At 38.6% G+C, this 72,089-nt stretch overlaps 1 protein-coding gene across 5 annotated transcripts; it reads left to right on the top strand.

Moving 5' to 3' along the window:
• The first annotated feature begins 25,531 nt into the window (after positions 1-25,531).
• ANKRD50 (ankyrin repeat domain 50) lies at positions 25,532-61,495 on the top strand. Of its 5 annotated transcripts, none has more exons than XM_081545037.1 (5): positions 25,532-25,683; positions 27,554-28,503; positions 52,093-52,322; positions 55,766-59,316; positions 60,800-61,495. In XM_081545037.1, exons 2-4 carry the CDS (start codon positions 27,959-27,961, stop codon positions 59,311-59,313), a joined length of 4,323 nt encoding a protein of 1,440 aa, XP_081401163.1. In that variant the 5' UTR covers positions 25,532-25,683; positions 27,554-27,958; the 3' UTR covers positions 59,314-59,316; positions 60,800-61,495. The 5 variants fall into 5 exon arrangements, with proteins under 5 accessions (XP_081401163.1, XP_081401162.1, XP_081401164.1 ...); XM_081545036.1 differs by lacking the exon at positions 25,532-25,683 and adding an exon at positions 25,747-26,076; XM_081545038.1 differs by lacking the exon at positions 25,532-25,683 and adding an exon at positions 25,762-26,129.
• The last annotated feature ends 10,594 nt before the right edge of the window (positions 61,496-72,089 follow it).

The following is a 72,089-nucleotide window of genomic DNA, read 5'->3' as shown; positions in this document are numbered from 1 at the left end:
GTTTCTGAAGTTCTGATACCTAAGATATTATACATATATGTTACACATCAAAAGCTTTTGTTTCAGAGGTAAAAACTTCTTTTTCCTTTCTGGTGGAATCATTCCTCCCTGGAAGCAATGGATATTCCACTGTCTACTTTGAATAGAAAAAAGGCTTCATAGATAAAAGAAATTACATAGATTAAAAAAAAAAAAAAAGAACAAAAGATACATCCATTGATAATCCATCTGAACTCCACCCTTGCCCTCTGGTTTCATACTGAGTTAGCCAAGGGAGAGGAAGGGAGAGAAGATGGGAGAAGGGAATAATAGGAGGTTAGGATAGTCTGATAGCTCTTTTCCTTTGGGTTCACCACAGGCTGGCTCTGTCCTGCCAGTTTGAGGCAGCCCTCTTCCTATACTGCTAACTCCAGGTTCAGCTAACTACTCTCTCCACCTGTCCCTTCCAGCCTAGGGAGATAGCACTTTACCGTTGTCAATCTCAGGGTTGTTGTTGTTTAGCCATTAAGTCGTTACTGACTTTTTTGCAACCCCATAGAGAGGAACCCTGTCAGGCTCCTCTGTCCACAGGATTCTCTAGGCAAGAATACAGGAGTGGGTTGCCATTTCCTTCTCCAGGAGATCTTCCCAACCCAGGGATCAAAGCCACGTCTCCTGCATTGGCAGGAGGGTTCTTTACCAATGAACCACCAGGGAAGCCTCAGGGTACTGCATTATATTTTCTTGCTTCCCTATATCTTGCCTACACATTTCTGGTTAGCCTCTTTATTATGATCTTTATGGATGACAGTTTGATGTGTCATCTTTTTTTCCTGCCAGGACCTTAATTGATAAGTCATAGCTTTCTTGGTAGCTCAGAAGGTAAAAAGTTTGCCTGCAATGCAGGAGACCTGAGTTCAATCCCTGGGTCAGGAAGATCCCCTAGAGAAGGAAATGGCAACCCACTCCAGTATTCTTGCCTGGAGAATCCCATGGACAGAAGAGCCTGGTGAGCCCCAGTCCATGAAGTCGCAAAGAATCAGACATGACTGAGCAACTAACATTTCATTTTTTTCACCATGAACTAAGACAGGGATTATGGACAGAGGAATCAGTTTAGATAAAAATATAATGAATATAATGTCTATTACTATCTTCTAGTATCATCTAATCTCTGGAGACACAAGTGTGATATAGTTTAGCCATTCTCAAATACAGTCTTTGAAGTGTCCCTAAGATGCTTTCAGGGGATTGTCTTAGTCAAAGTTACTTTTATAAAAATACTAAGAATCTCTTGAACTTTTCACTGTGTTGATATTTGCACTGGTAGGTCCAAAAGTGATAGTTAGTAAAACCGCTGGCATCTCAATGTGATTTAAAGGCCATGGCACCAAATGGTTTCAGAAATCTCTGCATTTTTACTGCTGCAACATACAGTTTAAACACACACACACAGCCAGTTTCACCTAAGAATATTTGTGATTGAGCAGTAAAAATAATATTTTTCATTAAATCTCATGGCTGAGTACATGCTCTACTGCATACCAAGTTATGATGGTTAACTCAATGAAAAACACTTGTGTGCCATGTGAGCTGTAAGTTGAACTGGCCACTCTTTTTCATGGAACACCATTTTTAATTGAAAGAACAACTGGAAGACAAGAACAACTGACAGGGTTATTTAGACTTGGATATCTGGCAAATATATTTTCAAAAATGAATGAAGTGAGCCTATCACTTTAAGGAAATTAGGTGACAGTATTTATTGCCAATGAGAAAATTTAAGCTTTCAGACTGAAATCAGGATTTTAGAATACTAGTTTCCACCTCTGTAAACTTGGGCAACTTTTGTGATGTCACTTGTGGTGACATTAACAAACTGATCTTTTTTTATGTTGTATAACAAAATGTGTTTGCATAACTCAGCGAGTTAATATTTTCCAAATGATCAGTCTACGATGTTATAAAATCATGTATGAATAATTCAAAACAGGCCAATTTCTATAGACAGAATGTTTGTGTCCCCTAAAACTGATATGTTGAAACCTAACTTCCATTGTGTTGGGGTATGGAAGTGAGGCCTTTGGGAGATGATTAGCTTATCTCTATGGATTTGTGCCCTTGTAAAAGAGACCCCAGAGAGAGGCCTTAGCCCTTATGACAGATAAGGACACAGAGAAAAGACTGCTGCACCAGGAAGTAGGCTCTCACCAGACACCAAATCTGTAGGTGCTTTGATCTTGGACTTCACAGATTCCCAAACTATGACAAGTGAATTTCTGTTGCTTCTAAGCCACCCAGTCTGGTGTTCTATGCTGTGATTATTGCAGCCCAAACAAGGAGCGAGATCTTGCTAGGGACCAATTCTGTCAGCACCTTGATCTTGGACTTCTAGCCTCCACAATTGTGAGCAAGTGACATGATTTAATATAGTAACCTATAGTAACCAGGCATTTATGCTTTAAAATAAGCACAATAGATCCTATTTGTATTTGAATAGTAACTCTGCTTCCTGCCAGGAGAACTTGAGGATGCTGAGAGTTTCCTTTTATTTTATATTCTTTCTGTCCCTTACAACCTCATCTGGCAGTGATCCTGCTGATTAAGTATTCCCAAGTACCTTGTGGCTTTAGGTGGACTTCTGGGGGATCAATCCATTGGACAAAAGGTTCATCCACAGATTTTTTTTTTTTTTCTGAAATAATTGCTTTTCTGTTTTGGGCTTCAGCTGAGATGGCTGAAAATATGCAGCCCATATTTTTTTTGGAAAATATACTTATTTTTATAAAGTTATGTTATTTCTATTTCAATGTAATGGGTTTACACTGTATTATTTAAACATAGCATATTTACATATTTCACTTCAATTTCTAATAAAAAGATTCTTGCTTCTTGGAAGGGAAGCTATCAAAAACATAGACCTCATATTAAAAAGCAGAGATATCATTTTGCCAACAAAGTTCCACATAGTCAAAGCTATGGTTTTTCCAGTAGTCATGTATGGATGTGAGAGTTGGACCATAAAGAAGGCTGAGAGCCAAAGAATGGATGCCTTTGAATTGTTGTGCTGGAGAAGATTCTTTCGAGTCCCTTGGACAGCAAAGAGATCAAACCAGTCAATCCTAAGGGAAACCAACTCTGAATATTCATTGGAAGGACTGATGTTGAAGCTGAAGCTCTAATACTTTGGTGATCTGATGCCAAGAGTGGACTCCTTGGAAAAGACTTGATGCTGGGAAAGATTGAGGTCAGGAGGACAAGGGAATGACAGAGGACAAAATGGTGAGATAGCATCACTGCCTCAATGCACAAGTTTGAGCAAACTCCAGGAGATCATGAAGGACAGGGAAGCCTGGCATGCTGCAGTCCATGGGGTCTCAAAGAGTCGGACACGACTTAGCAACTGAACAACATCTAAAGATATAATCTACACAAACACAGTCCTTTAGCTGACTCAGAAGCTATTAAAAGTGCAAAGGTATCCTTAAACAAGCAAACAAAAAAATTCCTAAGAACTGATACAAATGTTTTAGAGGAAAAAAACACATGTAAGTGACTGATCAAAACAATCTACACTACAGTTTACTTGGAAACACTCAAGAGTGTCTGTCTGACCTGTCTCCGTAATATAAGGTGTCATAATTTTAGTTCTGCCCCTGATAACAAGAGCATAACAAAATCTAGAGATCACTTTAACTGACAGTCAACCAACCCTCACACTTCTCTTTCAGAACTGCTGACTTGGATTTGCTGCCTTTTGCTGTAGCTCACTTTGTCTCTAGCAAAGTTGCACAGGCAAAATATTTAAGATCTACACATTATCTCCTTTCTATGTTCTCAGTGAGAAATTTCCTCTATTTAAAAATTATTATTGGCATTCCATTTTGAATATATTGAATTTGAAATACTATGTGAAATCCAAGTAGAAATGTGCAGTAGAAAGCATGGTCAGTTATGCATGGGTGTATCTGTTAGAGTGATCCTTCGCATATAGACAGTAGCAGAAGTTGAAGGTTTGAATGGGAACATGTAAAGAGAGAAGGGCTTTTCTGGTGATTCAATGGTAATGAATCGACCTGACCATGCAGGAGATGCAAGAGACGCGAGTTTGATCCCTGGGTCAGGAAGACCCCTTGGAGAAGGAAATAGCAACCCACTCCAGTACTCTTGCCTGTAGAATCCTATGGACAGAGAAGCCTGGTGGGCTACAGTCCATGGGGTCCAAAGAGCTGAACATGACTTAATGACCAAACAAAACCAACAACAACAAAGAAAGAAGAGGACAGTGAATAGAACCCTGGGGAATGTCCATGTTTAAAGGAAACACTAATGAAAATATATGAACAAAAGTTTATGAGAAAAAACAACAGAGCTATAACTTAGAAATAAGGGAATGTTCAACTGTGTTGCTCATTGACTAAATGAGGAGTAAGGAACGGCTCATTAGGAAGTCATTGAGGGCATAACCAGAAGCAGTTTTGGCAGGGTTGTGAAAGTAAAAGCTAAATGACTAGAAATTTCGGAGAAAATGGAAGGTAGGAAATTGGAAACATTGAACCCGGCCTAACATTTCCAGAAGCTTGAAATTAAGGACAAAAGCTAACAATTTCACCTTGTTGGGCTTACAAGTGAATACTGTTGCTGTTGTATAGTTTTGGTTTTACTATTTGGAAAAAAGAAAACTATCAGCTCTGCACAAGAAGCTACGCAGGCTGTATCAGTATGCTGTGCACCTGTGTATTAGCTACTCAGTCGTGTCTGACTCTTTGCGCCTCTATGGACTGTAGCCCGCCAGGCTCCTCTGTCCATGGGGATTCTCCAGGCAAGAATACTGGAGTGGGTTGCCATGCCCTTCAGGAGATCTTCCAGACCCAAGGATTGAACCCAGGTCTCCTGCATTGCAGACAGATATTTTACCATGTGAGCCACCAGGGAAGCCCGTATCAGTATGCTACAACTACTATAAATGACTACCACAAAACAGAGATTTACTTGCTCACAATTGTGGAGGCTAGAAGTCCAAGATCAAGGTGCTGACAGAATTGGTTCCTAGTGAGATCTTGCTCCTTGCCTTGCTGATGGACAGCTGCCTTCTAGTTATGTCCTCACATGGCCTCCCTTCTGTTCATACACATATACCTGGTGTCTCTTCCTCTTCTGATAGGTACAGGGATTGTATTGGATTAAGGCTTCACCGTTATGACCTTGTTTAACCTTAACCATCTTTTTAAACCACCTATTACCAAATAAAGTCAGACTGGGGATGAAGTAGAACTTCCCTGGTGGCTCAGACGGTAAAGCGTCTGCCTACAATGTGGGAGACCCGGGTTCGATCCCTGAGTCAGGAAGACCCTCTGGAGAAGGAAATGGCAACCCACTCCAGTACTCTTGCCTGGAAAATCCCATGGATGGAAGAGCATGGTATGCTACAGTCCATGGGGTCGCAAAGAGTCGGACACGACTGAGTGACTTCACTCTCGGGATGAAAACTCCAACATATGAACTTGGGGAGGAAGAGGAGACATAATTAGTCTATATAAAGCACATGTGAGGACGTGCTGAGTCACTTCAGTTGTGTCCGATTTTTTGCAACCCCATGGACTGTAGCCTGCCAGTCTCCTCCGCCCATGGAATTCTTCAGGCAAGAATACTGGAGTGGGGTGCCATGCCCTCTGGAGAGCATGGAACCCAGGGATCAAACCCATGTCTCCTGTATTGCAGACAGATTCTTTACCACTGAGCCACGAGGGAAGCCCTATAAGCCATACAGAAAGGTACCTAGTATTAAGTGAAGTGTCAGAGATTTAGTGATCTGATAGCTAAAGGATGAAAAGTACAGATGAAAAAAGATGAAATCGCAGGGTGCAGTGCAGTGCAGTGCTCAGTCATGGCCTACTCTTTGCAATCCCATGGGCTGCAGCCCGCCAGGCTCCTCCATCCATGGAATTCTCCAGGTGAGAATCCTAGACTGGGTTGCCATTTCCTACTCCAGAAATTGCAGGATAGGGCAGAGTAAAAATTCAGGAAGCATGAGAGCAAACGGCCTGTCCAGGGAATTTCAGGTACATATATTCAATAAATAACAGGAGATACTGAGAATACAGTTGGGGTCATCATGAAGGAGATCTTTAAAAAATGTGGAAACTACTTTCATATCAGTAACAGCAATAGCAGCAGCAGCAGTGTTACAGAAATAGTATTTAGTAATAATACATTGCTTTGTCTTTATTTAGCAATAATTTCTCATGGTTATTATTACAAAAATGTTCCTATGATGAAAAATGAATCCAATAATTTATTTAAGTTGCCCAAGATTAGAATTAGAAACCTGCTCTCTGGGTTTCTAACTTACTCTTCTGATAGGACTTACCCTTTCATTGACTAGACTACAATTTACTGTGTCATCTTATTTCACAACAAATTACAACTCATTACATCATTTTATTTCATCAAGACTCTTCAGATAGCATTCAGTGAAGAGGGTGTGTCTGTAGTAAAGGACACACACAATCAAAGAGTGGCTCCTGCAGAGACATTGGCCATCTCCTGATGTCAACGGAGGGGACAGATTTGTTTGTGTCATTGTGGGATTGAATGCTTCTGATGGCTTACAAAGGAACTGGCAACTCAATCCAGTATTCTTGCCTGGAGAATCCCATGGACAGAGGAGCCTGGCAGGCTAAAGTCCATGGGGTCACAAGGTGTTGGACATAACTGATTGACTAACACACACACAGACACACACACACACACACAGGGGCTTCCCAGGTGGCACCATGGTAAAGAATCCGTCTGCCGATGCAGGAGATGCAAGAGACCCGGGTTCAATCCTTGGGTTGAGAAGATCCTGTGGAGGAGGAAATGGCAAGGCACTCCAGTATTCTTGCCTGGAGAACCCCACGGACAGAGGAGCCTGGCAGGTTATAGTCCATGGGGTTGCAAAGAGTAGGACACGACCGAGAAACTGAGCATACACACACACGTATATACACATTCAAATAACAGGATAAAATCTGAGATCAAAGATAGAAAGGCAGAGAGATTCAAAGTATATGGAGGATTTGATGTCTTTGCTGGCTCTGAAGGAGGGGGGTCATACGAAAAGGAATGTGGGTGGTCTTGAGGAGATAAGACAGGGCCTCAGCTGGCTGCTCCAAGGAAATGAGGACCTTCAAGGGACTGAATTCAGCCAACTATCTGAAGGAGCTTGAAAGCAGATTCTTTCTCAGAGCCTACTTCTGACCTAGAGAACTGGGAGACAATAAATGTGTGTTATTTTGAGTTACTACGTTCAAGGTAATCTGTTGCATGGCTATAGAAAACTGATACAGTTATAAACACTCTGGCCCCCAGACAGAAGGGAATCAGCTTTAAATCTTGCTTGGAAGACTCCATTAGCTTTCCAGGCCTGGAAATATCCTAACTGTGTCTTACCTCTCTTACTTCGGGGGAGGGAGGGTCTGAAAGACCCTTTTTCATGAAAGATAGATCCTATTTGTATTTGAACAGTAACTCTGCTTCCTGCCAGGAGAACTTGGGGATGCTGAGAGTCTCCTTTTCTTTTATATTCTTTCTGTCCCTTACAACCTCATCTGGCAGTGATCCTGCTGATTAAGTATTCCCATGTACCTTGTGGCTTTAGGTGGATTTCTGGGGGATCAATCCATTGGACAAAAGGCTCATCCACAGATTTTTTTTTTCTGAGATAATTCCTTTTCTGTTTTGGGCTTCAGCTGAGATGGCTGAAGGACACTGTCAATAAGCTTCTTAGGGGTTTTCTGGTTTGCTTGCGGTCTGTGAAGCACACCTTTAACCTCTGGTGATTGAATACCCTGAACTTTTGATCTTCTCAAGTTTGCAGCAAAAGACTGTACAGCCATACCTACAGTTTTTACTCTATCCACGCTTTCAGGAGTAATCTCTTAATTTTAGCATCTTTTGCCATCTCTGTTGGCTGTGTGAGTGGGTACTCAGTCCCTCAGTAGTGTCTGACTGTGACTCTGTGGACTGTAGCCCGCCAGGCTCCTCTGTCCATGAGATTTCCCAGGCAAGAATACTGGAGTGGGTTGTCATTTCCTTCTTCAGGGGATCTTCACAACCCAGGGATCTGACCCACATCTCCTGTATTGGCATGCAGATTCTTTACTACTGCACCACCTGGGAAGCCTTCGATGGGCTGAGAACATCTTAAATCAGCATGCCTTGGTTCCTGTTTGCCAAACAATCTCAATTCAATATCCAAGTTTATTATTTACAAATTATACTTTCTATATAACTGCGGGAAACAATTTTCCTAAACTTCCCACTGCTACATAACATGGATCTCCTTTCCTCTAATTTCCAGTAATGTGTTCCTCACTCCCTTCTGAGTTCTTACCAGTAGCATTTTTGGTGTCCATATTTCTACTAACAGTCCCTTATCTGGCGTAGCTCAGTCAGTAAAGCTTCTGCCTGCATTGACAAGACCTGGGTTCAATTCCTGGGTTGGGAACATCCCGTGGAGAAGGAAATGGCAGCCCACTCCTGTATTCTTGCCTGGACAATCCCACGGACAGAGAAGCCTGGCAGGTTACAGTCCGCGGGATCGTAAGAGTCGGATGTCACTTGGTGCTATCTTTCTTTTTAAACAATCTAGACTTTTTCTATCATGCTCTTCCCAATTCTAAGAGCCTCTGTTCACTGCCTCCTTTCAAAATCCCTTCCACATTTTTGGGCATTTATTATTGTTACATTTTATTTATTTATTGGCTCTATTGTGTCTCCATTGCAGTATGCAGGCTTCTTTAGTTGTGGCACACAGACTTAGTTGCCCTGAGGCATATGGAATCTTTGTTTCCCTCCCAACCCCCAACTCCCACTACCACCAGGGATCGAACCCAGGTTCCCTGCTTTGGAAGGCGAATTCTTAACCACTGAACCACCAGCGAAGTTCCTTGGGCATTTGTTACGGAGACACCCTTGGTAGCAAAATCTGTATTAGTTTCCTTTTGCTGCAAAATACATAATCACAAACTTAGGAGATTAAAAATACATCCACTTAGTATCTCACAATTTCTACATATCAGAAGTCCAGACAGACTCGAGCAGGTCCCAGGTTGAGTTCAGTTCAGTTGCTCAGTCGTGTCCAGCTCTTTGCGACTCCATGGACTGCAGCACGCTAGGCTTCCCTGTCCATCACCAACTCCAGGAGCTTACTCAAACTCATGTCCATTGAGTTGATGATGCCATCCAACCATCTCATCCTCTGTCATCCCCTTCTCTTCCTGCCCTCAATCTTTGCCAACATCAGGGTCTTTTCAAATGAGTCAGCTCTTCGCATCAGGTGGCCAAAGTATTGGAGTTTCAGCTTCAACATCAGTCCTTCCAATGAATATTCAGGACTAATTTCCTTTAGGATGGACTGGTTGGATCTCCTTGCAGTCCAAGGGACTCTCAAGAGTCTTCTCCAACAACACAGTTCAAAACCATTGATTCTTCAGCACTCAGCTTTCTTTACAGTCCAACTCTCACATCCATATATGACTACTGGAAAAACCATAGCTTTGACTAGACAGACCTTTGTTGGCAAAGTAATGTCTCTGCTTTTTAATATGCTGTCTAGGTTGGTCATAGCTTTTCTTCCAAGAAGCAAGTGTTTTTTAATTTCATGGCTGCAGTCACCATCTGCAGTGATTTTGGAGCCCAAGAAAATAAAGTCTGTCACTGTTTCCATTGTTTCCCCATTTATTTGCCATGAAGTGATGAGACTGGATACTGTGATCTTAGTTTTCTGAATGTTGAGTGTTTTTTTTTTTTTTTTGAATGTTGAGTTTTAAGCCGACTTTTTCACTCTCCTCTTTCACTTTCATCAAGAGGCTGTTTAGTTCTTCGCTTTCTGCCGTGAGAGTGGTGTCATCTGCATATCTGAGGTTATTGATATGTCTCCCGGCAATTTAATTTCAGCTTGTGCTTCATCCAGTCCAGCATTTCTTATGATGTACTCTGCATACAAGTTAAATAAGCAGGGTGACAATATACAGCCTCGACATAATCCTTTACCGATTTGAAACAAGTCTGTTGTTCCACGTCCACTTCTCTGTTGCTTCCTGACCTTCACACAGACTTCTCAAGAGGCAGATCAGGTGGTCTGGCATTTCCATCTCTTTAAGAATTTTCCAGAGTTTGTTGTGATCCACACAGTCAAAGGCTTTGGCATAGTCAATAAAGCAGAAATAGATGTTTTTCTGGAACTCTCTTGCTTTTTCAATGATCCAGCAGATATTGGCAATTTGATCTCTGGTTCCTCTGCCTTTTCTAAATCCAGTTTGAACATCTGGAAGTTCACAGTTCACGTACTATTGAAGCCTGGCTTGGAGAATTTTGAGCATTACTTTGTTAGCATGTGAGATGAGTATTGTGGGGTAGTTTTAGCTCCTTGCAGTCACTCTCTAGTCCTAGTACACAACCCTGTCCTTCTCCACAGGCAACAATGGTGCATTAAATCCTTTTGACTCCAAGCTCTCTGTATCAAAAAAAAAAAAGAAGACAGACTCTATCTGAAAATTGCCATCTATTGTTGGCAATATTGTTTAGTTATATTGTGAGGCTTCAACTGTGGTGTTTCATTTCTAGTTAGTAGATAATTTGTGGACATTGGTTCTGATGTAACCTCCCCCCATGAGCTTTTCAATCATTTCTGCTTCATTTGAGAGCAAACTTTGACTAAATATTTCCTTCTCTCCTGGCTCTTGCTCTTGTTATCAAATAAGAGCACCTTGTTCCACTTGAATTTCAGGAACTGTGTGAGAATATCCTTTATGTAACCTGTGTACCTACCTGAAAGTCTTGCTTTCATCTTATCAATTACAGATTATAGACTGAAATGCCAGGTTCTTACTTATGTAACATTTCTTAATTATTCTGGAAGCAAATAATGAATGTATATAAACAAGTACAAGGAAAAAAAATTCATATTTATTTTAATTGGAAGTTAGCCAAATTAAACTACCATGCATTATAATACCTGTTAACATTACAAAGGTTATATTAAATAAGAAATATATCTTGAGAAGATATTGCTGATGTCAGTTCACACCCATGCATGCTCAGTCATGTTCAACTCTTTGTGACCCCATGGGCTGTAGCCCGCCAGGCTCCTCATCCATGGGATTTTATAGACAAGAACACTGGAGTGGGTTGCTATTTCCTCCTCTAGGGGATCTTCCCAACCCAGGGATTAAACCTGCATCTCTATGTCTCTTGTATTGGCAGACAAATTCTTCACCAATGAATAATTACATACTCAGTAACTATTTAGTAATTATTTTTGAAAAATATCCACATTGATATATCTTTCAACATACACCAGTTATTTTTTTAATAATTAACTAAAGCTAAACAAAGACTAAAATTAAGCAAAAATTCTACTTCACTTTCCTGTTGGAGGGAATTTCCTTCAACTACCATAACTAAAGAAGATATAAATAGTTCCTTTTAACCTCCTTAGTTTAAAAGAATTTAATTAGAGTTAGAATAAGTTGATTAAAATAATCACAATATTTATAGAATTTGAAAGAGAATATTGTCTTTTGTTATATATTAATTTATATAAATAATATTCCATTCAAAGTCAAACAAATCATCTATCTCTGTTCAACTCTGATATTCACATTTTCTGAGGATTAACTCCTCAAATTCCTGTTATGTGGAGTAAAAATATAATTTTTTATAACTATAAAAACTAACAGTGAAAAAACATCAGTGCAGATGGACATATGCTTTTTATCCTTTGATTGTATTTCTGCTTATTCCTTTTAAGTGGCACGTTGAATTTAGGGGAAGATGTTTAAATCAGAGTTTCTTAGTCTCTTAACCTCGAGTCCTTGGACATAGAATGGCATTATTCCTTTAAAATTAATGCAGACTTTGTGTATATGTACATTTTTTTCTTCTGGTGAAGAGCTTATGTTATTTGCCAAATTCTTAAAGATTTTTGTTTGTCGTACTTAAAAGAACATGACCATCCCATCAAAAGAGTCTTTCTCCACCCCCCTGAATCTGTCCTTGTGAATTTCTTTGACCTATAAAATATGGCAGAAGGGACACTGGGTGTTTTCCAGAGCATGGCCTCAGAGGTATTCCAGATCCTGCTTCAGCTCTCACAGAACTGCACAGACATTTTGCTGTGAAGAAGCAACGGAGAAAGTCACTTCATTCTTTGCAGCCAACCTAGCTGGTGACTCAAACATGAGAGTGAAATCAGCTGAATGCACCTAAATGAGGGAGTGATGGCAGTTTACTCCAGTTCTCTTGCTTGGAGAATCCCATGGAGAGAGGAGCCTGGTGGGCTACAGTCCGTGGGGTTGCAGAGGCGGCAGGACTGAAGTGACATAGCACACGCAGGACAGTGGAGATCAGCAGAGGATGCACCCATTAGATCCAAAGAATTGTGAGAAACAATAAATCAGTGTGATTTTAATCCACCGTTTAGGTCAAGGTATGTGAGATAGCAACAGAAGACTGATACACTGAAAATCTAACACTCTGCAAAAAGCTGGTTTAGAGGCAAAAAGCAAGTTCACCTACAGATCCTTTCACTTTACTACAGAGACTTTTTGACAAGTGCTAAAAAAGGAGACTGTTTATCAACATTTGATCATAATATTTCTCTTCTACTCTCTAAGTCAAAAAGACAGCATTGACTTTCAGAAAAATGTATTACCTTACAAAACTTTTGTAATAAAATATTTTAAAATTAAATTTTATTAAAAAAAAAAAAACACTTAGATGTAGATTTAATTTCCTTTGAAGAAGCCAAAGTTTTCCAGGATTGTTTTACCAATACAAGAGTTCACAGACCTGGACTTCCCTGGTGGTCCAGTGATTGAGAATCCACCAACCAATGCAGGGGACATAGGTTTGATCTTTTGTATGGGAAGATTCCACATGCCTCAGAGCAACTAAAACCCATGCACCACAACTACCAATCCCATCCTCTAGAGACCTTGAGCCACAACTATGGAGCCCGAGAGCTGCAACTACTGAAGCCCGTGCTCTGCAATAAGAGAAGCCACTGCAATGAGAAGCCCATGCACCACAATGAAGAGTAGCCCCCACTCCTTGAAACTAGAGAAAGCCATCACGTAGCAACGAAGAACTAGTGCACCCAATTAAAAATAAATCAGTAAATCAATAAAATTTTTTTAAAAAAGTTCACAGACCTAAATCCATATTCAGCTTCTCTGAATATTTGCTCTGCCCCATTATTGCCTGATTTCTCTTTTTTCTTGATTTTTCCTCCTTGGCATAGAGAAGTAAAAAGTCCTTTGGGGTCCAACTGATCTACACTCATCTAGGAAATCTTATTTTTTAGATGGAGAAGCAATCCACCTGCCTCAGTTCAGTTCAGTTCAGTTGCTCAGTCATGTCCGACTCTTTGTGACCCCATGGACTGCAGCATGCCAGGCATTCCTGTCCATCACCAGCTCCTGGAGTTTACCCAAACTCATGTCCATTGAGTTGGTGATGTCATCCAACCATCTCATCTTCTGTTGTCCCCTTCTCCTCCTGCAGATTGAAAACCAGGATACACCTATGACATCGCTTTCTTTAGGTACCTAGGAAGCATGTCTTATTATTTTTCTTCATCTCAAATACTTGCAACATTGTTAGTGGAATTTCCTGCCCTTCTTTAAGCAACCATATAGAATTTCCAGTCTGAACTTTTAAAAATTCTCTTAGGCAACAATTCTCCCTCTGAAAAATTTATAACTTTATATTCACTGTGCCTTGACTAAAAATAATCATATATTTAGACCATCTATTCTATATCTTCTTTGACCTGTTTATTCCTGATCTGAATACATGCATATAATATGAATTCAAATGTGGTCTAGCTTAAATAGAAGGTGATCTCAATTCAGTTGTCGCTGATGACTGACAGATAAATGGAGCTGCTTTTCAATCTATCATTTATTCGATTGTCCAGTGACATCAAAATACTTAACTTAGCTTTTCACATGTATTTGCATTAAAATAAAATTAAAAAGCCTTTCAGTTTTGAATTCACCACCTGTTTTTTTATATTCAATTTTCACTGTTAACGTCTCTATTGATTTATTATCAGTGTAACAGAAATATTATAATTTTAAGATAAAGTTAAGTAAAATTTCCTCCCTAAAGTTCAGAATCTTAAACTAAATAAAATAGAACTACTTCATAAATATTAAGTTGAAGCAAAATAATCTGATGCCAATAAAATGAAAGAAATTATTGACTCACGTCAAATTTTTTTCCCTAGGATTTAAAAAAAAATCATGATATTTTATTCCAAATAATTAGTCTTCTATCATTTTTCTTAGGAAGTGACAGCCTTCCTAGCTTTATTGAACTTCTTCCCCAATCTGCACTGCATAATGAACCATTCCAATAATGACATGCATACACCAAAATAATGTGTTTCCTTTGCTATCTGATACTTTTCTTTGACAATAACCAACTTTGGTTTGTCCTCCTTGTCTGTTTTTTCATTCCTGCTCCAAGAATGCTGAGCATTCCTAGAAAAAGTCACAAAATGAAGCAGATACTGCAAATTGTCTTCCTAATGAACTGTCTCTACTTCTTACAATAGAACCCTGATTTTCTTCAGGGTAGCAATGTGTCTAGCTAACACAATTTCCCAGCCTACTTTCTACAGTTCTGGTAAATTAGATGTGTGCTGAGAATTACTTGAAAAGTTTTACCTTTCTGATACAGGTGCCATCCATTTCTTATTCCTTAATTCTTCCCTCATTTTCTTCCTGGCCCCAGTGGATATGAGAAGCTGCAGGTAGAATGCCATCTTGAGCCCAGGTAGGCTGACCAACAGTCTTGGTTTACCAGGGAATAAGGAGGTTTCTCAGCTGTGTAACTTTCAGTTTTAAAACCAAGACAAATTGGTCATCTTACCATGAGGTGACAATGAAGTAAAAGATACTTAGGATAGCAGAGAGAAAGATAAAAGGTTTGAGTATTGCTGAGCTACTCACTATAAGCCATGCTATCAGGCTTTTTATTACACAAGAGAAATAAGCCCTTATGTATCAAACCATTGAATGTGGGTTCTGTTACATGTGCTCAAACATGATCTCTAACTGCACTCACTGCCTTGATACAATCTGGTCAGTTTGAATCAGATCACAGTCCATTTGAATGGTGTCACCTCCAATTGTGCAGTGAATAGCCTATGCAACTGTATATGGTGACCCTGACCCAAACTATATGCCGCTAAAGCTGTGAACCTCCTAATATTCCAACCACGATTCAACCTTACAGACAATGCTGATACACTTCTCAAAATATTTCCAAACCATAGTCCCAGGATAAAATTGGTCACTTCTCTTTCCACCTCCTCTGGGCTCTTAATTCACCTGATTTGACTGAAAAATATTCAGTTTTACTATTACATTTAAAATTTTTTTAATTAAAATTTTTATTAAAAATTTGAATAAATTATTAATGAGCTTGTTCATCCAAAACTTAGAAATATCTTTCATCTGTCTAAATTTCTTAATAATGTATTCTTTGCAAAGTTTAGAATCTCCTAAGAAAAAAGAAACAGAAATGAAACAAAAGCTTTCATTACTCAAGGCCAGGTCTAAACCAAAATGTTTTACTCTTTTTAAATTTTGAAGTAGTCAGTGTCTAGGCATTCAGAAATTAAATCAACATTATTGAGAGAATGTGCTTCTGATTCAGATCACCCCCTGACACACCAGCCCAATTATATGTAAAACTATGCTGGTAAATTGAGAGCACAGCTTCTGATTCTCATTTATTATAAGGCACTTGGCTGGAACCAGATGTTTTTTGTTTAAAAGTATTATATAACTGTCTGGCAGGCTAGAATCAGAGATGTTCTTATTGAGCAAAGGCCTCTAATGTGATAAGAAATATGCAGTGGAGAAAAGACACTTGGAATTAAATACAAATTCTCATTCAGTCTACATAATTTTAAACATTCACTTAACTTCTATCTCACTTCTTTAATTATTTCTCAAAAGGATAGTGTATAGAAAACTGGGATGGTATGAATAATGTTTCGGTTCTTCATAACTATTTCAGTTACCCAAGAGACAAGACTAAGAGAGAGACAGAAAAGTAATGTAATAATGGCAGAACAACAGGATATTTCTTATTTTCATTGGATAGTGTTTTAACTGTGTATTACTATATAACAAATGACTCTGGGGCTTCCCAGTGGCTCAGCGGTAAAGAATCCATCTGCAGTGCAGGAGACGTGGGTTCCAGCCCTGGCTGAGAAGATCCCTTGGAGGAGGAAGTGGCAACCCACTCCAATATTCTTGCCTGGAGAAGCCCAAGGACAGAGGAGCCTGGCAAGCTACAGTCCATGGGTTTGCAAAGACATGGGTGCAACTTAGCCACTAATCAACAACAAATGACTCCACAACTTATAGGCTTAAAACAGCAATCATTTCGACTTCTCTTATGGTTCTTTGGTTTGACTGGGCTCAGCTGGACAATGTTTCCATGGGGCTCACTTGGGGTTCTTTGTGAAGTTGCAGTTAACGGTGGCTGGGGCTGGAGCCATCAGGAGGATCAGCTAGATGCTGGCCTGGCTGAGTCTCTTTATCTCTCCATCTGACCTCAAGGTCTCTCCACATGGCCTTCTTGTATGGTCTCTCCACATGGTCCCTTCAGCAGGGTAGCCAGATTTCTTCAACAGTGATTCCTAAAGGAGAGAGTTCCAAAGTGTGACACAGAAGCTGCCAATCCTTTTCAGATCAAGGTGTGGAATGAATATAACATCACTCCTGCCACATTTTATTGGTTAATGCAAGTCACAGGTCAGACCAGATACAATGTGAGACACCTGTTTAAGGGTATAAATGTCATCAGGTATGGTTCCTTGGGGGCATCTCTGTCCTACCTAGTTTGGACTGGTAGCATTCATAGTTAGAAAAATACATAAAAACATTGCTTTTTTTTTTCCAGGAGAGTGGGGATCTGTAAATATGGCTTTCAGAAAATAACTTTGGATGGTAATTTCAGAATATTTATAGTATAGCAATATCTCTGGTAGGGTATTTGCTATCTTTCATGGTTAAAAGACTTGGTATATGGTGCACCTCAACCAATTCAGTTCCAGATTTAGGATGTTAGTTACACTTTTCTTTTTTTTTTTTTTTCTTACTTTTTGTGTTGCCTTGGCCAAGTTAGTCTACCTCTCTGAGACTTAGTTTACTCATTTGTAAGTACATGAGCTCCTGATTCCCGGGGTTGTTTTTTTTTTTTTTTAAATTTATTTATTTTAGTTGGGGTTCTGCTGAGATGGATGAAACTGGAGCCCGTTGTAGTTACACTTTTCTGTCAGAAGAATTTTTAAAAACAAAGGGGGATTACTCAAAATTAAATGAAAATAGTAGGAATAATATAAAGGAATGATCACATTTTAGGCTAAGGAGTGCTAATAAGAATTTTGTTGCTGTTCTTGTTCATTTGCTAAGTCGTGTCTGACTCTTTGCGACCCCATGGACTGCAGCACTCCAGGCTTCCCTGTCCTTCACTATCTCCCTGAGTTTGCCCAAGTTCATGTCCATTGAGTTGGTGATGCTGTCCAGCCATCTCATCTGCTGCTGTCCTCTTCTCCTTTTGCCGGCAATCTTTCCCAGCAGCAGGGTCTTTTCCTGATGAACATCTCTGAGTCTAGATCAACTATTTGGATCAGGTGGCCAAAGTATGAGAGCTTCAGCTTCAGCATCAGTCCTTCCAATGAATATTCAGGACAGATTTCCTTTAGGTTTGATCTCCTTGCTTTCCAAGGGATCCTCAACAGTCTTCTCCAGCATCACAGTTCAAAAGCATCAATTCTTCGGTGCTCAGCCTTCTTTATGGTCCAACTCTCACATCCATACATGACTACTGGAAAAACCATAGCTTTGACTCTACAGACCTTTGTTGGCAAAGTGATGTCTCTTTCTGTCTAGGTTTGTCATAGCTTTTCTTCCAAGGAGCAAGCGTCTTCTGATTTTATGGCTACAGTCACCATCCATAATGATTTTGGAGCCTGAGAATAGAAAAATCTGTCACTGCTTCCACTTTTTCCCTGTCTATTTGCCATAAAATGATGGGACTGGAGACCATAATCTTAGTTTTTTAAATGTTGAGTTTTAAATCAGCTTTTTCACTCTCCTCTTTTACCCTCATCAAGAGGCTCTTTAATCCCTCTTCATATTCTTCCATTAGAGTAGTATCATCTGCATATCTGAGGTTGTGATGTTTCTCCCAGCAATCTTTTTTATTATTATTTTTTTTCTCCCTGCGATTTTGATTTCAGCTTGTAACTTATCCAGCCTGGCATTTCGCATTATGTACTCTGCATATAGGGGCTTCCCTAGTGGCTCAGTGGTAAAGAATCCACCTGTAATGCAGAAGCCACAGGAAATGTGGGTTTGATCCCTGGGTTGGGGAGACCCCCTGGAGGAGGAAGTGGCAACCACTCCAGTATTCTTGCCTGGAAAATCCCATGGACAAAGGAGTCTGGCAGGCTACGGTCCATAGGGTCACAAAGAGTCAAATATGACTGAAGCAACTTAACATGCATGCACTCATTCTGCATGTAAGTTAAATAAACAGAGTGACAATATACAGCCTTGTCACATCCCTTTCCCAATTCTGAACCAGCCAGCTGTTGTTCCATGTAAGGTTCTAACTGTTGCTTCTTGATCCACATACAGGTTTCTCCAGAGGCAGGTAAAATGGTCTGGTATTCCCATCTCTTTAGGAATTTTTCAGTTTGTTGTGATCCACACAGCCAAAGGCTTTAGCATAGTCAATGAAGCAGAAGTAGATGCTTTCCCGGAATTTCCTTGCTTTCCCTATGATCTAACGAGTGTTGGCAATTTGATCTCTGGTTTCTCTGCCTTTTCTAAACCCAGTTTGTACATCTGGAAGTTCTTGATTCAAGTACTGCTGAAGCCTAGCTAGAAGGATTTTAAGCATAATCTTACTAGCCTGGGAAGTGAGCACAACTGTCCGGTAGTTTGAACATTCTTCAGCACTTTTGCCTACAAAAAGGCAAAATAAGAAATATAGACACCCAGATAAAACTGACTAGTAAAAAACTATCAATTACCTTATGGAGGTTATTTAACATCTAGCCTAACAGAGAGAAAAACAAAACAAAACGAGTTTCTGAGAAGTTCACCTCCCTGCCATAGGCCTCTTGTACTGCTGTGTTGTACAACTGTCTCTGCTTCCATCTTCATATAACTGAGTTCCCTGACAATGCGCATGGGATGGGAAGTGTGGGATTCCCAGGAGCCTCCAAGACCTTAGAAAAATGCCTTCCAAGAGGAGGTACTGTCACAGACACTTTGTTCAGTTTCTTTTTATGCTTTCAAGTATATAATATTTATCTTTCAAATTAATATAACTTACCCCCCAGAGGTTGCAAATACCAAGGCATGTTGGGCTAGTGAGTGACAAGACCTGGAAAAAGACAAAACAAGGTATGCTTTGAGATGAGCAGAAAGACTGAGGACAATAAATAAAACAATCTCTCTCATTTAGGTAGGAACCTAAGTCAATAACTATGTGCAGCAAATCAAGAAATTAATTGCACTTAGTATTTCACTGTAATTTGGTCAAAGAATGCATAGTGGACATAATAAAGTTATGAAAGTCATCTTTTAAACATGACATTTAGCATTAGTTTCAGATTACTCTTATTATATCTCATTATTGGTATTTTGGGGGGCTTCCCTCATGGCTCAGTGGTATAAATCCACCTGCTAAGCAGGAGACACAGGTTCAATCTCTGTGTCAGGAAGATCCCCTGAGAAGGACCTTCTCAGAAGAAATGAGAAGGCAGACAAGGAAAGGGCAGCCCACTTCAGTATACTTGCCCGGGAAAGCCCATGGACAGAGAAGCCTGGCTGGCTACAGTCCCTGGGGTTGCAGAGAGTCGGATACAACTTAGTGACTGCACAACTGAACAATTGCTACTTTTACATATAAGGATGTAACATAGGAGTCAGGAAGGTAATATTGCTGTATCAGTTTCCACTGTCTTCAGATATTCAAAATGAAGTTCAGAGAATACTTCATGAATGATCTTTATCAGAAAGAAATATTTGATAAAAAGGTGATGGTGACTCTGTGCTTGGGTGTGGGCTTCTGGAAGAAAAAGTAGGAAAATGCAATTACGAGAATCCATTGGAGGGACATATTTTAAAGGATCTTAATTTGCTTCTTTAAATTGCATTGGAGAGGTGCACAAGATTATGAATTTTGGATTCCTTCTAGCATGTGGACTGCAGGTGTAATTTTGGAATCTATTGAGAGTTTTTGTTCCAAAAGCCTGTAGGATAAGGTGGAGCACTGTAACCAGCTACTCAATAACCAGGGCTAGTGAGTCTGGATTTCCTTTGGCTGGGAATTCTGCAAAATACATCTTATTTTGGAGTTTGTTTAATTCTTTGAAGGAAAGGCCTCTACCTTACACATTTTATAAGCACAAAACTATTTTTAGGCTTGTCTTCACGAACAGGAACAAATACAGCTGGCAACAGTAATTTGAACATGTAAGGCTTAAACAAGCATTCTTTTAAGAAGGGTATTTAAGAGGTCAGCCACAGCCGGATGTTCCTATCATTATGCTTACTCTGTCAATTAAAGACGTGCTATAGTCTAGCACCACATCAAGTCCAATTAACATAACTAACATAACTTGCCATGTTTATGTAAACCAAGCACTACTAATAGCAGTATTAAAATAACCTGGCATGGGTTTGGTAGACCTTCATATTTATTTCCAGCTTCTGCCATGGTCATGTTTAATAGTGTGTGAGATACATTAGCAATGAACAGAGTTCTTTAAATGTGTGGGGAAACCTGAAAGACGGCCGGCAATAACTTTTTCCGGACTCTTTCCAGATGCAAAGTAACTCACCCCTTCCTTTCAGGGATAGAGTGCAGGATACCAGCTGAAAAAAACAAAACTCAGCTTGATAGGAGAGACTGCACGTGTGCCCAGTTGCTTTAATCGTGTCCGACTCTTTGTGATCCCATGGACTGTAGCCCGCCAGGCTCTTCTGTCCATGGAATTTCCCAGGTAAGAATACTGTAGTGGGTAGCCATCCCCTTCTCTGTCAGGGGATCTTCCTGACACAGGCATTGAACCTGGGTCTCCTGCATTACAGACAGATTCTTGACCATCTGAGCCACCAGGAGAGTGGTCTAACTTCTGGTCTTGGGAGTAATCAGTGAAGCTTTCAAGCTTGCTGATCCTACCAGGTACCTGGTGTGCTAGTCAGGTGTGCCCTAGCCTGCTGCTGCCACCTTAGACGTTCGTGAACCCACCAGGCTGCCACTTCTGAGACTCAGTGGTAAATGTAGAAAAGTAAAGGTAAGGTATATCTGAAACTTGTGAAACAGAGACTGAGTTACCCTGTAATAGAGCATATATCAAGACTGAGTGCTCCTGTACAATGAAAGAGTTCTGTAAATTTGTGATAGAATCTGAAAGACTTCCAGTGAAAAGTTCTTAATTACTTTGTCACAAACTACTATGTACAAAATAGATAAACAACAAGAATATATTGTACAGCACAGGGAAATATAGCCATTTTTATGTAATAACTTTAAATCAAGTATAATCTATAAAAATGTTGAATGTTGTACATCTAAACTAAAACTACATTATTATATTTAATATATAGCCATTGTTATATAACTTTAAATGAGTATAATCTATAAAAATGTTGAATGTTGTACACCTAAACTAAAATTACATTATTATATTTAATATAAAATTGCATAGCAACTCTATTTCAATTTAATAAAATGAATTACTCTGTAAATCAACCTGAGTGACCTACACTAATTAGAGGCCTAAAATGAGTCCTCTAAATTTTCACAGCATTTCATTTAAAATCACTGAAACTTTAAAATCAAAGTATTTGCCTTCTGCAGCTTTTTAAAGAATTGTAATTACAAAGGTTGCAAGTAGGAAGATACTGAAATTTTTCTCTACCAAACAAAGAAAAAATTAAATGTATTACATGAGTGTACAAACATTGTAAAAGACTTAGTTTTCAAATTTATAATTGGGCTTTGGAATATCTCAACTTGTAGGGAGAATCTTTTGATGGAGCTGTTGTTTTTAATTGGATAAAATCATATTTTGTATCCAAATGGGTTAAAAACCAGAAGACTTATAATTTTGAAATATCTAAATTTAATTGAAACCATCAACATAAACAAAAAGAAAATTTATATATGGAGTTTGTTTTGAAAAAATATTTGTTGAGAGATGCTACTGTAAGTTTTAAAAAAGACACACCTGTAAAAAGATTTGAGCTGAAAAATTTGTACATTTCAATATAAAGAAATTAGAATATATTTCATAATAATATATTTTTTTAAATCAGAGTTTGCTTTGAACTTACTAGGTACCTCAGTACTTATAGAGAAAATTTTCAACTAAAAACATTATGGTGTAGAGATTGTCATTCTGAGTGAAATCAGACAGAGAAGTAGAATCATTGTATGACATCCCTTATGTGCAGAATCTAAAAAGACATGATGTAAATGAACTTACAAAACAGAAACAGATTAACAGACTTAGAGAATGAGCTTATGGTTAGGGGTGGGGAAGGATGAGGGAAGGGTTAGTTAGGGAGTTTGGGATGGATAGGTACATATTGCTATATTTAAAATGGATAACCGACAAGGACCTACTGTATAGCACTGGTAACTCTGCTCAATGTTATGCGGCAGCCTGGAAGGGAGGGGGTTTGGAGGAGAATGGATCCATGCATCTACATGGCTGACTCCCTTTGCTATCCACCTGACACTATCACAACATTGTCAATCAGCTATACTCCAATACAAAATAAAAAGTTAAAAAAATATTATGGTCTACAGAGAAGCATTCGTTAAAGATGGCAATGATATAATGTTTATGTATCCATAAAGAAGATTTCAGGCAATTTTATGAATAAACTAAAAAAAGGACGATTGTATTTAAGAAAATGTATTTTTTGGAAAAATACCAGTATTTGGTGGTGGAGAAAATATGCTAAGAAATTGATTAAAGTATGTGAAAATGTACCAAGTACAAATGCTAAAAATGGCATTTAGGTAACTGATAAAAAGACATTTTGTAAAATCTGGTAGGTAAATACATATTTATGTTTTAATATATATTTTATTGTTATTTTCTGAAAAATAATGTTTAAATAGAACTATTTAGTAACTATCAAATATAATTGAACCAAATTTTTGGTCAATAGATAAGTATACCTAAGAACTACGTAGTTTTGTTTTTATTAGTTCCTTCTGTTCTCAAAAAATATCCTGCTTGGGTCAATTAATAGGCCCCACTAAGCCATATATGAAAAGTGTAAGTGTTACTTCCTCAGTTGTATTTGACTCTTGGTGACCCCATGGACGGTAGCCTGCCAGGCTCCTCTGTCCATGGAATTCTGCAGGGAAGAATACCAGAGTGGGTTGCCATGCCCTTCTCCAGGGGATCTTCTGGACTCAGGGATCAAACTTGGGTCTCCTGCATTGCAGGTGGACTCTTTACTGTGTGAGCCACCATATGACTTTTTTTCAACAGTAGAGACTTCCAACTTTGGGTGACCAAGACAGTAATTTGGCCAAGAGGAGTTGGAAAGAGCTAAAAAAAATCATTGCTTCATATAAAAACTGGTAAAATAAATGAATGTTCTGAAAAGAAAGAATGGCTTGAGTAGTCCCAAGTTACCTTTGCCTTGCAACAGCCTCCCAGACTTGAAGAAACTGTGTCTGTCCATTTTTATAAGTTACCATTATGCCCAACGCAATGGGAAAAGAAAATGGCAATCCATTCCAGTATTCTTGCCTAGAAAATCCCATGGACAGAGGAGCCTGGTGGGCTGCTGTCCATGGGGTCGCAAAGAGTCAGACACAACTGAAGCAACTTAGCATGCGTGCATGCATTGGAGAAGGAAATGGCAACCCACTCCAGTATTCTTGCCTGGAGAATCCCAGGGACAGAGGAGCCTGGTGGGCTGCTGTCTATGGGGTCGCACAGAGCTGGACATGACTGAAGTGACTTAGCAGCAGCAGCCAACACAATACCGTGTGTGTAGAAAGTCTCTATGTAAGTTGAGTGTGGAATAAAAGAACAGACATGCTTTACATGCAGGGAAACCTGCTACAAACCTACAAGGGTGTGGAGGGCATAGTCCCTTCTTTTTCAGAAGTTTTTCTATTAGGGAAAGCAAAAAGTCATAAAAATGAAATGTGCAATAAATTTTAAAGGGAAAAAATTCTAAATGAGTCTGAAGATTATAGCTTAGTTATTGCTGAAGTCATTTAAAACAGCATTCCATGATGGTTAGTTATCTGAAAAAAACAGGCTCAGTAAACCAAAAGTTTGTGTAACTTCTCTATTGGACAGAAATTGTTTTAATTAATATATTAACAAATAGTTTAATGGGAATGATTATACGATGTACATATTTCATATTTAAAATTTCCTCTAAACATAATTTTACAATCATGAAACTGGAGTCAACCTTTCCAATGGCAATAATGTATGACAAGTTAAGTGGTAATTAAAACGGCTTAAGCAAAATGCACATCAAAGTTGCATCTTTTTAAAAATCAATTTTTATCACTAATTCTGGAGAATTTATACTCTTTGCTTGTGTTCTGGAAAAAAACCTCAGAGATCAACAAACCTCAACTGCCATAGATAGCCTGAGAATAAACAGAATGGAAGAGTAAGCATAAGTACAGTCCATTTTTCTAGTTAAGAGTGACAGCTATACTTCAAAATTCCTAAAAACAGATGGGAGACTGGTTCAGCATTTAAGATAGAAGCACATTTAAATTAATGGAGGCTGGAAGGAGAGCTGATGGTTTTAGCATAAATAATAAAAAATATACTACATTTCCCAATCTATCAGTTGACAGTACTTTCCCAGCAGAAATTCGGAATCTAATCCAGGTTCACGTAAATGCAAACTGGCTCATCTAGTTCAAAAGTAACTGTTTGTGGTCAGGTCCTCCAAGGCGGTTCATCTTATTCTGCATTCTGACCTCGATCGCGGTCTTTTTCTCCCGTAGTGGCCTCGGCGAGTAATCAAGCTGTCCACAAGGGAAGCTGCCTGAGATCCAATAGTGATAGCTTTCAACTAGTTCTGATGGAAGCCATGTCCTTTTCCTGAGGCAAGTGGGAACATCTCCCCATACCCCTACTACTTGTAGTTTTTACAACCTCCTTCCCGGTCTTTACTTGTTTCTCTTAGTCCCAGACCAAGAAAGTTAAACCATCACCGGAATTTAATAGATTGAATGGGGACCCGGATGACTGAAGAAAAGGACCGGCCTGGAGTGCCCTTTGGGGACAAAAAGGTTAAGGGAGTGGCGTGGGGCAACTCTCCCAGCTCAAGTGCCCCTCCTAGCAGCGGCCCCAAATGCCAGCGAGTCCCTCAGACTGGAAGACAAAGGAAGGCTCAGGGCCGAGTGGTGACGGGGTGGGTGGGGGCAGCGACTCGCGTGAGCTCGGGGACGAGAGAACGCATGCCCCGCCCCCTTCTCCGCCCCCATCCTCGAGAAAGGCGGAGCCGCCAGGCAGCCCTCGGAGAGGTCTCCCCGCGGTGCAAAGCAGCCGGTCCCAAGCAGCCGGTCCCAAGCGGCTGCACACGCCCAGGCACGGGCGGCGACGGGAAGGTACAGTGGGGGAGGGGCGAGGCAGGGGGGCGGAGCCGGCGGCCGAAGAAAGGCCGGGCGGCCGGGAGGGGCGGGGCCTGGGCAGAGGGGGCGGGGCGCGGGGCGGGGCGGAGCCGGCCGGTCCCGGGCTGCCTGAGACAGTCACTGCCCTGACGGCGGCGGCGGCAGCGGCGGCTGTTGGCCAGTGGGGGTTGGGAGGAGCACGGGGGAGCTGCTGGGGCAGCTGGAACTGGCAGTTGCCGGGGGCCAAGAGGAGGATCTGGAGCCGGGAGCGTTCTCCGGGCCGGGCGGAGGAGGCGGCTGCTGTGAGAGTTCAGGGAGCGCTGGCGGCGGTGGCTTCTCAGCAAAGCAAGTGTCTGAGACAGAGTCGGCGGCGGCGGCAGCGGGACCGAGGTAACCGAGGGGCGGCGGCGGCAGCGGCGGTGGAAACGAGGCCCCACCCTCAGGTCGGAATCTCGGGGGCTGTGTCTGGGCTTGGACCTCACCCACCCTTTCCAGCCCTAGGCTCCAGACCCGACTTCTCGCGTCGTTCCGCCCCAGGCCGGGCGGGGGCGGGAGCAGCGCCCGGGGTTGGGGGCGCGGAGCTGGACACCGACCCGAGGCGACCCCACATCTAGGATTGGCGAGGACGTCGGGCGCCCCTTCCCCCTTCAGAGGACACACCCCGATCTCGGGGCGGGGCGGGTGTCTAGGCGTTCCCAGGCTTCTGGAAGGAAGACCTCAGTGTGGAGGCTGCACCTCGGTCCGTGGCCTCTCCGAGGTGGCCCTCCTGTGGCTCCTTGGGGCCACTGAACCCGAAGGAGGTTCCTGTCGCTGGGAATCCCGGAGTTCCTTTTGTCTATCAGCTGAAACTAGAGGCCGGAACTGTAGGCAAACATCCACCAGCCCAAGCCATCTATTCCTTATCCTTTTCCTGCCTGGAAGGAATTCTCCCCAGCAGCCTTTTCTCCGGCCACAGTAGTAGATTTCATGCTTCACCCCCTCTCCGAAACCTTCCTCTTTGGCGCAGAGGAACGAAGGATTCACGTAGTACTTGTGTTTGGATTTTATCATTCTTGTAAGCTCACCCCCTCCCCCTTTTTCTTTTTAACCCGTTCCCATCCAGCTGTAACCCTGATAATCATCCGCTAGATTTTGCAAACTATCAACAAAGGAGTGTGGCCAGTGGAGTCAACAGCGCCCTTTGACTGGCTGGTCTGTGCAAGTTCATAGAGCTTCCTTAACTAGCGCTATTTTGCCAAGCTTGTCGGAAAGACCTTTTTGGCTAGAGCTAAGGATGATACTGCATGTGCCTAAGTCTTTATTAAAAATCCAGGGTAACTTGATTCAAATGTAGCTGTTTGGGAAGCCTAACTATAGAGGAAGAGAAATACAGAAAGGAAAATGTAATTATGATTTTGGTGTAGTTATCCAACTCTTTGAAAGTGCCAAAGATGAAGTGTATGAGTTTTTGAGATTACTGTAACTGGATAATTGTATTCTTTGACAAATAAGGTTTTTAGCATGTGATATTTTGCATGAAGTTATTCTTGTTTTACTTTATTTTCTAGTGGGGATTATTGATTACCTGGACATCTTAAACGCAGAAACCTGTGAACAGGTTCATTAAGAATCTATCTTGAAAAATGCATTATATGAATGCTTTGAATTAAGAAGGTGTTAACAGTGGTTTGCCATTTTTGCCACATAAGAGACAGTAATCTGAAACAGTTCCCTCTCTGGCAGTTGTCCAGATACCTAAAACCTGCAGGGTCTAGTACTTTGACTATCCTTCAACATGAAGTATAGCACTAACAATCTGCTGTATAAATGTAATCCCTTTGATAGCATTTAACTGTAATGGACACGTTTTTCTGCATCTAATTTTCAGATACAGAGTTAACGCTGGAAATCTGGAGAAGCATTTTATACAAATTGAAAGATTGGGCTTTCTGTTCAGTTTTCCACATGTATTGTCTCATCTGCATACTTGAAATATCCACAATCACATAAACTCCAGATGTAACCATGGAGTTACACGACCCGTCAAGATATAGGAAAAGTGTGGCCAAGGTTCGGAACCAGGCAGTTTTCCACCAGTTCAACAATTAATGTAAACATATATTCTCTGCTGATTATCAGGAATAAAGAGCCAAATAAAGTCATGCACATTCTGTTGGCAGATGGACTCTGTGGCTAATGAATTTTACTGTAACTGGTTACTCTGCCATTCAAAGTCAACTTAATATGCAAGTTCTGTCCAAATGGATGTAAAGACCTGTGTTGATGTACCCAGATGCTAGCAAATGTTGACAATAAGAAACCTATTATGACTAATCCTTGGGAAAAGAAAGTCTGCAAAATGGCTCAAACGAGTTTACTGCAGGGGAAGCAGTTTTACTGTAGGGAGTGGGTTTTCCACAAGCTTCAGCATTGCCTCCAGGAGAAGACTAACTGCTGCAACAGTGGTGTCAACACACCACCTCTTGTCATGAATTCTGGGAATAATGCTAGTGTTGTCTCCGGGAAAGGAGCTGCCTGGGGTGTGTTATTGGTAGGAGGGCCTGGCAGTGGCAAGACAGCCTTATGCACTGAACTCTTGTGGCCAAGTTCACCTACAAGCTTGCAGAGAGGTTTACATCGCCAGGCTTTGGCCTTTCATTTCTGCAAAGCACAGGACTCTGATACTTTGTGTGTTGGAGGGTTTATTAGAGGTCTGGTTGCTCAGATCTGCCATAGTGGACTACTCCAAGGATATGAGGACAAACTAAGGGATCCAGCAGTTCAAAGCCTCCTACAGCCCGGGGAATGTGAGAGAAACCCAGCGGAAGCATTTAAAAGGTAACAAATAAGTCATGGTCATGGTGTTCTGTTTCTTTGCAAAAATTAAAGTTTTTTTTTTTGTGGTGTTTTGTATTGTTTCTTAACTTTGTGAGTACTTTTACTCTAACTGTGTATTTGGGAGTACTTTTACTCTGTGTATTTGGGGATAATCTGTGATTGTGAAACACTTGTATACTTTGAATGTTGAAGGAAACAAAATTTAAGCTTTGTATTGTAGGGATATTAACTAAAAGTATATCTTTTATGTGTTTAATAACTGAGTGTGAAGCACAGAATAAACTTAGAGAGGTGTGATGTTCTTGCAGACTTTTTAACACGTGAGTGCCGTCCAGTAAAACTCAGGGCACATCTGTTTTCTTCTGCTGTTAGCCATCAAAATCAGGGTTAGAACTATTAGATCATTCTGAAATTAATGAGCAAATCTGTTAGGCAATACCTGTAACACAAATTTGAGATGCCAAGCTTGATGGACAGTGTTCAATATGGAATAATCAGTAATGCAGACCTGAATATTAACCTCTACTTTTTAAGAGATTTAAGTGTGCATAAACACTTTTTCTCTTGACTTACTACTTTTTCTGGAGGTACTATTACTTGTTGAAGAACTGAATTTTCATTTCCGATAAGTAATTTCATAAATTGTGGATTTATCGACATTTTAGAAAATGTTTCAAAAAGCTTTTAGAAAATGTTTCAAAAAGCTTAGTCTAAGTTGAACTTAGTCTAACTAAAGTTTGTTTGATTGAAATTAGTTAAATAAGTTATGTAAATTTCTAATACTTTAAAATATTTAACATCAAGTCTGATAACTATATTTTTGATATATTCTGATCATGAGCAAATCTTTCACTCTAGTATCAGAAATTTTCTTTAAAAAGATCTTTCTACTCAGATGGTTTTTCTATATTCCCCCCCGCCCCGGGTGAATTTTAGTTACTAATTGAAGGTGAATAAGCAGCAGATACAGCTGTGTGTAAAAACCACAGTATTGATTTTCTGATTGACAGAAGGATCTAATCATTTTGTATTCCCAGTCTATACTTGGGTAGAGAAAGTCCAGTATTTCTACTTGTACCATTCTGGTACTCTTATAGTCTTCTACTGGGTCTTTCAAAAACTTGGGTCACTTTCTTTTTCACTTAAGTAATGAATCAGTGGGCTTCCAAGTGGCTCAGTGGTAAAGAATCTGCCTGCCAGTGCAGGAAACACAGGAGACACAGGTTCAATCCCTGGGCCAGGAAAATACCCTGGAGGAGGAAATGGCAACCTATTCCAGTATTGTTGCCTGGAGAGTCCCATGGACAGAGGAGCCTGGCAGGCTGCAGTCCATGCGGTCACAGAGTCAGACATGACTGAGACTGAGCATGCACAATGATGATTGAGTCATTAAATAAACTAGGTAACCCCTTGGTATTGGAAAAGCTGTTTTTGATAATTCGTAGAGCTACATGTTTCTTTAAGACTGTGAAGCAGTAATATAACCATTGTCAAATGCAGACATGAGAGCATACTTAAAAGTTAAAAAGATAGTTTTACATAATCTATGACATTAGATGATCTAGGCCTCTGCTTTTGGACAAATAGTTAAGATTTTATTGTGGGTTTTACTGGTGTTTGATGGACTTGTTAAATAAATCCTTTGGAGAATTTTAATAGGCATATATTTTATTTAGGTAGGGATACATGTAATTCAACAAGTAGACGATGGAGCAAAAGGTCATTATTTTCAAAGAGTTAAACGGTATTTTGAGGGAGACAGAGATGGATGTAGTTAATCATAACATGATGGGAGATAAAATATAAACAAAGAAAAGTAATTATTTTTTTCATTTTTGACAAAAACAATCTCCCAAACCAGGTTGTGTATTGTTACTTTCTTAACATCTAACACTTGATAATTAATATTGATGACTTCATATATTTATGTGTGAAATAATTTAATAGAAATAGAAATTTGATATAGTTCTTTACAGATCCATAAAATTGGGGAAATTTCAGAGTGATTCAGTAATTGATGCTTTTTATCTACTTTTCTTCAGTTTTACTTCCTAATTTTTTATCCCTATTTTTTTACCCTTAATGATACTGGATACAATATGCAGTGCTGCAAACTAACTTCTTACATGGAGTAACATAAGCTAAGTAATAACTTGTTAATTACCAGTTTTTTGAAATCACATTTTCTTCATGATTAAAAAAGACTGAAAGTAACTTCATGTTTGTTTAGTTAGATATTGCTACTTTCTTTTTTTTCTGACACAGTAGAGTATACTCTGTTGATTCTGAGATTTAGTTGTCAAGAAATTTCTTCTGACATCCATTCATTCATTCTTACAGCAAATGTTTATTGAGAGCTTTTTGTGTTTTAAGCATAGTTCAGCTACAGATATTTATTGAGAACTGTCTGTGTGTTAGGTAGAAATCAGCTATAGATAAATTAGTGAATAGAACAAACAAAATACACTGTCTTCATGGAGTTTTAAGTTCTTAACGCTAACATTTATCTTATTTCTATAAAAAAATAATACTTTGGGTAAATACTTGCTATTGTGTAGATGCAGCACATACATGTTTTAACACGGATGGAATTGGATCATCCATTAAAGGGAATGATGAATGAAGACACATTAATTTCTTATTTTTGTTCTTTTCCATTTTTCTTTCTTCACTGGTTAAAGTGCAAAGCTGTTGTTACTACACTTAGAATATATATATTTCTTCCATTTCTAGTGATGGAACTAAGATGACAGCCATTACATTTTTACTTGTTTAGATAACCAAATGCTGATTTATTTCATTCTGCCTCCTGTTTCAGGCTTATATGGGAAAACTTTGCATTTTGTGTTGAATTGACTTTTCTGGAGTTAGCAGTAGAGATAGTTTCCTAGTAGCCGTATAACTGTAAAACAAATTCCAGGTTTTTTTTTGACCAAAGGATCAAGTTAAGGAATGAGGGAGGGGTTAGTGGGTTTAGATCCTGTGATTGGTTCAGAAGCACAATGAAAGATGGTTATTTTTTCAACCAGAAAACTTCTTTCTGAACCTTACTATCATGGTCCTCGACACCCCCCCCACTTCCCGGGTCCACGAGGCTAGGGTCTTTTTGGAGAGATAGATGGATGTGGAGTGGACAAGGCTAGGGTCTTTTTGGAGAGATAGATGGATGTGGAGTGGACAAGGCTAGGGTCTTTTTGGAGAGATAGATGGATGTGGAGTGGACAAGGCTAGGGCCTTTTTGGAGAGATAGATGGATGTGGAGTGGAAGTACAAAGCTCTGTTCCTAGTGGATATTATTTTCTTTTATTTCGGGTTAACAATCTGTAAGGCCAGATGTGAGCTTTCTGTGTGATGTCAGTTTTCCAAGTTGGGTAAAAAGATTTTGTTCTTTGTAATGTTGATAGGAGTAGTAGTGTTAGTCGCTCAGTCGTGTCCAACTCTTTGCGACCCCATGGACTGTAGCCCACCAGGCTCCTCTGCCCATGCGATTCTCCAGGCAAGAGTACTGGAGTGGGTTGCCATGCCCTTCTCCAGGGGATCTTCCCGACCTGCGGGTCAAATCTGGGTCTCCTGCATTGCAGGCAGATTCTTTACCATCTGAGCTACAGGTAATGTTGATAGGAATTATTAAATCTCTTCAGTGGTAACCTCAAATTAAGTATAAATGGAATAAAGCTGTGATGAATTAAGGATGAACAACTCTAAACTTTAAGAGTTTAGCGGAGAAATTTTATGAAAAGTGGTGAAAAGTAACAATGGCTTGTTAGACAAAGCTTGGGAGCTAGAAGACTGGACTCTGACATTTGTTCCTTATGTTGAATAGGAATCCTTGAATAGTGGGATTTTCTTTCTAATCTTTTTATCTCCTCCTCAAACATTTTATACTTCTTCCTCATAGCTCTTCAGATTCTTAACAACTTTTGTAATCACTTATGCATACATGTTTTGTTATCTCCTCTATTAGGCATATGTTTCTTCATAACATTATTCATGCTGATTAATATTTTATGTTTATGACAGCACTTTGAACAGCACTTTGCATATCGTAGTGCCGTATGAGTATCGTTTGAGTGAGTGAATACTGCTTCTTACCTATCTAGAATATGTTTGAACCTGATTGAAGGACAGCTGAAGCTCTTGCATAAGAAAGGAAATTGAAATGTTATATCATTTAGGTGAGTGTTAAATGCAGACCAGGCTGGTATAGTGATTATTAATTTATAAACCTGCTCTCTGCTCATTAGCATGTATGACTATGGCATTGGTTCAGATAGTTTTACATGGCCAGATGTCTATCTTCTGTCTCAACTGACTCCAAGTATTTTTGGCAAACTCAACAAAGGGGCAAAGGACAGAATGGGACTGGAGTGTGTTCTTCCTTCTTACCCTCAGTTGTGGGGTATTTTCAGGGCAAAATAGTAACTTTCCATTATCTGTTTTGTATATCTAAGACTACTTAAGATGAGTACTCTTAACTACTAAATCTGATATCTACATATTTACAGAAAGATGTTTAAGCCTAAGAGCTTCTGAATCCACTTTTAATCTATCTTTAGCCTTAGATGATGTATGTTAGTAAGCTTTTTTTCGTTATTAGTGCTTTCTTCTATTCAGAATCCTCTGTCTGACTATATTCTTTGATGGTGCTTGCTTTCTCTGTGTTCTCTCTGGCTGTTTTTCCAACAAAGCCTCTTCAGGTTGTCTCTGTTTATATATACACTCCTTCAATAATTTACTTACATGGCTACCAATGCTTATGTCTAACATGATAGCAATCCAGTCTATATCAACAACCTTTCTCTTCATTCTGATCAACAAATATCTTTTCACTGGAGTGTCCCTCACCTACCTTCTTCTGTTCAACCCATCATCTCTTTTAGCATTTCGATTCATTGATTTATTTCTTAAACAAAAAGTAAGTACCTGCTGTGTGCCAGATGTGTGACAATGTGCAGATAACAGGACTGAAGTGGTGAACCAAACAGGACACTGAGAAGTGGGGAGAAATACATTGAACAAATAATCACAATAATTACAAAATGCAGCTTTGCTAAGTGCCAAGAAGGAGGGACACAGGCCAGTAAGAAAACATACAATATAAGGCTTGATTGTTATTTAAGTTGCTCCATAATTACTCTTATTTTCTAAACCCTTTCTACTTAAGAGTATGATCTTGAGATCAACAATATTGACATAACCTGGGAAGTTATTATAAAAGCAGAATCTTAAATTACTGAAGTGAATCTGCCTTTTAAAAAGATTTCTAAGTGAATTCTATGCGCATTGAAGTTTGAGAAGCACTGCTCAGGGTAGATACTAGAGTTTTCTTTTGACTTTTTTCTGTTATCTTTTTCTATTCCATGGTATCTCATCTTTTTCTTGGAATGGTTCTTGAATTCTTTTACCCTAATCTAGAATTTTGTTCATCACCTCCTAGGTGCTCTACTTAATCTTAGCATCTTTATATTGTGATTCCTTTTGGTAATGGCCAATTAATCAAACAGTGCTTTCTTTAGGTCATTCCTCTGAGCCTGTGATAATGTAAACAACAAATTTAAATTTGTCTACTTGACTTTAAAAGTTCTTTACAATTTGATTCTGTTCCATCTAAAGTATGTATTATGTTTCCAGACTTCATCAGAACACATTAAGCTCATGTATTCTTTCAGGAAATATTTTTAAGCTTATGAGACAATGTTAAAGTTGATAAGAGATATGAATAAGAATATTCTCATTTTTCTTATTGTTTAGTAAGAACTTAATATACTTAGTAAGAATATGGACCTTTTGTTATAGGTTTCAGATTTTTTTAGTTTTAACTTTGTTTTTAGCAATTTTGCTTAAATGGTTTCTATACAATGAAATGGTTTGATTTTATAAAGTAAAGTAAGTAAATACTCTTCTTGGCTTAAAAAAATCTTTGAAGTGTATTCTGATTGGTTGCCTATCTTTATTCTCTAGTTGTTCTAGTGCTTTCTTTGTGTTAGTCTGTTAGTCTCTCAGTTGTGTCTGACTCTTTGCAACCCCAAGGGCTGTGGCCCACCAGGCTCCTCTGTCAATGGCATTTCCCAGGCGAGGATGCTCGAATAGGTTGCCCTTTCCTTCTCCAGGGGATCTTCCCCACTCACGGATCAAACCCTGGTCTCCTGCATTGCAGGCAGATTCTTTAGCATCTGAGCCACCAGGAAAGTCCTGTCTTTGACTATACTATATATAATTGTTTTAAATTTCAAACCAACTTCTCGTTCATGTTATCTTAATTTCAGAAATATCCCTATTATCATTTTCTTTTCTACCACACATATAATGTAACTAAATGCTGTGCTCAGATGCTTAGTCGTGTCCAACTCTTTGTGACCCCATGGACTGTAGCCCACCACGCTCCTCTGTCACTGGATTCTCCAGGCAAGAATACAGGAGTGGGTTGCCATTTCCAGGGATCTTCCTGACCCAAGGATGGAACCCACTTTTCTTACTTCTCCTGCATTGGCAGGATTCTTTACCACAGGTGGCACCCAGGAAGCCCAGTGTAGCTAAATAATCTTTGATAATAATGTAGAATTTGAAAATGTTCGTGTAATTACTTAATGAAAATAAGAATTAATTAAGAGAATTATATCTTATTTGTGGTTATCTTGAAAAACGATTTGGAATGTTTCAAGAACTTAAAACCTTTTTACAGTTGTGACGCCAGAAGTGAATACGTAGATATATTGCTGTGGATTGAATTATTTGCTCTTGTTCTTCTCTCTATGTATCCTTGGTCTTTCCCACATGATATTGCAGTGCTTCTACTAGAGACGTGTCCTTCTCTGCCTTTTGATTTTGGCTCAGCCATGTGATACGGGGGATGCTAGTAGACGTGCTCCAAACAGAGACTTCGCACGTGCACGAGTGGTTGGGCTTCTCCTCTTTGTGCCTCATCACCTTGAGAAGGGTATGTTCTGGCCAGCTAGTTGGTCCCAAGAGGATGAGGGGGATGTGGTGCAAACCTGACCCAACTCAAAGCTTGACTCTAAGTCTGGAATACAACAAATGCACAGACACAGGACAAAGTATAAATGATTATTATTTTACGCTCCTGAGTTTTGAGGTGGTTGTGGTATACCACTCTTGTGGAAAAAACTAACAATCCAAAAATTAAGGAAATGATATTTCAAATAGGAAATCATTAATTTTCATAAAAAATCTGAGAGTCCCCAGTGATCCCCCAATTTCACTCCTCCCCTACTCTGATTCTGGCAGCTACTTTTGTTCTGTATCCAAGATAAATACCTCAATTTTTCTTCATCTCCATTGCTGCTACTCCCATATCCCTTGCAGTGATGTCCTAACTGGTCTTGTTGCTGCTATTATCCCTCTTATCTTCACAGATTAGTTAAGGGTATCAGATCTTGTTATTTCTCTGCTTAAAACTTGCAGATAGCTTCTCATTACCTTCATAATAAATTCTAAGCTTTACATGGTCTGGCCCTTGCCTAGCCATTGACTTTGACTGTTCTCAGCCTTGTTCTTTGTTCCTCATCCACATTGTCCTTATTATTGTTCTATAATAGGTCAGGTTCTGGCCAACAGATATCTGTGTGGTTACTTGTTCTGATATCACTCAAGTGTACCAGCTTTAATGTTTCCTCCTTGGAGAGCTGCCTTTGTCCATTGAGTCTCCCCAGGCAGTCATTTTCTTAAATCACATCATCCCACTTTGCCTTCTTTTTGTCTTAATTTTCAGTATCTCTCATGATTGGGGATTATCTGGAATGAGCAGAGTACTTGTCTGTCTTGGGCCTTTGTATCTCTAGGCTTAGAATATAGCAGAGACTCACTACTCCTGAATTAATTTTGTCACATTGATAATTTGCTGTGAACATATTCAGCTTTGAAATACTCTGTTTTCCTGTGGAATAATCTATACATACAGATAAAATAGTTACAGATGAAAAGTATTTAAAACCAGCATTTTGATGACTTTACTAGTGTCTTTTACAATTCATGTTGAAATTAATTTTTATCAAATAGAAACTTTTCAATAACATCAGATTTATGTTATTTGATGTGAGTCATATGATGTCACCTCTTGCCTCTCTTCTATAAATGCATGGTTTCATCTTGAAACTCTTATCATTCTTTCAGGCATTGTCATTTAAAATTCATACTCACTTAGAAAGGAGAAAAAACTTTTGCAATTTAAATCTCAGTTAATATGTTTGTGAAGTTGCTACTTTAGGGAGAGAAGCAACTTGCAAAATGGTGAACTTCACAGGAATTGAAAGGTAAACAATAATGGTACTAAAGAGGAAGAAATTGTTGTAGAAAATAAATTATAGAGGAAATGATAAGATTGCTCCTATCCCCAAAGCTTCAGTTATACAGGAAAATTAATAAAATAGACAGACGTGTGTACCTACTCATTTTGCCACATTTACTCTAAATCTGAATTTTCTGTTTCTTAAAAAAAAAAAAAATCCACATTTGAAGCCACCGAGGTATCTCATTCTAATTGTGATCTAGGTGACCCATCGGTGAATTTGCTTGCTATGCATATGTAGTTTGACTAGTTTATATACATGGAGAGATATATATGTATTTATACATACTTGTTACATGCTTTATTTAGTTCTGTACATTTTTAATTCCATGTCAGCAATTCTCAAACTTTTTTATTCTAGGTCCCTTTTATACTCCTAAAAATTATTGAGTACCACAAAGAATTTGTTTATGTGGATTATGTCTGTGTATCAATATTTGTTTATTTGAAATTTAAACTAATATTTAATATATATTAACATATTTAATAGTAATAAATCTTATATGTTAACATAATATTTTAATGAAAGAATAACTGAATTGCCCAAGACAAAAGGGAAAAAAAAAAACACATAGCAGCTTGTTTTACATTGTTTTGCAAATCTTTTTAATATTAGGCTTAATAAAAGACAGCTGGACTATCATGGTATGTTTCTGCATGCAGCCTCTGGAAAAGTCCATTTATCCTTGAGAAAGAACAAGAGTGAAAAAGGCAAATAACATCTTAGTTTTATTGTGACCCTGATTAGGGACTTCTAGGGATCCCATACTACACTTTGAAAAACATTGTTCTGTATAAATAGTATTGTATTGCTAGTACTATCCTGCAATATTTTCTTTGTAATATTGTTTTTTGTTTGTTTGTTTAGCCGTGTTATTATATGTGGATCTACATGGTTCACATTACTGTACAGTATTGTGCATGCGTGCCAAGTCACTTCATTCTTATCCGACTCTTTGTGACCCTATGGACTGTGGCCCAACAGGCTCCTCTGTCCATGAGATTCTCCAGGCAAGAATATTGGAGTGGGTTGCTGTGCCCCCCTCCAGGGGATCTTTCCTACCCAGGGATCGAACCCGTGTCTTTTAGGTCTCCTGAGTTGGCAGGCAGGTTCTTTACCATTAGCACCACCTGGCAAACCCACTATCCAGTATAGAATTTCATTTTTTATACTACAATTCATTTACTGTCATGTTGATACTCATTTAAGATGTAGTCAACTTTTTAGCTTTACAAAACAGTTAAGAACATTCTTGGGTATTCTAGTGTGCATATATTAAGAATAAAGAAATGAAGGGTAATTCCAAGTTGAATTAAATACTCAAGTATTAAGTGAAATTTTGGATCTTAAGGTGTGTAGATCTGTCTTCAATTCGGAGATGGTACCAACTACTCTTTAAAATTACATCAGTTTATACTCTTCTAAGAGTGTGTAATTTGAGTTTCCATTACTCTACTAGATCTCAACACTTGGCATATTGTCAGAGTTCTTTGTGTTTTGGAAGGTGAATGTGAAATGGTATCTTATTATTTTAAATATCCTTGATCCTGTGTCTTGTCATTCTGCTTGTGCAGTTTTTGTTTTGAAATGTGCAAAATGAATATAATATCAGTCTTTTCATGATTTCCTTTATAGTTTGGCCTTTTGCAGTCTTAAAATTTAAAAACTTGTTTTCTACTTGATTGTTCTAGTCGTACTTGTTAAGTGGCTCATCTTTCACTATTGATTTTAATACTACTGCGTCATATACACACATACATACACACACATGCATGTTATTTCTGAGTTCTCTATTCAGCTTTGGTTTATTCATTCTTTTGTTGTTTTATCAAATATGTTTAGATAGCAGGAATGTACCAGGTGCATTCTTAATACTGGGTTATATTAGTTAAAACGTGGCAAGTATCATTTATATTTATTGAGCTTGTATTTTGAGGGTTGGGGTGGGTGGTTGGTAGAAAAGTGAAAAGTTAAGAAGACACTATATAATACATAGCCTATCACTAGATAATAGGTCGTATGTGGAAAATAAAAACAGAGTAAGGATGATAGAAGTGATGTGCTGAGTAGGTTGGGGCCAAAGAGTTGCTATTTATATAGGGAAAGTTAGGGCATTCTGTAGGAAGTATCCAGACTGAGGAAATTCCAAGTGCAAAGTCCTGTGGTGGGAACTGGCTTAGTATTATCTAAGAAAACCAAAGGGAAACTAAGAGACAAGTAGAGGTGTAGTTAGGAGCCATATAATATATGGACTTGGAGGCCATTATAAGGATATTCACTTTCACTTTGAGGAGATGAGAAGACATTAAGTCTTTTAAACAGAGTAGGAAAACATTATATGACTTACAGTTTTAAAGTGTCACACTAGCTACTGTGTTAAGTCCTGGGGTGGTAAACATGCAAGCAAGGAAACCAGTAAGTGGCTAGTGCAGCAGTTAAGGTTGAGAGACAATACTTGGACTTCGGTGAAGTGGTAGAGGTAGTGAGAAGTGTTTAAATAATTTTTTATCTAAGAAGCAAGGTCAGTAGTTGGGAGTGAACTTTGAGAAGAGGAAAGTGTAAAATATAAAATAGTCCTCTAGGCAAGTGGGGCATGGATGGTTTAGTGCTTCTCCAAGTGTGGTGTAGGCCCCTGCCAGGTCAATTTTTAAAAAAAAACAATACTAACACATGCAGTATTTGTTTTTTCACTCTCATTCTCTTTTGAGGGTATGGTGAGGGCCACATGAGAGATTGAGTGCACAAATATTCTGACTAAGATTTTTATTAGGATTGCATTGAATTTTAGATTAATTTCTGGAAATTTACCTATTTGCAATGTTGAATCCCCTAATCCATGAATATGGTACATCTCAACTTATTTAGATTTTTTTTTTTTTTTCCAATTTTCCTCAGCAGTGTATTATAGTTTCCAGTATATAGGTCCAGTGCATTTTGGATTGGATTTATTTTCATATATTTGGGGTTTTTTTTTTTTTGGTACTATTGTAAATGATATTATTTGTAAATACTATTTTATGTGTTTTTTAAAATGTTAGTGTGTAGGGATTCAAATGATTTTTATATGTTGACATTGTCAGAAAGCAGTCTTGCACAGTTCACTCATTAGTTGTTATTCTCTAATCACTTTCACTTTTGAAGTATATTTCCGTTTGGTACAGTTAGAGGTTTAGAAGGTGTGTGTTGTGTGTGTGTGTGCGTGCGCAGGCACGCACATTTCCTTCAGCATCTTATTACCTTTAGCATGTCTTATACATCTTCATTTCTGTTGAAAAGTTTCTTGAAGACTTGTTTTGCTCCTTTGATAACGCCTTCTCTCTTTTTTTTGTTTCCTTGTACAATTTTCTGTATTTGTGGTTTTTTCTTTGTTTTTTGGTAGTTTGACTTTGTCTTGCATAAGTGTGGTTTCTTGGTAGTTTTTCTGTTTTTGGATTTACTGAGTTTCCTAAATCTGTGGATTGATTTTTTCATTAGTTTTATAAAAGTCTCATCTATTTACTTCGAGCTGATTCTTTTTCTTTGCAGACCACAATTGTGTGTAAGTTGTACCTTTCAAATACATTTCTCATGTATTTTCCACACTACTCTGTTCTAGCCTTCTTTTCTCATGTTTGGGTATTTTCGTTTGGCCTTTATTTTGAATTTGTTAATCTCATCTTCCATTGTTATCAGGATGGTGTTGAATATACCCAAAGAATTTCTGACATCAAATACATAGTTTTTTGGTTCTAAAGTGGAATTTTACTTCTTTGTTTTTATAGATTCTGAGTTTTTTTGGTTGAAATTCTTCATCTTTTATCCATTTTTTCCCCAATCTGTTTTCTTTAATATTTTAATTATTGTTAGTTTAGTCTGTGCTAGCAACAGTATCTAGATTTGAATCTGTATTTATTGTTTCTTTTTCCTTTAAATTACCAATCACATATTTCTGCCCTTTTTCTGTCCGATAATTTTTGATTGTATGTCAGACAGTGTCAAATGATGCAGAGTTCCAGACAATATCTTTCATAAGAGAAAGTTTTCTTTTTTCTCATTTGGGCAGAGAGAGTGAGGGGCTGCTGTAAGTAGAGCTTGAGCTGGGCTGGGGCTCCTCTGAAGACTTACTGAGACTGCTAGTTTATTTCTGTCATTTTGGTGTGGACCTTCTCAGCTTTTGATTGAGAGATCCAAAAGGACTGTTGATAATTCACTTCTTCTCCAAGAAGTATTCATTCAGTTTTTTGACTTCCTGCCCTTTATACCTTCAAATTCTAACAAATGTCTTGAAAAGGGTGGGTTTTGTGTTTAAAGCAAGTTCCCTCCCTTTGGTAGAATTTTGTCTTCAGCATACAGACTGTGGGGGACTTTTAGACACAGTCATCCTAAGTTCCCCAACTTTTAAAGTACAACCCAGAATTTAGCAGAGATACCTTGGAGAAGATCAGCCTGTTGTTAGGGACACTTCAGATTTGACTCTGCTCTCTGAAAGAGAAATGTCTGACCTCTAAAAGTTGGGGTGGTTTTATTTCTTTGGCAGAGTCCCTCAGGGTGGCCCAAGTCTGATTCTTAGTCCATACCTAAAATCACTATGTGCCTCAAATCAGCAAATGACCCCTTAGAAGAAATCAGCAGGTGGTTTCTTTTTGTTTTGTTCCTTTTGGATGAATTCCTGTCCTCTGGAGTTCTAATTCATTTTGCTCTCTTGCTTCAACAACCTTCTCATGTCTTTAAAAATGTAAATTTTGTAATGGACAACGTTATTTCCTAGTTGTTGCAGTGGGAATTTTGGGCTGCTGCCACCTACTGCATTTTATCTGGCAGTGAAAGTCCCTATGAGGAAAATTTTTCTGGTTCTCTCCTGTTTTACTTGATTTGTGCCTTTGCTTGTTAAGTAACTTCGTTTTAAAATAAATAAAATAATCTTTTATTTATCTGAACACCGCAGATTGGTTTTCTTTAAATTCTTTGGCAGTTTTCTAAGTTACTTTCATTTGGACATGAACCCATATTCTGATTGTTCCATTTGCTGCTTTCTTTCAAAGCACCAAGAATTTTGTAATTTTTTCACTCTCCTGTTTGAATCACCATTTCTACCTCTGTTCTCCTTGCTCTAATTGCTGATTGCCCCCACCACTCCCTACCATCAGTGCAGGTCTAGGATGATGGTCAATAATTGAGATATGAAGCTCCTACTCCAAGCCCTTACAAGTGATTTTGTAGATTTAGTCACTGACCCATGATCTTTTTAGGTTGAGTTCCTGTCTCCATGGAGGCTGATTTTTTGCCCTCCCTGCTGCTTCTTGAAAGCCATAGCCCTAGGCGGTAGTCTGTGCTGTTTGTTTCCTTCTTTCATTATTCATAGGGAGAGCCCCTCTTCCAGCCCCTGGTTTCAAACAGGGAGTCTGAGTCCTATTAGTAGAGGCAGGAGAACTGGTCACAGTTTTTACTTCCACCATCTAATCTCCGGGCTGCCATTGCAGACTTGTTTGACAGGCTGAAGTTTTAGGCTGATTTAGGCTCACAGCATTTTGCTTCTTTTCTGTTTCTGATACTGTGAAATGTTTATTTTATTTTTGACTCTGGTATTTTCCTGTTTTCTTTTTGTTTTAATATTTCATAATTCCCTGCTGTATTTTAGCTAATGGGGTAACAGTTCATGAAGTCTACAATATCCTGGTCAATGTTCAGAGAGAGATTTCACCCTATATTTTGGCTGAAGTCCTGGCCTGATTTTAATTATCAATTATACTAGTTAGATTTTTTTTTAAAATAAATTTATTTATTTTAGTTGGGGGCTAATTACTTTACATTATTGTAATAGTTTTTGCCATACATTGACATGAATCAGCCATGGGTCTACATGTGATCCCCTTCCTGGACCCCCCACCCACCTCCCTCCCCATCCCATCCCTCTGGGCCATCCCATTGCCCCGGCCCTGAGCCCTTGTCTCATGCATCGAACATGGAATGGTGTTCTGTTTCACATATGATAATATACATGTTTCAATGCTATTCTCCCAGAACGTCCCACCCTCACCTTCTCCCTCAGAGTCCATAAAATTGTTCTATGCATCTGTGTCTCTTATTCTGTCTCGCATATAGGGTTATCATTACCATCTTTCAAATTCCATATATATGCATTACTATACTGTATTGGTGTTTTTCTTTCTGGCTTACTTCACTCTGTATAATGGGCTCCAGTGATGATACTAGTTAGATTTTATAATGACTATATAATATGTGATCGCTAACTGGTTTGAGGTATCAATTATACCCTCTTCCACATTTTCACATGCTTTAATTTACTGGAGGGTAATTTCATTTCTAAAAGAAGATAGGGAAACAACCTAAGTGTGCATCGATTTAGATAAATGGATAAAGAAATTGTGATACATACACATACACATAATTCAGCCATAGAAAACATTTGTGGCAACATGAATGGATCCTGAGGGCATTATGCTGAATGAAATAACTCAGACGTAGAAAGACAAATATTGTATGTTTTCACTTATATTCAGAATCTAAAAACCAAACTAACTGAAATACAAATGATCAGATTTGTAGTTCCCAGAAGCAGGGGTTAGGAGTTGGGGGCATTAGATGAAAGCGGTCAGAAGGTAAAAACTTCCAACTACAAGATAAATAGGTCCTGGGAGTATACATGCAGCATGGTGACTATAGTTAGCAATAATGTATATTTGAAAGATGCTAAGAGAATAGATCTTAAAGTTCTCATCACACGGAAAAAAAATTATAACTGTGAGATAATCAGTGTTAATTAATCTTACTGTGGTAACATTTTGCAGTATGTACATACATGTGTTATATTCCTTAAACTTACAAAATGTAGTTTGTCAAGTATATATCTTAATGAAACTAGAGAAAAAGAAAAGTAAGAACCTGGGTCTGTTTTCCTAAGACAAGATATATTAAGTAAGAATTATTAGTGATTTAGTTTTTCTACTTTTTATGTTTTTAAAACATTTATTTTAAAGCATAGCCTTTTGAATGAATTTTATATTTCATTAATAAAATGACAGGCTGGAATGCCAGCATTGTACTTCCAGATGATTTCAGAAAGGTGCTAGGTATATAGGATTTAACCTTCTAGGTAAACTTAAAATGTATAATATTTTGATGACAGATTTCACCAGGTAGTGGTAAAATTTTGTTTATTTTTATTTTTTTAGAGATTTGGGTATGTTGGGTCTTCATTGTTGCATGCAGGCTCTCTTTAGTTGCAGCGAGTGGGGGCTTCTCTTGGTTGCAGTGCTCCAGCTTCTCTTTGTAGTGGCTTCTGTTGTTGTGGAGCAGAGGCTCTAGGCTGTGTGGGCTTCAGTACTTGTGGCTTGCGGGCTCTAGAGCACGGGCTCAGTAGCTGTGGTGCACAGGCCTAGTTGCCTCGTGACATGTGGGATCTTCCCGGACCAGAGATCGAACTGGTGTCCCCTGCATTGGCAGGCGGATGCTTAACCATGGGATCATGAGAAGCCTAGTAGTAAAATCTTAGACTTCAGAATTCAAAATGGGTAATCTAGTAATATTGTGTATAATTTTTTAGGTTGAAAAAAACTTTCCTTTCTCAATTGAATTGTCTTTGCAACAATGTGAAAAATCAGCTTCCTATATTTACAAAACTGGTCTGTTTTTAGACTTAATGTCTCATTATGGTATTCTGCAAATACCATACTGTTTTTTTTTAACTTGTAAATTTCATTTTTTAGAGCATTTTTAGGTTCACTGCTTCCTTCTTAAGTGGAAAGTGCAGAGAGTTTCTGTTTATCCCCATACCTCCACACACACAGCCTCCTCTACTATAAACATCCTGCATCACAGTCGTGTGTTTGTTATAATTGATGAATCTGTATCGACATATCATTATCATCCAAAGTCCATAGTTGACATTAAGGTTCACTCTTGGTATTGTATATCCAGTTGGTTTCAGGAAATGTATCAGTTCAATTCAGTCGCTCAGTCGTGTCCGACTCTTGCGACCCCATGAATCACAGCACACCAGGCCTCCCTGTCCATCACCAGCTCCTGGAGTTTACTCAAACTCATGTCCATTGAGTTGGTGATGCCATCCAGCCATCTCATCCTCTGTCGTCCCCTTCTCCTCCTGCCCCCAATCCTTCCCAGCATCGGGGTCTTTTCAAATGAGTCAATTCTTCGCATGAGGTGGCCAAAGTATTGGAGTTTCAGCTTCAACATCAGTCCTTCCAATGAACACCCAGGACTGATCTCCTTTAGGATGGACTGGTTGGATCTCCTTGCAGTCCAAGGGACTCTCAAGAGTCTTCTCCAACACCACAGTTCAAAAGCATCAATTATTTTGTGCCCAGCTTTCTTCACCGTCCAACTCTCACATCCATACATGATTACCGGAAAAACCATAGCCTTGACTAGACGGACGTTTGTTGACAAAGTAATGTCTCTGCTTTTTAATATGCTATCTAGGTTGGTCATAACTTTCCTTCCAAGGAGGAAGCGTCTTTTAATTTCAAGGCTGCAATCACCATCTGCAGTGATTTTGGAGCCCCCCAAAATAAAGTCAGCCACTGTTTCCCCATCTATTTCCCATGAAGTGATGGGACCAGATACCATGATCTTAGTTTTCAGAATGTTGAGCTTTAAGCCAACTTTTTCACTCTCCTCTTTCACTTTCATCAAGAAGCTTTTTAGTTCTTCTTCACTTTCTGCCATAAGGGTGGTGTCATCTGTATATCTGAGGTTATTGATATTTCTCCTGGCAATCTTGATTCCAGCTTGTGCTTCATCCAGCCCAGCATTTCTCATGATGTACTCAGCATATAAGTTAAATAAGCAGGGTGACAATATACGTACTTCTTTTCCTGTTTGGGACCAGTCTGTTGTTCCATGTCCAGTTCTAACTGTTGCCTCCTGACCTGCATACGGGTTTCTCAGGAGGCAGGTCAGGTGGTCTGGTATTCCCATCTCTTTCAGAACTTTCCACAGTTTATTGTGATCCACACAGTCAAAGGCTTTGGCATAGTCAATAAAGCAGAAATAGATGTTTTTCTGAAACTCTTGCTTTTTCGATGATGAAGCAGATGTGGTCAATTTGATCTCTGGTTCCTCTGCCTTTTCTAAAACCAGCTTGAACATCTGGAAGTTCATGGTTCACGTATTGCTGAAGCCTGGCTTGGACAATTTTGAGCATTCCTTTACTAGCATATGCTGCTACTGCTGCTAAGTCGCTTCAGTCGTGTCCGACTCTGTGCGACCCCATAGACGGCAGCCCACCAGGCTCCACCGTCCTTGGGATTCTCCAGGCAAGAACACTGGAGTGGGTTGCCATTTCCTTCTCCAATGCATGAGAGTGAAAAGTGAAAGTGAAGTCGCTCATTCGTTTCCGACTCAGCAATCCCATGGACTGCAGCCCACCAGGCTCCTCTGTCCAGAGGATTTTCCAGGCAAGAGTACTGGAGTGGGGTGCAATTGCCTTCTTCTACTAGCATATGAGATGAGTGTAACTGTGTGGTAGTTTGAGCATTCTTTGGCATTGCCTTTCTTTAGGATTGGAATGAAAACTGACCTTTTCCAGTCCTGTGGCCACTGCTGAGTTTTCCAGATTTGCTGGCATATTGAGTACAGCACTTTAACAGCATCATCTTTTGGATTTGAAATAGCTGAACTGGAATTCCATCACCTCCACTAGCTTTGTTTGTAGTGATGCTTCCTAAGGCCCACTTCACTTCACATTCCAGGATGTCTGACTCTTGGTGAGTGATCACACCATTGTGATTATCTGGGTTGTGAAGATCTTTTTTGTACAGTTTTTCTGTGTTTTCTTGCCACCTCTTCTTAATATCTTCTGTTTGTGTTAGGTCCATACCATTTCTTTCCTTTATTGTGCCCATCTTTGCATAAAACATCCCCTTGGTATCTCTTATTTTCTTGAAGATATCGCTAGTCTTTCCCATTGTATTGTTTTCCTCTATTTCTTTGCATTGATCACTGAGGAAGGCTTTCTCATCTCTCCTTGCTCTTCTTTGGAACTCTGCATTCAGATGGGTATATCTTTCCTTTTCTCCTTTGCTTTTCACTTCTCTTTCTTTCACAGCTATTTGTAAGGGCTCCTCAGACAGCCATTTTGCTTTTTTACATTTCTTTTTCTTGGGGATGTTCTTGCTCCCTGTCTCCTATACAATGTCATGAACCTCTGTCCATAGTTCTTCAGACACTCTGTCTGTCAGATCTAGTCCCTTAAATCTATTTGTCACTTCCACTGTATAATCGTAAGGGATTTCATTTAGGTCATACCTGAATGGCCTAGTGGTTTTCCCTACTTTCTTCAATTTAAGTCTGAATTTGGTAGTAAGGAGTTCATGGTCTGAACCACAGTCAGCTCGCAGTCTTGTTTTTGCTGACAGTATAGAGCTTCTCCATCTTTGGCTCCAAAGAATATAATCAATATGATTTCGGTGTTGGCCATCTGGTGATGTCCATGTGTATAGAGTCTTCTCTTATGTTGTTGGAAGAGGGTGTTTGCTATGACCAGTGCGTTCTCTTGGCAAAACTCTATTAGCCTATGCTCTGCTTCATTCTGTGCTCCAAGGCCAAATTTGCCTGTTACTCCAGGTGTTTCCTGACTTCCTACTTTTGCATTCCAGTCCCCTGTAATGAAAAGGACATCTTTTTGGCGTGTCAATTCTAAAAGATCTTGTAGGTCTTCATAGAACCATTCAACTTCAGCTTCTTCAGTGTTACTGGTCGGGGCATAGACTTGGATTACCGTGATGCTTAATGGTTTGCCTTGGAAATGATCAGAGATCATTCTGTCGTTTTTGAGACTGCATCCAAATACTGAGTTTCTGACACTGTTGTTGACTATGATGGCTACTCCATTTCTTCTAAGGGATTCTTGCCCACAGTAGTAGATAGGAGGGTCATCTGAGTTAAATCCACCCATTCCAGTCCATTTTAGTTCGCTGATTCCTAAAATGTTGACGTTCACTCTTGCCATCTCCTATTTGACCACTTTCAATTTGCCTTGATTCATGGACCTAACATTCTAGATTCCTATGCATTATTGCTCTACAGCATCGGACCTTGCTTCTATCACCAGTCACATCCACAACTGGGTGTTGTTTTTGCTTTGGCTCTGTCTCTTCATTCTTTCCGGAGTTATTTCTCCACTGATCTCCAGTAGCATATTGGGCACCTACCGATCTGGGAGTTCATCTTTCAGTGTCCTATCTTTTTGCCTCATCATGGCCTGATAGCTCATTTCTTTTTCAGAGCTGATGATACTCCATTGTCTGGATGTTTATTAACTGATGTTTATTAACCGATTTTTAACATTCACAGAAGGACATCTTGGTTGCTTCCACATTTTGGCAATTAGGAATAAAGCTGTAATATACATCTGTGTGCAGGGGTTTACATGGACTTGACTTTTCAGTTCATTTGGGTAAATATCAGGGACACAATTGCTGGTTTGTATGAGAGTATGTTTAATTTTTTATGAGACTGCCACTCTGTCTTCTAGACTTGCTATACCATTTTACATTCCCACTAGCAGTGAATGAGAGTTCCTATTGCTCCACATCCTTGCCAGTATTTGGTATTGTCAGTGTTTGGATTTTGGCCATTCTAAAATATATGTAGCAGTGCTTTTTTGTTTCAATTTGCAATTCCTTAATGACACATGATGTTGGACTTCTTTTCATATGCTTACTTGCCACCTGTATAGCTTCTTTGGTGAGGTGTCAGTTCAGATGTTTTGCCTTTTTTTAATGCAGGTTGTTTTCCAGTGTCTAGGAGCATCTGCCCAGGTAAGCAGATGTGTCTTCTATGCCTGCCTGGAGATGTCTGTGTCACCTTCGATTTGGGGCTCGTTGGTTGCCCTCTGACCTAAGCTCTCATGGGTTCAAGAAAAGTCTTGAACTCGCAGCTTGTCGGGCTTACTTTGTTGTAAGGGTGGAAGAAAGACTTATTGTAAGACTGGAAGGTGTAACTAGTTGTCTACACCTGAGACAGCAAGCCAGAGAAGGAGAAGGAACCCCATGTTCAACAGTGAAAACCTTAAGAAACTATTGTACATGTGGTATCTACTAGGATATTCCTTAGAATACTTGTAGCAATTTTTAAAAGTTAATTAGCCTTCTGAGAAAGGGGCAGTAGGTAAATTCACTGTATTAAAAACAAAAAAAGAGTGAATTTCATTTCAGAATTGCTGATAGTCTTTCAGCTGCCTTTTGACCTGGAAATGAGAAGGCCAGCTACAGAAGCATGGTGCTAACGGTGCTTACACTCAAGATAGAATTGCAAATGGGAAAGCTGCTCAAGGACTTTAAATTAAACTCAACAATATTAAGAATGTAATATATATTTTCTAAATTTTAATAATGTAGCTAAGAAATGTAGGACATTTAATAACATACATATACAAAGTAAAAACCCTGTAGCATGCTGGTGCTTTTAAAGATGGTGGTATTCTTTGTATGAATGTGATAACGTAATACTATTACATTATCTCACTTTGAAGATTATAAATATATACATATATATTCCCAAACAGGAAAATCTGTTTTAGACTATCTAACGCACTCTGGGCTTTGTGTGTACGTACTTTGATGGGATTGTCATTTTATAAAATGATAAAACGTACCCTGGTAGAAAAAGTGCATCTGCGTGTCACTTCGTGGTGTAGGTATCCCCATATAGTTCTTTTGTTGAAGTAAATGAAACTGAAGATGGGAATTCTGAGTCTAGTAAAATTTTTATCTAGTGTTTTGAAGTAGCAGTTTTCCTATTAATTGTCATTCACTCATGAAGCAAACTTTACTGAGTGTTTGTGATGTGCTAATAATGGTTTTGAGTGCTGGGCATCTGGCAGCACAAGAGAGGCGTGGTCCCGCGGGGTGGCAGCATGGAAGTGGAGGAGCTTCACTCCAGCCTTACAGTGAAACCAGTACACAAGTAATGCAGTAAGTTCCTTTGAGAATATGATCAGCAGTGCGTGGAAAACAGGATGAGGTGCTAGGGTGACGGCAGTACATGACGAAGACTATTTAAGATATGGTGATCAGGGAAATGGAGAAGGAAATGGCAACCCACTCCAGTATTCTTGCCTGGAGAATCCCAGGGCCAGAGGAGCCTGGTGGGCTGCCGTTTATGGGGTCGCACAGAGTCGGACACGACTGAAGCGACTTAGCAGCAGCAGCAGCAGCAGATCAGGGAAAGCCTCTTCAGGAATAAACTTTGTATTGGAACCTGAAGGAAGAGCAGTTCTGCCTGGGGGAGCTTTCTGGGCAGAGGGAGTACCAAGTACATAGACCCTAACTGGAGGAAAGCTTGTTGTTAGCACTGAAAGGACAGCAGTGTGGCTGGAACAACAGGGAGATCTCAGGAGTGAGTCCTAGGATTTTAACTTAAGAAACTAGGGGGAATGGGATACCACTAATTGACATGGAGAGCTGAGTGGGGAGGAGCTTATTTAGGGTGTAAATTGAAAGAGAATACTTTTTTAAACATATTAAATCTGAGATACCTGTAGGACATCCACAAGGAGATGGCAGCTTTGAGTTTAGGGCTGAGGGCAAGGCTAGGAAAAATTGCTCAACGTTTTTAATGCCATAGATTGACTTCTGGTTTTAACATGACTAAGTCCTGGGAAACAGTCAAATAGCAAGAAAGTAAAACTACGAGAGACCTGTAAACCCCAACCTCAAGATAAATGTAGAAGTTAATGTCAAATGGCGATGCAGACAAAACTGACAGAACCTTTTTTTATGCATACCATGAACATCATCACGAACACAGAGGCTCTCATTTGGAACTATGGAGACAGGATACTTACACTGGAAGCTTCCCTGGACCCAGTTAAGCAGAAAGGAAGAATAAAGAGGGCAGGGAAGAATGAGTCACACACATGAGCTATATGTGAGAATCAGACATTTGAGGATTGTGGGGAGGGGATTGTGGTGAGAAAGGCTGCCTTATATACATCCCCACAGCTTCTCATCTTAATTGGCTGGAGAGAAGTTAAAGCACAAAAAAGTTGTTCATGCCCATAACTCTGAGTCATAAGGAGATTTCTTAGAAACCTAAACACTGGATACACCAACCTGCAAAGGAAAGAAGTTCTCTTATTGAAGAGCTGTCACAAGATATATACAAATATATCTCAAACACAGTAGGGAGAAGGGGTCTGAAAAAGAAAGCTAGTATGGCTGGAGCAATCTTGTGAAAGGTTTACTCTATACAAATATATCTCAAACACAGTAGGGAGAAGGGGTCTGAAAAAGAAAGCTAGTATGGCTGGAGCAATCTCGTGAAAGGTTTACTCTGCCACCGTAGGAACTGTGGAGGGAGTGGGTGAAGACGTACATTGTTATGGTTCCCAGATGAAAGTCATGACAGTAGTTTTTGGAATACAGTGATAATACAGACCAAGGTGGGATTGAGATATTTTTATAAAGAAATATTGAGAAGACTTAGTGATAAATTGGATCTTGGTTGCTACTGGCATTGAAAGATTAAGAAGAGAATTGTAGAAAGGATCATCTGTAAATTTCTGGTGTTCATAATTAGATGGAGTTTGTCCTCTTCACCATTTTATCTTTTAGTGCTTCATTGAGCACATGGAATGCTCCTATACATATTTGTTGAAAATGAATGAGTATTATTTTAGTTATGAAAAAGTTGCATTCAACTTCAGTATAAACAATCTGAGTAGGAGATGTGTTCTGCTGTGGGGTTAAACCTAATAATTTATTCTTTACATTGAAATTTGAGCATACATTAAATGGGACCTAGACTGCAGTTTATCTTTGCAAAGTCTTTTAAAATAAAATTTGCGTGTGACAAACTAGATCAAGTGCAGTCTATTCGTGAGAGACATGATGATAAAATCTTCTATAAAGAAACTTTGATATTTTTTTATATTATGGAAGTGATCCCCAGTTTTTTTTTTTCTGTACATTTTACCTTTGTTCTAAACATTTCAAGCTTTTATTATTGATAAAAAAATCAGAAAAGGAATATTGAAGTCTTGTTTTCTCAAGTTCCTATTGCCTTCCTGAAGTATACTGAATCACTAATTCACCCACACCCTCACACACTTTACTGTGGAAAATGTTGTTTTTGAAAAAGTGAACTATTTAGGACCAGTATTCTTATTAAGGTATGGAATTGAAACTTGTACAGTATTTTTATTCTAAAACTTTATCTTTCTTCAAACAATATTTATAACCTATAATTCTAGTGTTCGGATAATAAATCTTAATATCATAGCCAATAACACTGAAAGTGCTCATATGGATGTGGTTTACAGGTGTGTCCTGCTCCCTCTTTTGGGAATGAAGCCACCCCAGCAAAGCCTCTATCTTCTTGTGGATTCTGTGGACGAAGGGTGTAACGTTACTGAAGGAGAACAGACGTCCACCAGCTTATCTGGGACTGTGGCAGAGCTTTTGGCTGGTCACCACGAGTTCTTTCCACCATGGCTATTGCTTCTCTGTTCTGCCCGAAAACAGAGCAAAGCTGTTACTAAAATGTTTACTGGTAAGTGTAATTCCTACCATCCACAAATGTTTTTCATTGATTAACTTAAGACTTGTATTTCTTTCTTAGAGGAGAGTTCAGTTCAGTCGCTCAGTCGTGTCCAACTCTTTGCGACCCCATGAATTGCAGCACGCCAGGCCTCTCTGTTCATCACCAACTCCCGGAGTCTACCCAAACCCATGTCCATCGAGTCAGTGATGCCATCCAACCATCTCATCCTCTGTCGTCCCCTTCTCCTCCTGCCCCCAATCCTACCCAGCATTCGGGTCTTTTCCAATGAGTCAACTCTTCGCGTGAGGTGGCCTACTCAGTCGAAAATTTGGTTCTTGCTTCTGCTAGTCTCTCAGCTGTTCTATCTGTTCTGTTAGCGATTTTCAACTTTTTAAAGTGATATTAAAAACAGGCCATAAAATATTTTAAGTTCATTTAATAGTAACTTTCTTTTTTCAAGATTCTTTACCTAATAACTTCCTTAGCAAAGGTGAGGGCTACATATTTTATGCTGATGTTTCCTGATAGGCTTTTATTTTTTCCAACTAGACTGAGCATCCTGAGAGTATGGGATATGCCTCCTTAAAAATCAATGGCAGTTTGTCTAAGATGTTTTTCCTGGTTTTAGAGGAGACAGAGTCGACAGCCTTTTAGGGTACCTCTTGAAGTAGATGCTTTATTTTTTTAAACACTTTTCTGATGTGTGAGAAAACAATCTATGTAATGTTTAAAAGTATGTGATCAGGTTTTTTTTTTTCTTGTTTCCTGACTTTACTTCTTTTCTTTTTAACTACCACAGTGAAGTTGTGCTTACTCCTATTAGATTATGTAAAGCGCTTTTTCTTTTCTGCGAATGAAAAGGAGCATAAAACAAGGACCACTCACAGGGTTTATAGTGTAATTAGGGAGATAATAATTAAGTTATTGGTTAATTAGCTATATCACTTTAAAATACTTCTGTACATCTTACAGAATGGTGAAATTTTACTAATTTGCTAAAATGGCTTCCTTTAACCAGATTTATTCCTTCTCTTTTCGATTGCCTTGCGATAATAATACCTTTTGATTTGGTTTCCATTAGGCTATTCTGTTTTGTTGTTATTGGAAATTGAGTTGATAAAAGTCAGGAAATTAATTGGATGAACTTAGATATCTCTTAGTATGTCAGATACAGGTAAAGTTGAAGCCTCTTTCGGTCTATGTCACCCCATTTCTTTCCCTTCATTTGAGACAACCAGTGTTATTAGTTTATTTTTGTTCTTTTATCTCATATTTTTCATTCTGTCTATTCTTATATTTTACATAAATGAAACACTGCATACACCATCCTAGCTCTTCCCATTCACTGGCTGTGTGACCTTATGCAGCTTCCAATACAGTCTGTGCCTCAGTGCCCTCATCTATGCTGCTGCTGCTAAGTCGCTTCAGTCGTGTCCGACTCTGTGCGACCCCACGGACTGCAGCCCACCAGGCTCCTCCATCCATGGGATTTTCCAGGCAAGAGTACTGGGGTGGGTTGCCATTGCCTTCTCAGCCTCATCTATGAATTGATGGTTATTACATATTTCTATTACTTTCCCCATAGTGTATTTTTGTATGTGAGTCTAAATGACGAGTTACATGTAAAGCACTTAGAACAATGCCTAGTACATAATAAGTGCTTCATAAATGTATCACTACTATTGTTATCATTTCACTATATAAAAAACCAATCAAAATACAAAAGCAGTGTATCAAAAACAATGTTTTTGAGCCTTGTTTCTATTACTACTTTTAAACCCAGTTCATTGCTTTTAACTGCTGTATATTATTCCTTCCCATGAATAAATCTCTAGTTTTTCCATTATCCTATTTATGGACATTATTTCAGTTTTTCATTATTACAACAAATGCTTCTTGAATGTGCTTAAACATACCTTCTTGCACACATGTGCTATAAGTTTATATTATAAAAACATATGTAGAATTACTAGAGAATAGAGTGTGTACATTTTGAGCTTTAATTTTGACAAATTGCTATCTAGTGTGCTTGAAATAATGTATATTCCCTCCAGCAACAAATGAACTTTCCCTTTTCTCTATATTTTTGTCAGTTAACACTTGTTATTTTCAGATCTGTTTTTTCTGCTGTAGGGGCTTGTGCTTGATGTTTTCTCTGACTGGAATGATCTTCTCCTGATTTCCAAATCCAACTTTTATTTATCTGCTGCTGCCACTGCTTTGGTTGTTGCAGCTTTTAGTGATTCTTGTGTAGACTTTAATACAGACTCTGTAAAAAGTTTTGCCCCAAGTGTTGACTCACTCTAGCTGTTTGTCTTTAGTGATGTTAGAATAGTCTTTCAGAATGCAAATCTGCTCACGTTATTGTCTTTGTTCTCATTGACTTCTGACTTCTGAGCACAAAATCCAAGTCTCATCTCTTCACATAGTACCTGGGAATATAGTAGATTTTACATATGTGTGTGTGTGTGTGTGTGTGTGTGTGTGTGTTTGTGTGTGTGTATTCATGTTTGTCTTATTCAGTTGAGAGTATTTTACTCAGTATTAATTGACCATCACTAATCTTTGCTGCATTTCTAGATTTATTCCTCTTAAGAAAAAATTCATTCACTCAGTAGTTTTTTCTTCTGGAAGATGAATTACACAATTGTCTAAAAAATCCATGTCTATAAAACAGGATATCATCTCCCTTCCAAAAATGAAATTATGATTCCTTTTAAAAGAACTTAAAGTGAGTTTTGAATAGCTGTTAACTAGTATGTTTTTAGGTTGGTTTGAATTTTATTAAGCTGCTTTATTTTTACAGTGATGAAGTTTTGTTAACATGATTTAACCAAGTTGTATCTTCAGATTTGAGCTGTTTGGACAATCTAAGATTTAATTATTTAAATTTGGTAACATGTAAAATAATGTAATTTAAAGGTAGTGACAAGTGCTATTCTAATTGTATGCAAATATTCAATTCCATAATTAAGACTAGTGTACATTTGGTTATGTGGATAGAAATATGTAAATTTTTCACATGGAAAAGATCAGCTTAGAAAAACAAATCTAACTTATGTCCTTCTGCAACTTTTTTTCCTAATCATTTGAGTGGGATCAAAAAAACTTCCCAAAGTGCTTGAATATAGCTAAAGACATCTAATGCTGTAATGATAAGAGTTTAGCTGAAGCTGAGAGGAGCACTGAACCACTAAACAAATAAATAGTTCCCTTTGTGGATAGTAAAATGAAATCATTTTATCTGCCATCAGCGTGTTTTTCCAGAATGAAAAAAAAAAAACCTGATTATTATAATACACTTCTAGGTATTGATTGACTTGTTTATTAGTATTACTTGACTTACTATTAATTTATTTGATTATTAGTTTGTCACATGTTGACAACATTCTCTTTGAAATATGGCAACTTTGATAATCATTTTCAATTGACACCTACTTTTTTGTCCTTAGGTTTTCGAAAAATAAGTTTAGATGACCTTCGGAAGGCATATATCGTTAAGGATGTTCAGCAGTACATCCTTCATCGTTTAGATCAAGAAGAAGCTTTGCGACAACACCTCACGAAAGAAACTGCAGAGATGTTAAATCAACTGCACATTAAAAGCAGTGGATGCTTTCTTTATCTAGAACGAGTTCTCGATGGAGTTGTAGAAAATTTTATTATGTTGAGAGAGATTCGTGACATCCCAGGAACTCTAAATGGTCTGTATCTCTGGCTGTGTCAAAGACTTTTCGTAAGAAAACAGTTTGCAAAGGTTCAGCCTATCTTGAATGTGATTCTTGCAGCCTGCCGGCCTCTGACCATAACAGAATTATATCATGCAGTATGGACAAAAAATATGTCATTAACCTTGGAAGACTTTCAACGCAAGTTAGATGTCCTCTCCAAACTTCTTGTTGATGGACTTGGAAATACTAAAATACTGTTTCACTACAGTTTTGCAGAGTGGCTCCTGGATGTGAAACACTGCACTCAGAAGTATTTATGCAATGCAGCAGAAGGACACCGAATGTTGGCTATGAGTTATACCTGTCAAGCCAAGAATTTAACACCATTGGAAGCACAAGAATTTGCATTGCACTTAATTAATTCGAACTTACAGTTAGAGACAGCTGAGTTAGCTCTGTGGATGATATGGAATGGCACACCTGTCAGAGACTCCCTGTCTACTTTAATACCCAAGGAACAAGAAGTGCTGCAGCTGTTGGTGAAAGCTGGTGCTCATGTCAACAGCGAAGACGATCGCACATCGTGCATTGTCCGGCAGGCCTTAGAAAGAGAGGATTCCATTCGGACATTATTAGACAATGGAGCTTCAGTAAATCAGTGTGATTCGAATGGGAGAACATTACTGGCTAATGCGGCTTACAGTGGCAACCTCGATGTGGTGAATTTACTGGTCTCGAGGGGAGCAGATTTAGAAATAGAAGATGCTCACGGACACACACCACTTACCCTGGCTGCTCGACAAGGACATACCAAGGTGGTTAATTGTCTGATTGGTTGTGGAGCAAATATTAATCACACCGATCAGGATGGCTGGACAGCACTGAGATCTGCGGCTTGGGGTGGTCACACTGAGGTCGTGTCTGCACTGCTTTATGCTGGTGTAAAAGTGGACTGTGCAGATGCCGACAGCCGAACAGCTCTGAGAGCAGCAGCCTGGGGAGGACATGAGGATATTGTGCTGAACTTGCTCCAGCATGGTGCTGAAGTCAACAAAGCTGACAATGAAGGCCGAACTGCTTTGATAGCAGCTGCCTACATGGGACATAGAGAGATTGTGGAACACCTGCTGGATCACGGAGCGGAAGTGAATCACGAGGATGTCGACGGCAGGACTGCACTCTCTGTGGCTGCGCTTTGTGTTCCTGCAAGTAAAGGACATGCCTCGGTCGTTAGCCTTCTGATTGACCGAGGTGCTGAAGTGGATCACTGCGATAAAGACGGCATGACGCCCCTGCTGGTGGCTGCTTATGAAGGACATGTAGATGTGGTTGACTTGCTTCTAGAGGGGGGAGCTGATGTCGATCACACGGATAACAATGGGCGTACACCCCTCCTAGCTGCCGCTTCTATGGGTCATGCCTCAGTTGTAAACACACTTTTGTTTTGGGGTGCTGCTGTGGACAGCATTGACAGTGAAGGGAGAACAGTGCTTAGCATAGCTTCAGCCCAAGGAAACGTTGAAGTAGTCCGTACTCTGCTGGACCGGGGCTTAGACGAAAATCACAGAGATGATGCTGGATGGACACCTTTGCACATGGCAGCTTTTGAAGGCCACAGATTAATATGTGAAGCACTTATTGAACAAGGTGCTAGAACAAATGAGATTGACAACGATGGGCGGATACCTTTCATATTAGCTTCGCAAGAGGGTCATTATGACTGTGTTCAAATATTACTGGAGAATAAATCCAACATTGATCAGAGAGGTTATGACGGGAGAAATGCGCTGCGGGTTGCTGCATTAGAAGGACACCGGGACATTGTTGAATTGCTTTTTAGCCACGGCGCTGATGTTAACTACAAAGATGCTGATGGTAGGCCGACACTTTATATTTTGGCCTTAGAAAATCAGCTTACAATGGCTGAGTATTTTTTGGAAAATGGTGCAAACGTGGAAGCAAGTGATGCTGAAGGCAGGACAGCACTTCATGTCTCGTGCTGGCAAGGCCACTTGGAGATGGTACAGGTTCTGATCACCTACCACGCTGATGTCAATGCTGCCGACAATGAAAAGCGCTCCGCACTGCAGTCTGCCGCCTGGCAGGGCCACGTAAAAGTGGTGCAGCTTCTCATTGAGCATGGTGCTGTGGTGGACCACACGTGTAATCAGGGCGCCACCGCGCTCTGCATTGCGGCCCAGGAAGGACACATTGACGTCGTTCAGGTTTTACTAGAGCACGGTGCCGATCCAAACCATGCTGATCAATTTGGACGTACTGCTATGCGAGTTGCAGCCAAAAATGGACACTCTCAGATAATTAAATTATTAGAAAAATATGGTGCATCCAGTTTGAATGGCTGTTCTCCATCTCCTGTTCACACGATGGAGCAAAAACCTCTACAGTCAGTGTCTTCGAAGATGCAGTCCCTAACAATTAAATCCAACAGCTCGGGCAGCACTGGTGGCGGGGAAGCGCAGCCTTCGTTGCGCAGTTTACCAAACGGGCCCGCGCACGCATTCAGTTCTCCTTCAGAATCTCCCGATTCGACAGTTGATCGGCAGAAGTCATCATTGTCAAATAATTCCTTGAAAAGCTCAAAAAATTCATCTTTGAGAACTACTTCATCTACAGCAACGGCTCAAACAGTGCCAATCGACAGCTTCCACAGCTTGTCATTTACAGAACAAATTCAGCAGCACTCGTTGCCGCGCAGTAGAAGCCGCCAGTCGATTGTCTCCCCGTCTTCCACGACGCAGTCCTTGGGCCAGAGCCATCATTCACCAAGTAGTGAGTTTGAGTGGAGTCAAGTCAAGCCCAGCTTGAAGTCAACGAAAATGAATAAAGGGGGGAAATCAGAAAATTCCAACAAATCTGGGTCAGCTGGGAAAAAAGCTAAACAAAATAATTCTTCACAGCCGAAGGTCTTAGAATATGAAATGACTCAGTTTGATAAAAGAGGACCCACAGCCAAATCTGGGACCAGTGCATCATCTAAGCAGATGCCAGCAGATTCGCAGTGTAAAATCATGATTCCTTCAGCTCAGCCAGAAATAGGTCGATCTCAACAGCAGTTCCTTATTCACCAACAAAGTGGGGAACAGAAGAAGAGAAACGGAATAATGACAAATCCAAACTATCATCTGCAGAGCAACCAGGTTTTTCTTGGTAGGGTTTCAGTCCCACGGACAATACAAGACAGAGGGCATCAGGAAGTGTTAGAAGGATACCCTTCCTCGGAGACGGAATTAAGCCTTAAACAAGCTCTGAAGCTTCAGATTGAGGGTTCTGACCCTAGCTTCAACTATAAAAAGGAAACACCATTATAAAAGGTAACATTTCATCAACATAAAGAATAAACATCCAAAGTATGGTTCCCTCCATATATTGTTCCCGTAGAATGCTCTTTTCCCTAATCCATTTGGCCTGCTCCTTCACCTCATCACTGAGTCCTCTTCTCAGCAAGACCCTCCCTCGTTATTCTTTGGAATTTGAATTCTCCCACCTCCACCACTTCCTTTCCCCCTTTTCTGCTTCACATTAGCCATGGTACTTATTTCTTAACATGGTTTATATACTTTATTATGTTTATTATTTGTCCCCTCTCATCTGAAATGTCAGATGGTAGGGATTTTTAATCTCTCTCGTTTACCACTGTACTTGGAATACTGCTTGGACCCATAGCAGTTTCTCAGTAAAAATGTTTTGTTTGAGTGAATGAATGAATATGCTATTTATGGATCTCAGATTAAATATTCCTTCCGATACAATCATTCCTCCCCTTAAAAGTTCTTTTATGATAACAGAGGTGGGGCTATTTCCCTTTTGGGTTTGAATAAAGTAGTATATGTAATGCTTAGTAGGTAGGTAGTGAATGTTAATTTCCTTCCTTTTTTCACCCTGGAAGAAATAAAAAAATTAATCATAAAAGGTAATTTTTATTATGACAGATCTCTTAAGAATCTTTCAAGTGAAATGTACACATATCGAAAGTAGATAAATGGATATATTTAGGGTATTCAGGGCCCAACATTTAGGTGTAAGAATTGTTTTAAACCTCAAAGTTATATTTATTAAATAAAAACTTTTTTCTCCTTTCTACTACAGTGGATGCTATTCTAATTATAGAGGGGAGGTTAATGGGAAAATTGATTTATAATTTTATATTATGGATACTTTTTCAGAAATACATTTCTTGTATTTGAGATAAATTCAAGATTTCATTAGGCATTGTTGCTAAATTATACACAAGTATGTTTGTATATGTGTATAATTATACACTAGTATTTCCTATACATTCTAATAATAAACACCCTTCAATGTGAATCTATAGAGGACTGGTGAAATCTCATTCAAACATAAGTTGTATAAAAATAGTTAATTCATTCTCTTATGTGATTTATTTTTAAAATATTTAGTTCAGATGGTACAGCCTTCTAACTCTCATGATATCTTTTGTAAATATTAAGTGTGGGTATATATTTTACAATAAAACACAAGAATTAAGGTGAACACTTGTGGAATATTTAAGTAATTTATACTTAGTGAATCTCTAATAGGTCTACTTTTGTGCTTTACATAGTATGTGAAAGTGAAAATAGCTCAATTGTGTCCGACTCTTTGAGACCCCATGGACTATACATTCCCTGGAATTTTCCAGGCCAGAATACTGGATTGGGTAGCCTTTTCCTTCTCCAGGGGATCTTCCCAACCTAGGGATTGAACCCTTTCTTATGTAGAGTTTTAAAACTATATGTAGTTACATTTAATAAGTATAACATAGAAATTAATTTTTTTTTTTAACTTTTGTATTAGTTTCCTATTCTGTGAAACAGAAGACATTGTGATTGGAGTGATTCTTCAGCTACTGGATGAAAACATAAAATGCCTGTTGATTTGCTGAAAAAAAAAGAAGAATGTGATACCTGCAGTACAGTTACCTTAAATACTGTCATGTGCCTAAGTAGTAAGGCTGCCTTCTCAATGTAACCCTCTGTGCTTAAAAATTTCATTTTGTGTGCTTTGTATCCACTACCCAAGAGTAAGCACTTTTTTTTTTTTAATGCAGATATATACTGCAGTTCCCTGATAAAAGATGAAAAATATTTTGAGTATTTTAAGTTAATATTTGATAAGTGTGCATGTGCCATGATCAAATATATATGAAAAGGCAGTGTTCCTTGTATTTATTTTTTCTTTCTGTGGCAAACGAAACTTAAGCATACTGTTTCAGTCACATTTACCTTGTTGTAGTGTATGGTTTGTTTCCTGTATCCTTAAAAATGTCACTCAATAAAATAAATCATGCAACTCTTTTATGTTCACTACACCTTCAGCATTGGTTAAAAATGTGTTTCTATTTAATGCTACATCAAGGTGAAAAAATAGTTTCATGAAAGATTTTTTAAAAGTCTAGTATTTTAGGGAGCTGCTCTAAGTAGTTTAAATTTGGATTTCTCAGTGGAATCCTCCTAATCTTCAGCTAAAGGTGTGAAAAAAAGAAAAAGAAAACCCACACACAGCCTATAGGCAGAACAAAGTTCTGTTTCATTCACTGGGATGCAGTTTCACCTTCCTCTCACTTGTCATTCCACATCCAAGAAGAGAGACGATCATTCCTGAGGCATGAAAATTCTCAGGGACAGAGCCAGGCCTCAGTGGCATGTGTAGAGGGAGAGGCACCTGTCTATCTGAGGGTAGATTTTTGATCCCTGAACAATTCACTGACTACCCTTCTTTCTTCCACCCAGTTATGTAAAACATCTACCACTGTAAATTGTGATGCCAGCTTCTCTCTCAGGCGTTTCTATTTTGTACATCACTGCATGTCCAAAATAGCCCCCCACTCAGAATCAGTTGGATCAATTTTAATGTTTAGTTGGATGAGTATTCTTGATGAATATGTGTTTCCCTTCACAGATGACACTACTAACCTATCGGCCATAGCACAGGTGTATTTTTTTATTGCTATTTGCTAAATAGTAGTAATGGATTTGCACTTTTCTGTCCACATACTCTTTCCTGTTTTACTCTTTGGACAATCACTTCTAGAATGATAGATGCCAGGGTTAGGGGCGAAGTCTGTAACCAAGGAAAACAAAGTCAGCTGTTCAGATGAGCATGTGACCCACCGCCTTGACCTCCTGGATGGACATTTAAACCAGTTGAGCTAGCTTGGTGGGTTGTATGCATGTCTGGAGAGGTTCAAATTTATTGTTTAGAAACCAAGGTTGCAGGTTTGATCTTTGCAAAAGCCCTGGGATCTTACAAAACCCAGAAATTCTATTCTTTCCATGTGCTATTGATGAAGAGGAATAGGAAAGAGAATTTGGAGATTCAGCACAAAACCATTGCGACTACTGGAAAAAAATCTTTAGAAAATGTCTTAGTATCTGAGGTCAGTAATGTCATCTTCATATATGAAGGACACATACATGATGCATTTTTCACAGAAACAGAAATATGTAGTTGGTCGAGATAAATGTTTCACTTGATCTTCCTGTAAGGCTTTTGTTTTTGCTTCTGTTTTTTAAAGTCAGCGAAACTTGGGTGTTTATATCATCGGTGAGTCATAATCAGAATAGGAGATAAGTTCAATCAATATTAAGGTTACATGGCAATATTTATAACTCGAATGTGAATGTTTCAAGTGTTGAATTTTTGTCCCTATGGGACATTTATTAAATACACTTAATAGGACTCTTGCAAAGTAGCCTTAAAAGTGTTAATGATTCTGTTAATAACTATGAACACATCCTATTTTAGAACCAACTCTACTCATATCTCAAATACAGTACATTTACGTAATTTAGAAGAGGAAGCTCTGATTTCTTATTAGGTGTATTTTTCTTTAAAAGAGAATCTTGAAAGCTGCCAGTTTTTGTATTAAACCTTGAATTATTGGAATTGTATTTATTTAATTTTATTGTTTTTACAAAAATGCACCTTGTGGCCAATGGGCAAAGATATGACTCGTGGCACAAGGGATTTCTGTTTTCTGAAGAGCTCAGTGTTTTCATATCCATACTATATTCACTTGAAACAGTTGGTAGGAAGAGAACCTGTTGGAAAAATACGCTTTTCAGAAGTAAATATTCCTCTGGATGTTTTTATATGAACTAAGTTTTGGAATGGAACAGCAATGGCTTTCAGTTAGGATAAGGCTAGTACGGGGGTGGAAGAAGCCCTGCTTTGCTTATTGGTTTCTGTGGGGATTTATTTAATACCGTGACTGAAAATAGCTTCTGCTCCATTGAGAGTAAAAATAGTCCCATAAATAGAAAGCTCCTAAATAACTATTTTTTAAATAAAAAACGTTAAATTTTGTAAACCACCTGCTGACACAATACAACCGTGATGCCATGTGCTTTTAAACAATTTTATACCCTTCCATTTGTGTTCTTTTTCTAAAAGTCATAAGTTGATAACAGAGGAAGTGATTAAAAAAAAAAAACACAGTAATGAAAAATAAAATCTCCATGTGTGTAGGAAAGGTTTTGGAAGGAAAATGGACCAGAACTCCCTGTGTTCTGCAGAATACAGCCAGTTATGTTGTGTCCCTCACCCTCACCCCCCATGCCTACCAGAATCCTCACCAAAAGTAGTTCCCTGCTCAAAAAACAGGAGTAAGTACTTTGTCCAATATTGTTTGCCTATGCAAATACTTGTTTTACTTTAATGTCCTCCATTTACACTCCGCAGCAAATGTAGTTGCAGACAAATGCTTTTTCTTTTTGATTTTTTCCCTTGGTTTGGGGGTATGTAAATAGCCTAAAAATGTACATTGAATTTCACATTGTAAAAGTTTTATTTTATTCCTTGTATTATATTAAGCGAAAATCCCTATGTAAATGAAAGTGCATAATAAATATATTTGCTTTACAGAGAATACCTTGTTTTAATTTTATCCTGGAATCCACAGAAGGTGCATGACATGCTTACAGTAGAAACAACTGTCTGTTAACTTATTTTAAGTACTGAGGAGATGAATTTGGAAACATTTTACAAAGAAAAAAATGAGATAGAAAAACTTTCAAAGGAAGGTAGAAATTAAAAAGATCTAGCCTTAGTATCTTCCTAAAGCTTTTATAAGGACTTAATATTCTCTACCCTTCCCCCAATAACATACTATATCTCACACTATGTCTGGTTTCCCACCTCTGAGATCGAGTAATCCAGTAAATTGTATGCATGTATGCTCCCTGAGCCTCAGAACACTGTGGGCATCTTAAATTTGATATATTGGGGGTTTTGCAAAACTTGTCATTCATTTTCAAAATAAGTTTCTGTCTTTCACTCAGTAAACTTAAGTCACTTCTTCATGACTTTCTGCTTCCTCTAGCAGAACACAGCATGTGTGTGTGTGTATACTCCAAATAGTTTGTAAAGTCAGTAAGGCATGTTCTGATAGGTAATTCTACAGTAATTACAGGGTTCTGTTGTAATTATCTTACATTCTTTATAAAGTTGTTGCAGGAGTAAAAGTCTTACTCTAAAAATTTTTAATAATTTTAACAGAGATGGTGCTGTACATAGAATAATTTTAAACTGGCTGACTAAATAAACGTACATAGAATTTTCTAGCTGGTGGTCCAAGGAAATACACTGGGAACTTGGCAATGACTAATGTTTTCGCTCCTTTGCCTAACAGTTGGAGGGAATCCAACTAATAGTAGTGAGATACACACCAAAGGCATTGATTCCCAAATTTCTGGGAAAACTTTATTCATCATGCAAATATTACCACTAACTCATCTTTAAGATAGGATCTCTGCATTGTTGTTCAGCAGACACCAACACAACATTGTAAACCAGTTATCTTCCAATTAAAAAATAAAACAATGAGCACAACACGCGCGCACACACACACACACACACAAAGATAGGGTCTCTGCCTGTCGTGCTAATACAGTAAAACATGCTAAACGATGCCCCAAAAGAATTGATGCTACATTTTTAATGAGTGCCTGTTACTCCTCTTTGTAAACTTAGGTTGAACTATAACGTATACAAGAAAATGCACAGGTTCTAAGCAACTGTCCTATACATTTTTAAAAAAACTGAACACACCTGTTGAACCATCACCCTGATCAAGAAATTGACCACTTCCTGGACATAACCTCCCACAAAGAAAACTACTATTCTTCTCCATATATTGGTGTTGACTGCTTTTTTAAATTTCATAGAAATCGAATCAAACAATGTCTTTTTTTGTGCGATTTTCTTCCCCTTAATGTTATGTTTCTAAAACTTAAATACACTGTATATATAATAGTAGTTTGCCATTGTCTTTTCAAATTTATATAGCATTGCATTGTGTGTATTTTAATATCACTTCATCATAAAGCAGATGTTCTTACATGGCTGGATCTTTCTGTTCATCCTCCAGCCAATATCAGACACATTTACTTACTATGACTTTATAAGTTTTAATATACAGTAGTGTGAATCTTCACACTCATTTCTTCAAGACTGCCTTGACTCTTCTTAGTGTTTTGCATTTCCATAGAACTTTTAAAAATGGCTTCTCAATTGTCATTTTAAAAAGAAACTTACTGAGATTTTGACTGAGATTGCATTGAATCTGCAGATCAATTTGGAGTTGGATGAATTGCTTTGTTTATACATTTAGTCTTCCAATCAATGAACCTGTATATCTTTCATTTGTTTTGATCTTTATTTGCAGTAATGTCTCTCAGTTTTCTGTGCAGACGTATGTGTATCTCTTATTCTTAGGCAATTTGTTGCTTCTTGATCCTGCCGCAAATGGTATTTTTGTTTTCTATTTGTTGCTATATATAGAAATAGTTTATTTCAGTATATTGATCATGTATTCATAAGTCTTGCTGAATTTTTTTATGTGGGGTGTAACTTACATACAATAAAATTCATCCTTTCTTAAGGATAGTTTGATGAGTTTTGACATACATATACAATATCAATACCACCACAATTGAGATATAGAATATGTCCATCATCTCAAAAAGTTCCTTTGTACATGTCCTTTGGAAGTCAATTTTCTCCTTTCACCCACCAGCCTCTGACAACCACTGGTCTGATTTCTTAAGTTTTGCCTTTTTAGAAATATAAATAAAATCACATAGGTGCAATTGTGCCTGGCTTATTTCGCTTAGCATAATGGTTTGCAATTCATCCATGTTGTAGTATGTAGCCTGGCTCATAATTCGGAGTAGTATGGCTTTTAATGCTTCTACTGCTGCTGCTGCTGCTAAGTCGCTTCATTCGTGTCCAACTCTGTGTGACCCCAGAGAAGGCAGCCCACCAGGCTCCCCCATCCCTGGGATTCTCCAGGCAAGAGTACTGGAGTGGGGTGCCATTGCCTTCTCCATTTAATGCTGAGTAGTATTTATTCCACTGTAAGGCTATACCACAGTTTTTTTTTTTTTAATTCCTTCACTAGTTGACAGACTTTTGAGTTGTTTCCACCTGTTAGCTATTATGAATTATGCTCTTATGAGTATCTGCATTTAGATATTTGTGTCAACATATGATTTAATTGGTCTTGGGTAAATATCTAGGAGTGGTATTGTTGAGTTGCAAGGTAAGTATACCTTTGCGTTTATAATAAACTAATAAAATCTTTACAAGTTGGCTGTGCCATTTTACATTCTCATCAGCAATGGATGAGATTTCTAGTTTCTCCACATTTTCACCCACACTTGCAATTGTCAATCTTTTTAACTCAAGTTTTTATTGAGATGATTCTAGAGTCATATGCAATTGTAAAATAATAATAGATATCCTATGCACCCTTTCTCTAATTTCCTCCCACCGTAGAATCTTAAGAAACTGTAGACTAATATCACAATAAAGATATTATCATTGATAGTGATATCCACTAATCATTCCAATTTCTCCCATATTACTTGTACTCACTTGATTTCCCCAGGATTTCATGTTCTCATGTGTGTGCCGATAAGCCCAGGCATGTGGACATTTAGTTCTATTCAATTTTATCACTTGTAATAGGTTTCCTGGTGGCTCAGATGGTAAAGAGTCTGCCTGCAGTGGAGGATACCCAGGTTAGTTCCCTGTGTCTGGAAGATCCTCTGGAGAAGGAAATGGCTACTCACTCCAGTATTCTTGCCTGCAGAATCCCATGGACAGAGGAGCCTGGCTTGTTACAGTCCACGGAGTTTCAAAGAGTCAGTGAGCAACTAACACTAATTTTCATAGTTTCTTGTAGCCCGTATAACAAAGTACAAAACAGTTCCATGCCTCCCGTGTGGGACCCGCTTCCTACCAAGCCCCTCCATTCTTAATTCCTGGCAACCACTAATCTAAGCTCCATTTTCGTAATTTTATTATTTTAAAATTGTTATATAAATAGAATCAGAGTATATAATGTTTAGGGATTGGCTTTTTTTCACTCAGCAGAATTCCCTTGAGGTTTATCTTAGTTGTGTTTTTCAGTGGATTCTTTTTACTACTGAATAATATTTCATGGTATCTATATCTCACAATTTGGCATGTGGGCTGTTTCTTCTAGTTTTGAGTTGTTATAAATAAAGCTGCTATTAATATTTGTGTATAGATTCTTTGTAGAGTATCATTTCTCTGTAGTAAATGCCCAGACTTCTGTTGTTGGGTCACATGGTAATTGCATGTTTGATATTATAAGAAACAGCCAAACTTCCAGAGTAACTAGTGGTGGTGGTTTAGTCACTAAGTCATGTTCAATTCTTGTGACCTCATGAACTATAGTGCATCAGGCTCTCTGTCCATGGGATTTTCCAGGCAAGAATACTGGAGTGAGTAGCCATTTCCTTCTCCAGGGGATCTTCTTGATCTAGGGATCAAAGCCTGGTCTCCTGCATTGCAGGCAGATTCTTTACCAATGGAGGTACCAGGGAAGCCCCCAAAGTAACTATATCATTTTACATTTTCGTCAGCAGTGTGAGTGCTTCAGTTCCTCACATCCTTGCCAGCATTTGGTATTGTCACTGTTTTTCTCTTTCAACCATTCTGATAAGTACATAGGAGTAACTCATATTTCAGTTTGAACTTTCCTAATAACTAATGATGTGGAACATCTCTTCATGTGTCTATCCACCATCTGTATATTCTGTTCAGTGAAATGTTTGTGTCAATTGCCTATTTTCCAATTGGATTTTGTTTTTGTTTTTAATGTAGCGTTTTGAGCTTTTCATTTGTTCTAGGTACTAGTCCTTTGTCAGGTACATGGTTTGCAAATATTTTCTGTCTGTAGCTTGTATGCATTTTCTTCATGTGCTCTTTTGCAGAGCAAAAGTTGTAAATTTTGATGCATTTCAGTTTATCATTTTTTCTTAATTATAGTTTGTGCTTTTTTTTTGTCAAATCTAAGAACCTTTACTTAGTCTGAGACCCTAAAGATTTTTGTCCTTTTTTTCTAAATGTTTTACAATTTTTACATTTCATATTCAGGTTTAGGTTAGGTTCTTTTTTTTTTTTTTTTTGCCTTTGAAATCCAATTACTTCAGCAGTTTTGTTGAAAAGTTTATTCTTTCTTCACCACTTTTGCACCTTTGTCAAAAATCAGTTCTGCATCTTTGTGTGGGTCTATCTGTGGGTTCTCTGTCTTTTGATCTTTGTAAATCTTACTCTGCCAATACTGCTCAATCTTGATTGCAGTAGATTTACAGTAAACCTTAATATGAAATAGCATGATTCCTCCCATATTACCTTTTTCAGCTTTTCTAGGGCCTATGCCTCCTAGGAAATTTAGGAAATTTTAGCTAGAATAGAGCTAAATAAATTTTGGAGTATTATTTTATGGTTCCATGTTATTTCAGCTATTGGTTATTATTTATAGCTCTTAATTTTGTTTGTTAATGATTGCTCTAGGGTCTACTGTAGACATCCTTACCTTATCACTGTGTTTCTTCAGATAAGATTACACTTTATGCATAACATATTTCCATTTTCTCTTTCCCATACTCTTATTGTTATCATATTTTTATATCTAAACATGATGTAAATCTCAGACCATATTCTTAAATATTTTCCCTCTAGACATTCAATTATTTTTAAAGATCTTTTTAAAAATGAAGCCTTTATATTTACTTCCCCCTCCACCTTTATTTCATTTCTTGTGGTGGTGGTAGTCACTCAGTCATGTTCAGCTCTTTGCGACCCCATGGACTGTAGTCCACCAGGCTCCTCTGTCGATAGACTTCTCCAGGCAAGAATACTGAAGTGGGTAGCCATTCCTTTCTGCAGGGGATCTTTCCAACCCACAGATCAAATTGAGGTCTCCCACATTTCAGGCAGATTCTTTACCATCTGCACCACCAGAAAAGCCCTTTTTCATGTCTAGCACTCTGCATTTCTCTGTTTTCAGATCCAGTTTCCTATCTATTGCCATCTCTCTTCTGATCAAGAAGTCCTTTAACAATTCTTATAGCCCATATCTTCTGGCAGTGATTTCTTTCACCTTTTGTCTGCTTGAAAAGTTATTATTTCACTTTTATTTAATTTTTTAAAACATTTTTTCTGAGTATATACATCTGTGTTGTTTGTTTATGTTCCTCCATTGTTCTCTGGATTCCAAAGTTTCTAGTGAGATAAACGCTGTCATTCTTTGTTTGTATTTAATCCCTCCTCTGACCTCCCCTACTGTTCTCCCCCACCCCCCACAACCTCTGGCTGCCGTCAAGATTTCCTTTTTATGTATACTTTCAGTGGGCTTTCCAGGTGGCACTAATGGTAAAGAACCTGCTTGCCAATGCATAAGACATAAGAGACATGGGTTCAATCTCTAGGTTGGGAAGATTGCCTGGGAGAATGACTCTAGATGTGTTTTCCTTTCTTGTTACTTGGAATTTTCTGAGATTTTTGCATATATGATTTGATTTTCTTCATTATTTTCGGAAAATTCTTGACTATACCACCCTCAAATTAGTTTTTTTCCCCCTTCTCTCTTCTCTTTTTGAGGCTTCAATTTTATATACATGTTAGACTGTTTGATATTGTCCCAGAGTTGGATCCTCTATTCTGTGAGTTTATTTTCACTAATTTTTTTCTGTACATTTATAGTTTGGATAATTTCTATTGAACCATCTTCAAGTTCATTAACTTTCTTGTGCAGTGTACAGTCTGTTGATAATCCTATTGAAAGAATTGTTCATTTCTAATTATAGTTTTTATTTCAGGAGGATCTTATGGGTTTTAAATATTAAATGTGAAATTTCAACTTGTTACTTGGCTTGGATATTTATATTATATACTCATTTAGTTTCACAATAAAGGTAAGCATTAGTATCATCATCATTTTACAAGTGAGACACCCAAGGTTTGTACTGAAGTTTAAGCAATTTACCTATGAGCATATAGTAGATGAGTCAAAAAGCTAGAAGTGAACCTCAGCAGTCTAGCTTTAGTACCTATATGACTAATCATTGTGACTATCTTGCTGTGACTGGAAAGTAGCTCTATCATTATGTATTATGAAATGTCCAAATACTAAGTCAAAGGATACTCTAGACCTAAGATTTTTAACAACTACCAAAAACATTTGCTAAATGCACCATTATAGCAAATGGAATATTGTATGTTAGGTTTTCTCAGTGTATTAGGCTAAAATTCTTAATAAATAATTGTTTAATAACTTGCATGCTGCAATCTATTTAAAATGTCCTAAAGATTCCATTCAGTTATCTAATTATCTTAACATAAGGAGTCTAATTTTAACTTCTATGAAAATACTTATATTTAAATCTGCTATTTAATAATGTACTATGTTAAAGACAATAACATACTTTGTGGGGGAGGGGTTTAAGGAGTGTTTATAGATTTATTGAAAATCCCATTTGTGATAACAGTTATGAGGAGTTAGAGGTGCATATAACATTAAAAGATTCTTAGATTTTGACTATTATCACCACTCTGTAGTAAAGATAAGCCATGCCCAGACATTATAAGAATTATCATATGGAAATAAATAGCACAGCAAGAAGTTCCTTATACTAAGGTAACTGGCTGAGGGTGTGGCTCTCTCCTAGACCAACAGTGTGAAACTTGTGTGGCTCTGGGCACCACTGATAGTGCAAAACACCCTCCTCCCTGTGAGCTACACAAACCTCATCAGTCTTGCTTTTGTAGGAGGGAAGGGAGATGCTGGGAGTCATGTCTGTTCATATCCTTGGTGGACATTTTCTCAGTTTGTGCCTCCACCTATTTGGTAGTACTTAAAGAATTATACACTGTATTTATGAAGAATATAAGGGCTTCCCTAATAGCTCAGCTGGTAAAGAATCCACCTGCAATGCAGGAGACCCCGGTTCAATTTCTGGGTTGAGAAGGTCCCCTGGAGGAGGGCATGGCAACCCACTCCAGTATTCTTGCCTGGAGAATTCCACGGACTGAGGAACCTGGCGGGCTACAGTCCACGGGGTCACAAAGAGTCGGACATGACTGAACGACTAAGCACAGCACAGATGAGGAATATACAGGAGCATGTTGAGATCAGCCAGAGCTCAGTTTGGGAATCAAGCAAGAGATCAGCTTTATGCCATTGCCTAATGACAGATCACTTGCCCGTGATGCTGCAGGGTATGAACTGTTCTTTGGTATTAATTCCCAGAGTAACATTTGGGTCTTTCATAATTTCCTAAGAAAGAAGAAGACTGTGGTCATTGTGCTTAGATATGTTTTCCTCATGGAGCCTAACTATATACGATGCCGATGTCTTCTCTGCCCAGGCTTACAGGTTCCCGGGAGGAAAAAAGCTATTCTCTGTCGGTGCAGATCCCAGTCCTTCCCACGAGCAGTGATGAGAGTACAAGTGTGGGACTTCAGCCAGGAGTGACACCCAAAACCTTAATGGGAAAGATGGGCAAGTGTGGGCAACGTCTCTCCTTATCCTGCCCATTGTCTCTCTTGTACTGTGCCCCTTAGGAATATTTGAAGAAACAGTTCGCGGTTTCTATTTTTAAAATATGTCAATGGCTTAAGGGTAAAATATAGTATTAAAGAAAAAACAATTTGAAGGCAAACTTTTTTAAACTGAAGCGAGCAGTAATATAGATTGAAGAGTCAGGATTTAAAGCAGTTAACCCTGTGTAGGTAGATTCTTCTACCTAAACTATTTAAAAGTGTTCTAGTT

This window comes from Giraffa tippelskirchi, chromosome 11 (assembly GCF_054371585.1).
Source record: "Giraffa tippelskirchi isolate mGirTip1 chromosome 11, T2T-mGirTip1v1.2.pri, whole genome shotgun sequence".
Lineage (NCBI taxonomy): Eukaryota > Metazoa > Chordata > Mammalia > Artiodactyla > Giraffidae > Giraffa > Giraffa tippelskirchi.
This window is presented reverse-complemented; position numbering and strand designations above follow the sequence as displayed.

What these genes read in the sequence shown, in the direction of transcription:
- ANKRD50 (XM_081545037.1), top strand. Translation starts at nt 27,959, where the DNA reads ATGCTAGCAAATGTTGACAATAAGAAACCTATTATGACTAATCCTTGG. An exon ending in CCAGCGGAAGCATTTAAAAG is followed by an intron (nt 28,504 to 52,092) that starts GTAACAAATAAG and finishes TGTGGTTTACAG; the next exon opens with GTGTGTCCTGCTCCCTCTTT. An exon ending in TGTTACTAAAATGTTTACTG is followed by an intron (nt 52,323 to 55,765) that starts GTAAGTGTAATT and finishes TTTTGTCCTTAG; the next exon opens with GTTTTCGAAAAATAAGTTTA.